General features: G+C 34.4%; 5 protein-coding genes and 1 long non-coding RNA gene across 10 annotated transcripts; 3 read left to right on the forward strand and 3 right to left on the reverse strand.

Annotated features, from left to right (window-relative positions):
* Positions 1–242: 242 nt before the first annotated feature.
* On the forward strand, positions 243–4,048 carry LOC105162239 (uncharacterized). Of its 2 annotated transcripts, none has more exons than XM_011080234.3 (4): positions 243–613; positions 2,873–2,929; positions 3,027–3,315; positions 3,492–4,048. In XM_011080234.3, exons 1-4 carry the CDS (start codon positions 587–589, stop codon positions 3,785–3,787), a joined length of 669 nt encoding a protein of 222 aa, XP_011078536.1. In that variant the 5' UTR covers positions 243–586; the 3' UTR covers positions 3,788–4,048. The 2 variants fall into 2 exon arrangements, with proteins under 2 accessions (XP_011078536.1, XP_011078535.1); XM_011080233.3 differs by having other exon boundaries at positions 247–613; positions 2,886–2,929.
* Positions 4,049–4,802: 754 nt separating this feature from the next.
* Positions 4,803–6,983, reverse strand: LOC105162309 (uncharacterized). The gene is made up of 4 exons (XM_011080319.3): positions 6,672–6,983; positions 6,330–6,509; positions 5,828–6,001; positions 4,803–5,047 (listed from the first exon to the last, which is right to left on the reverse strand). The coding sequence occupies exons 1-4, from the start codon at positions 6,747–6,749 to the stop codon at positions 4,946–4,948; spliced, it is 534 nt and encodes a 177-aa protein (XP_011078621.1). The 5' UTR covers positions 6,750–6,983; the 3' UTR covers positions 4,803–4,945.
* Positions 6,984–14,723: 7,740 nt separating this feature from the next.
* On the reverse strand, positions 14,724–17,762 carry LOC105162238 (uncharacterized). 2 transcript variants are annotated; one of them, XR_016065466.1, is made up of 6 exons: positions 17,465–17,762; positions 17,069–17,193; positions 16,343–16,450; positions 15,324–15,404; positions 15,160–15,234; positions 14,724–15,079 (listed from the first exon to the last, which is right to left on the reverse strand). It is a non-coding gene; the product is annotated as an uncharacterized LOC105162238 (long non-coding RNA). The 2 variants fall into 2 exon arrangements; XR_847826.3 differs by having other exon boundaries at positions 17,069–17,190; positions 17,465–17,759.
* A 3,688-nt stretch (positions 17,763–21,450) lies between these two features.
* On the forward strand, positions 21,451–25,259 carry LOC105162237 (monogalactosyldiacylglycerol synthase 2, chloroplastic). 2 transcript variants are annotated; one of them, XM_020693643.2, is made up of 10 exons: positions 21,451–21,630; positions 21,769–21,803; positions 22,110–22,423; positions 22,837–23,009; positions 23,259–23,420; positions 23,507–23,648; positions 23,756–23,980; positions 24,063–24,125; positions 24,222–24,296; positions 24,600–25,259. In XM_020693643.2, exons 3-10 carry the CDS (start codon positions 22,154–22,156, stop codon positions 24,861–24,863), a joined length of 1,374 nt encoding a protein of 457 aa, XP_020549302.1. In that variant the 5' UTR covers positions 21,451–21,630; positions 21,769–21,803; positions 22,110–22,153; the 3' UTR covers positions 24,864–25,259. The 2 variants fall into 2 exon arrangements, with proteins under 2 accessions (XP_020549302.1, XP_011078532.1); XM_011080230.3 differs by lacking the exon at positions 21,769–21,803.
* Positions 25,260–34,437: 9,178 nt separating this feature from the next.
* LOC105162236 (ubiquitin C-terminal hydrolase 22) lies at positions 34,438–39,153 on the reverse strand. Of its 2 annotated transcripts, XM_088880881.1 has the most exons (5): positions 38,961–39,153; positions 37,921–38,865; positions 37,523–37,647; positions 35,118–35,610; positions 34,880–35,019 (listed from the first exon to the last, which is right to left on the reverse strand). In XM_088880881.1, the coding sequence occupies exons 1-5, from the start codon at positions 38,978–38,980 to the stop codon at positions 35,016–35,018; spliced, it is 1,587 nt and encodes a 528-aa protein (XP_088737007.1). In that variant the 5' UTR covers positions 38,981–39,153; the 3' UTR covers positions 34,880–35,015. The 2 variants fall into 2 exon arrangements, with proteins under 2 accessions (XP_088737006.1, XP_088737007.1); XM_088880880.1 differs by having other exon boundaries at positions 34,438–35,610; positions 38,961–39,152.
* A 13,210-nt stretch (positions 39,154–52,363) lies between these two features.
* On the forward strand, positions 52,364–53,409 carry LOC105162234 (actin-related protein 2/3 complex subunit 3). Its single transcript, XM_011080228.3, has 4 exons — positions 52,364–52,462; positions 52,556–52,664; positions 52,740–53,009; positions 53,197–53,409. Exons 1-4 carry the CDS (start codon positions 52,364–52,366, stop codon positions 53,337–53,339), a joined length of 621 nt encoding a protein of 206 aa, XP_011078530.2. The 3' UTR covers positions 53,340–53,409.
* Positions 53,410–55,437: the final 2,028 nt, after the last annotated feature.

The following is a 55,437-nucleotide window of genomic DNA, read 5'->3' on the forward strand; positions in this document are numbered from 1 at the left end:
TACTTCAAAAACATCCAAACCACATTTCAAAAAGATCAAATTCTCATCAGCATTCTAATTTTCACATCAACGAATCAACTTTTCAGGAAAAAAAAAAAAAGAAAGAAAAATCATATTCGTGATCTTCCCATCCTATGAGGTGGAAATGGAACATATTTTCATAAAACAAATTCTTCAGAAATGAATCCCAAATGAGATTGGAGCCAAACAGAGCATATCATTAATCTCCCGAATATTACCACTCTTTCACCGTTTTTCATCTCCTTTTTCCTTCACTATTTAACTGCCAAGTGCTCACATTCTCACACAATCTCTCTCTCTCTCTCGAGTTTTCTCTTGCTAGATTTTCTTGATTGGCACCTCCGCTCTTAGCTGCTCTATCCCCGCTGCGCCTTTCATACCCATTTCTCCCCTTAAACCATTAATCACCTAAACCCTCAATCTTATGTGCCTTTCAATCCTCAAAATCTTTTAATAGGCATTTATTTCTTACTATATTGTGCAAATTTACTTTTTGGGTTTTTAAGATATATATATATACACACACACATATATAAGATAATGGGAAAAAGAAAGAGAAGTGTCGATGACAATAAAGCACCACCACCCTCAGGTAAATTCATATGATGTTCTTTTTCATGGGAGATTTTAGTGGGAATTCCTATTTATTTCGGATCATTGGATTTTGGATGATGAATTCTTGGTAAATGGGGATTTTCTATTTTTTGTTTAATTGTTTTGGGTCATCGGGTGATCCATTCTTGGTGGGCTTTCACGCTACGTTGTTTGCTGCTGTAATGTGGGTGGAAACTTTCATTCTGAAGCAATTTGCTTGATTGTCTGATTAAGAAATCAATCGCCCTGTTTTTCTTTTCATTTTTCCAGAAGAACAGGTTCATTTACATGCTTGTATGGATAACTATAGGTTGGAATGATTTCTTCTTTGGTAGGTTTTACTGAATACCATTAATGCATGAAATGATTCACGTTGCCTTCTTAGTAAAGGAGATTTTGGATGCACCGTCTTCTGAAATTAGGCTGACTAGTTGTCTTAACGTCGCCAGATGTTCAATTAGGGCATTCGTTATTATTTTGTTGTTGAGGGTAGTGAGCAGTATTGGGATATTCAGTTCCGAGTTCTTTTGTAGTTTAGAACTATGGTGCCTTCAAATTATTCAAGGTAGAGTATGTTTTCAGCAGTTTCATGACTAGAGGAAATATGTCTCCGGTTTCTATCAAGAATAGAAGAATTGATATCTATTCTTTTTTCTGTATGGTTGGGGAGGAGGGGTTAGGCAAGATAATGGTGCATGATTTTAATTGATGGTTTAATGGAGAAGAGCTGCCTCTCTCATGTCTCTTCGATACTTCAGAAAGACTTGTCCTTTCCTTGCTGGAGTTCTTCTAAATGAGCCCTTCTTACTTGGAAATGCTGTCAGAGGTATTGGACGTATAGCAAGATGAAAATGTTGGTTATATGGTCGTGCATGACCTGATAAATCACGGATGGGCTGATTGTTTGATCTCTGGATTCATGCTTGTGAGTGAGAGTAGGTGTCTGTGAAATTATATTATGTTTTTGCTTCTTAGAAGAGTCTCAAATCTTCTTTCTCTTTATGCGGTCTTTGCTGATGCACACCTTTACTTATGAATGCTGGCAAAGATATGCTACCATGGCACTGGGTGAGTGATACTTGGATATTACAAGCACGATAAGATAGATTGTCCTATCCCACGGAAGTATGTTTATCTTCCCTACCCATAGTTGCTTTCGTCCCAAGTTCAACATGTCTTGTGCATTTTTGTCTTTGACATAGTGTTGCTATTTTGTTTACTTTCAACTGTGTATCTGGATGATCCCTTTTGAAAGTGTTCCATCTGTGTCCGGCATATTATGGATATGATCGTGAATATTATACATGTAAATTCTCTTTTTGCTGGTATAGGATGATAAAATTACATGTTTACCCAAATGAATATGAAAGTATCTCCTTGCAGCCCTCCAACTAACACTTAATCCCATGAACTACCAAAAATTTTTGAAGTGGAAGATTCCAGCAGCATGCTGGCTGATTCGTTAAGTAAGATCATGATAACCGACCAATGGACTTGATACATAATTTTGTCCGGAAATAATTAAGCATTTAAGAAAAGTATCCCCAAATAGGTTCCACCGATCATCTACGATATTGCACATTTAAGAGAGACTAGTTTGATCCATATTTAGCTGGCAATCCCTGGAAGTCCTCTAGTTGAGAATTGTGACTGATTGAGGTTTAAGTTTCATGATAGGCACAGGGCCAGTGTTCTCTGTGCAATGGTTTGAGGAGGTTCGATGAAATCTCATGGAAAACTTTTAGAAACACTGACACTGGTCTTTCTTACTTTTATAGCGTGGATTGGGTTTTCCATCTTGGGAAAGCCTTCTTTCATGTTTCATTCCAGACTCTCTTTTTCTTATGCGACCGAACTTCAGAGTTCTGGTTCATTGCCATTGACACACCGTTGTTGCATTGCGCATTTTTTCATAGAGCTTTAACATTGACTAGGTACTGGATAAGTTCAGAGAATATTTGAAATCTGAACACTTCGGTCCTGCCATACGCTTTGTCCATTCCATGGGAAAATTGTTTTAACTGTAGGGAGTTCCAATCTTTTGTCATCACCACAAGCAGTAGAATGATACTTAGTTTTGCATGTTCGATTTTTATTTTCTCAATGGTTCTTGTGGTGCAACTGTCGTCTAGAATATGTGGTTGCCACATTTTTTTGTCTTTTGTGTTTTTGTGATGAATAGTCATTCGGCACTTTGCATTTTGTTTATTTACTGAAATCTGGGTAATCAATGGAATGATTGCTGATCGTATTTTAGTTATGGATTTTAGAGTTCATATCACATGCACCTCAAGTGGATCTGCAGTGCCAACAGGTTTGTTTATCATAGTTCATATTTGATTCTCTCTCTCCTTCTCTCCCAGTCACACACACACACACACATTTTTATATTTAATATTTATTATCCGCAGCGATCTTCTGACCGAGCTGAAAGCAGCGCAACACAGTCTCTACCGTCCATTATGGATGGTTCTGTTAAGAGGCCACCAGGCCACCAATCACCTCTCAATCAAAGCCATGGTTCCAGCCGTACAATATTGTTGCGACATTCTCGTCATCCCTTTGGCCGCCACTATTCTAGACGGAGCTCTACTAACCATTCTGATGCATCTCCTTCTAATTGGAAGAGTACCCCTGTCTATGATACTAAGTTGTCCTTCAAACTTGATAGTAAAGACCTTCCAGACTTCCCGTATAGAGGTGGCTCCTTTCTTTCTAAGTCTATGTCTTACAAGTTACAAATTATCTGAATTCTCCTGTACATAAATTGAAACTTTAAAGGATGCAGCCTTGAAAGATATCTTGTGACGTCTCACATCTCACATCTCATTTATATATTCTTTCCAAATTCCTCACTTTTATGCATTGAGTTTCAGAGGTCAGGGACAGAACATTCTCGAAACCAGAGAGGATAAGGTCAACAAGTTCATTCGCGCAGAATGCAGTACCTGGGGACATGCGAAAGATGGAATGCAGGATATGTCAGAAGCGTTTGAGGAAGAACCCCTTCATTTTCAACAACTCCATCTCATCCAACGATCTCTCTGTGGTAGCCGTTTTAGTTTGTGGTCACGCCTATCACGCTGACTGCCTGGAACAGAAGACGAGCTTTGAGGATAGACAAGATCCACCTTGTCCCATGTGTAAGCCAGATATCCCAGGTGATGCCTAAATACCGTATGTGTTTTTAACATGAAATGTAGAAAAGTAGTCTTCCATTTCTAGAACTCGGTTAGGTGAACATCGCGAGTAGCAGCTATATATCGAGGTGCTCGACTCCTGTGCAGTGCTGGTTTTGCAGTGTTTTTATATAGCCTCCAAGCGAGTTATAACCTTCGGTATTTGGTTATTTAGTTCCAAAGATGCTAATGGCAGTGGAAATGTAATAAGCAGCTATCTATATATACATATTAGGCGTTGTTCTTTGTTTTAATGCAGCATTTTGCTGGTTTTTGCAGTTATCTATACTCTATTATTATTCAAAACAGCAGACTTTCTACTGTTGTCAAATTCTCATTTTCTCTCTTTTTATTTTTTATTTTTGACATTATATTGCCGAATTTTTAATTTCTTACAACTTTCTTTTCTTTTTATTCTTGACATTTTTTATAATTTATAAAATTAAATATTTTAAAAATAATAATTAATTTTTAATTACTTGTGAATGGGCCACACACACAAATATGAATGAAATCTCTGAATCTTTATAAGCTGCAGTTTAAAATTGGTGTAAACATTAAATATTTGGTGGATTTTAATTCATTGAGAGCATTAATTCTGTAATTGTTTCTATCCAAATTTGTAGTTTTTATATCAAAATGTTATTATTTTCCGGATATAATAAAAATCAAAGTAGGATTTACAAAATGAAATATTAATTAAAGCGCGCGTGCACACACACATATATATATATATGTTTATTTATTTGAGGGCATCGACATAATTGCATTTTAATATTTAGAGTGTTTTGAAAAATTACAATTATTAATGTAATGCACGAAAGTTGTTTGTGCAAGTTTTTTCCTTATGTCGATGTATTACGGTTACAACTCCACGGGGTATATTTATAATTTTGTAAGACAAGTGGGTGTCTGTATAATGAACTCTAATTTCAGACGTCGAATGTAATTTACCTTAAAAATATAAAACATAAAAAAAAATAAAAGGATTTATTATTTAGAACACCATTATAGGAAGTTCAAATTTTTATTTATTTTTGTAAGAAACCTATTACATGTCGTTGGAGAACTAATTCTAATCCTCCTTTATTTATAAAAAAATAAAAATAAATAAGAGCATACCAACTTACTCGACACCCTAAAATAAAAGATCAGCATGTAAGTCGAAACAGTCCCAGCCATCTCTTTGGCACTTTCTTCTTCTTTCCTTTGTTTTTGTGTTGACGACTTCCTTCTCTTACAACAACGCTCTCCTACAAAGGGGAAAGCCACAAGTTTTACACTCAATACAACGTAAATTGTAAGAACTTGGGTAGTAAATTAGGACTAAAGAGACATAGATTTGTTCGTAATGAGTCATTTTACGACGTTTAAATAAGGACATACAATATCGATCTGATTAATTTGACCAAACTAAAGTTATTCTAACCAGAGTTATTTGTGTTCCCAAATTAATGATTTTAAACCTTTTAAGTGAGTAGGATGGGCTCCGATCCAGTCAAGGTCAAGTTTGCCAAAACTCGAAATTCTTGGATATGGGGCGTAATAGGTAGAGCCTTGTGTACACGGTTCAAAATTTTTAAAATATTGACAATTAATTTGTAAAAATCAACAATATCATAACTTTATAAGTATTAAAAATAATATTATTGAAATACTAATTTTTCTTTATAAATTTATATGTGCATGTATTAGGCTTTAAAATATTTGAACTTTAAGAACATAGGTTAATTATTTTTATATACATTAAAACATTTATATACTATTTTAAATCATTATCTAACTTTAGATAAACTATCAATTTGTCTATTATACATAAATATAAATAAAACATATACATAATTTTTCATATACGTATAAATATACTTAATATAAATATATATAAAATACATTAAAAGAATTGGTTTGGATCCAAAATCCAACTTAAAACACACTTATGGCTTTCAGGCCAGTCCGAGTCTAACCCGAACCCATTACCATCCCTACTTAACCTGATCGGTTGAACGTTATCAAACCAAAAAAGAGGGTCTTACTTGTGGTGGAGTCATGGCAGGAAGTTGCATTTCTTGAGCAGTGAGTGGTGGTGGACTCTCGTCCTGTCTCTTGGGAATGGATAATAGTTCAGACTCTTTGGCTGTCATTTCTGAAACTTCAACTGTTGAAGTGCTGGACTTGGATGTGTTCCCTTCGTCCATTTCCAGGCTCAACTGCCAGGCCAGACAGGATGTTACTTCAACTCTCACAAACCTATAATATTTCTCAGATATATATATTATTGCATTCTATTAGGCTATAAGAAATACGACTTTTCGTCTCGTAAAAAGTAATTAACTGCAGTTTGTGATTGGCTGTTTGTCCCGGCCCACGAGGTCAAAACTCTAGTCACATCTAATAATCATGATAAATATTTTAACTGGTGATCAGCACTTAAGTTTCACATTTCTTGGTTCAACCATGGTTGAATCAGTAGCCGCTATAAGCCGTATTCTTTTATAATATATAGAATAATCAATTTCTTTTGTAGTTGCAAGAAACCTGCAGTACTCGGTTCTCAAGCAGGACGAGCCGCTCTATGAGCGTGCCTTTCCGGTGGACTTCGTCCAGAGCCGACGACAGAGTCTTGCACTCGTCGACGTTGCTCCCCGCATCCACTGCACAAGTATTGCCACAGAAATCTCTCCTTGACAAGCTATGCTTCTCCTCTAAAAGCTGCAGCTGTAACATTCCAAACCAAGAACATCACTACTCATCCAACACGTAAACACCAAACTTCCATGTTGTATTATACCGATGTACTATCATTTATAATGAAATTTATATTTACCGGAAAAAAAAGAACCTTCCATATCCCATAAAAAAAAAAAAGGAATCACATACAAGGCGATCAAGACGATCCAATCGTGGGATGACGGGCATGAACGTAGCGGCCGTTTCTTGGCTCTCGTCGTGCTCCATGGCCGTCGTCGTGCTATCGCTTCGAGAAATTCTTGTGAGGTTTTCTTCTTAGGTTATATGTATGAAAGAGAGATGGGAAGATAAAGTGAAGATTTGAGTAGATGAGATTGATTGGAGATTGAGGTTGGTTAGTAATGGCAACTACCATGCCCATACTCTTGTTGTCATTATTGTATTGGCGTATCTTAACTGCGTCGTCTGCCTCAGCCTCTCCATCGCACGCTATGCTTCGCAACAGCTGCCCAACGCTTCAATTATTGGAATATGATTATATGAATGACCTCTTCCCACGCGGTACAATACCAAACCCATTTATTACTTTTGTCAAACTTAATTTATTTTCCCATTCCTCGTCATGATAATTTTATTTTATCCAATCTTCTGCCGTGTTCACTCGAACTCTTGCTCGAATCAAGTTTAATCAAATCAAATTAATTACAGAATAAATGTGATATATTTACTATATGATTAGTCACTTTCTCTCATGTCAGTTACATGATAATAAGTGAATTGTATTTATCATATAATTGATTGAGATCCAACCAGTCGAGTTCGGACTAGAATTTCCCGCATGAAAAATATGGCTTGTTTTTGGAAACTTATGTTTGATCACTGTAATTTTGTCAATTTGCCACATAATCTTGTTACAATAGTCATTGATTTTTGCCAGAAATTTGTACAATCTTGTTGCTATGGGACAAAATAGCACGCCTTACACAGTAGCCAGGAACCTGCGCTTTGAGCGGGAGGCTACGACAGGATTTTTTCCCCGGCAAAATTGAGGATCATTTGACGTGACAATTTTCAAAATTTAAGTGACTGTAGAGTTAAACTTTGAATTGATCATTTTATTTTTATCATTAAAAATATTGATTGTTCGATGACTTTTTTTCACCGAAAAGTTGACTGAGGAATTGGAATAAAACAATATATGAAATTTATGATGCAAAGATAAAAAAACGAAGATAATTAGAGACTATATTGGTTTTAGGAAAAAAGATTAATTTATTAAGGTTCTATTCATAAAATTCTAGTCCAAATTAGAACAATCGTTATGTGCAGTGGAGAGTGACCTATTATATGATAAGTATAATATACTTGTTATGGTGTGCAATAAAAAAAGAACGATAGTAATTAAACAAAATAAATTTACATATTATGTGATTAATTTGGTTCAGTAATACTTACTTGGGCCGCAAAAAGTTAATCTTTTCTTCCTGTTATTCGGTAAATTCAGAACTTTGCAAAATACGCTATCGAAATTGTATTAGTTTCCTAAATTATGAAATAATCTTTTATTTTCTTGAGGCTAGATTTGGATTGAAGCATTTCCAGCTCAGAGCAAGCCCAGATCACGCGGAGATGCTTGCGGTGATTGCTGCCGTGAAACTCCGCGCGGGACGATTGTCTGTCAACCATCAACAGGCTGGATTGTTTAGTTCTTTGGTCTTTTGCTTTTGTTCCTCGTCCAGCTGATACTTCGGCCTCGCACAATGGCAGTTCAACTCAGAAGGATTGTCTTGATGATCCTACCTGATGTTTCTTTTCAATATGTTTACTCTCTTACAAAAACAAAAATAGATAAGTTAATGAAATAGACATAAAGCACGTTATAAAATACGGAAAAAAGGTAGTGATTTTTCAACTTATAAGACGTAAGATCTTATTTTTAAAAAAATATATCGAAATTCTTGAATAAAATAAAGTCACGAAACTCATAACAAATTGTATTAATTTGAAAACAATAAACTAACTAGTTAAGATATTTGAGACAAAGTTGGGAACTCGTTACTTTTTTTAAAGGAGCTAAACCGCTAGACTTTATAGAAATTATAGGGCTTAATGCAATTTATCCCCTGTGATATTGTAAATGAATAAATTGCCCTTTTATAAAAAAAATTGTAATTTAACCCCTTATGTTTTTCAAATGAAGCAATTTACCCCATTTAGGGAGGTTAATTGCATCATTTTAAAAAATACAGGAGGTTAAATTGTTGTATTTTAAAAATATTTGAAAATAAATTACTATTTTTTTTCTGTAAAAGAATAATTTGTACATTTAGAATATCATACGAGGGTAACATGCTTCATGTTAGCTTAAATAAAGGAATCAACCCCACCGTACCGAAATTTCAACTTGAGCACAATTGAATCAATTTATGGAACCATACACACCCCTATCAAAATTAGTGAATAGTTCCTCGAATGCTCCCCCTTTCTAGTGCTCTAGGAGAGTTGTCTCTTTTTGTGAAGTACTATTTTTTATCAAAAAAAAATATATATTTTGAAAAATTAACCTTATTTATAAAGTCTATACTATTACAAATATATATATATATTTATCATGTATGAATGCCCGGGGTTAATATTTCCCCATAGCTATAAATGCTGCTTTTTCAAGAATGGGGTGTTGTCAATACCATGGTTCATCATGTGGTCATTTTTATGCAAGTGAGGTGGTTATGGTCATGGTAATGATAGGGGGCATCATAATACAAGGATTAATCTCAATATTCATAAGAACAATGGAAAAAATACAAAGATTTAATAAGAGTATACTCTAAAGGGATAATTATATTTGCACCCCCTGACTTATGGTCTACTTACACAAATCATTCATATTTTTTGTAGAATTACAGAAATAACCTCTAATAGCCAAAAATAGGGGTAGTTTGTGTAATAATGCTAATATTTTTAGGGGTGTTTGTAATTTTTCAAAAAAGTAAGGGATGATTTGTGTAAGTAATAATAAAATCTTGGTGGGTGTATGTGTAATTATCTAAAAGATATGAGTGGTTTGTTAAACAGGTCATAGATCAATGGGTGTAAATGTAATTATCCCTACCATAAATGGAGATTTTTTCCATAGATGTGGATGTCTGAACATTGATTTCGTGTCTGTTGTATGACACAACACTTGGTTAATATCAGGCTTCTAGGAAGTGAATGGTAAAGAAGTTGAGACTACGGGTATAAATAAGTCGAGCTCGACCTTTTTTTGTGAGCTCGAGTTCAATTCTTACATGATGAGCTCGAGCTCGACTCGAACTTGGTATAATTTTTTTAATTGTTATTATAATATTAAATCATGGGATCAATTCACCAAATTTTTACATAAATTTATAGGTAATAAAATAGATTGCATAGTGTGTATACTATGTTATAAATATACCAAAATATAGTATGAAATTTTAATTTATTGTTATAAATATATACTACTAATTAGTTTAGTAGTTATATAATTAGTAAAATATACCAAAAAAAAAATCATACTGAACAATTTAAAATTATAAAAATTTATCCATTATCTGAAATAATGCAATTGAAATACATAAAAATATTTTATAGTTGAGTTAATATATGTTCACAATCTGCAACAAATTTATATATTTATAAATGTTAGTATTACATTGATATAACTATCATCTTATATTGTTGAACAACATGGGCTAATTGGGCCATCAAAATTCAGATCAAACCGTCAGATATGATCAAACTTACAGAAAAATATATTTGGTAAAGTTTTAGACTTGTCGGATATACGGATGTCGAGATATCATACTCGGAACATAAGAGTAATCATTCAAGATAGTGCATCGTTGAATTAAACCATGTGATTTTAAATCATACCAATTGATATGATATAATAGATACAATCTTATATATATATATATATATATATTTAAATTTGATTATAATAGGGTGTCGGAATTTTAAGATATCGTAATTATTATTTAAATCTTTTGATCTCATTATATATATAATAAAATAATAATTAAAATAATTAAAATTGTTCAACCATCATTACTATTATAATTATCATTATTTTTAAATTAATTCATCGACATAGGGGACTATTCACCTAGCCTCTAGTGTCATAAATAGTTGTTAGACGACAACCAATAGTAGGTTATTTCTGGTTATTAGTTATTAGTTTAATTAATGATTTTGGTCTCACTCCCAAGTCTAGCTGAGGGGAACCTAAAAAGTCACAAGCAAATCACGAAAAGTGAAAAAATTAATTTGTAATTAATTTCGAAAGAGGTGAATTAATCTAATTAGAATAAATTATTTCTTGGAGAGCATAAATGATTGGATTATTTACGAGGAATAATCTATTATATGGATAGTTCAAAAGTTAATTAATTAGATTAATTGAATATTGGATTTAGTGTTTTAAATTGATTGGATTAATTTAAATAAGGCTTGTGCTAATTAATTAATAAATTGAATTTATTGATTAATTAGGAATGGACTTGTCTAAAAAGTGGATTGGATTCATTGATTAGACTTGGGCTAAAAATAATTAGCTGGACTAATTATGTTGACTGCGGGCTTAACTAATTAAGTGGATTGATTTCATTTAATTAATCAAGTGTATTTTAGGTTTGTGAATATTTATAAATATTTACTTGAGCTCTTTCTATTGGATATTTTATTTAATTAGATTAAATATTAAATCCAACAAAATTAGTAAATGGGCTCAATTTAATTTGTTGACAAGTTAATTGAACATGGTTTGAATGCCTGAAGCCCTAACCCATGTTGACCTTTTCTAGGTCAAATGGCTAAATATTATAGAAAAAGTGGACAAGTTTTTTGGTAAGTGGGAGAGACATGGCACATGTGGAAGTTAGAATATTTGTGTAATCTATGTAATTTCTCAATATTTGTGTCATTTTTATAATTAAAAAGTTTCTGAAAATAATCATTTTTGAAAATTTTAATTTATAAAATAGTAATTTTCTTGAATTTTTGGGTATATATTGTTGGGTAATATTTGTTGTCGAATAATATTTGGTGGGTAATTTTTGGTTGATTATGAATTGTTGGGTTTATTTGGTTAATTGTTAATTGGGTTTACAAACTAATTTTTCTGAATATATTACAGATTTTATTTTAATTTTTCTGTAATTTTTCAAATTTTTTTTTGTTTTTTTCTGCATTTTCTTGCAATTTACTATATTTTTATGTCATTTTTGATAAATTAGAAAATTTTAGAAAGTTGGAAAATTAAAAAAAAAATTCTTTGGATTTTATATATTTTAGAAAAATTATTGGATTTAGCACATATCTTAGGAAATTTTTGAGTTTTAGCAAAATAATAGGAAAAACAAATATAATTTTAGGAAAAAAAAATTGAGATTTAGACCACATTATAATGTAGTTTATAATAAACTGCAATTAATATAATATACTTTATAATAAATAAATTATTATAATATATATTTTATACATACTATTAGGATATAGGAAAATATAAGATATAAGGATTTAGAAGAAATATAGGAAAATAATATTAATTACGATAATTCAAAATTTTTCCGATAGTTAGATTAGTTATATAATTATTAGAATAATCATTAGAATATTTAAATAATTAGAACAATTATGAAATCTGAGAAAATTATAATTGTTAAAAAAATTTATATATTATATTAATTATAAAAATTCAACAGTTAATATTTACTATAATTTTATAAATCATGTCTAATGGTGATCCACCTCCTCTAGGATGTGGACGAGGCAGCGGTTATAGCCCGCCGATTCCACCACCACCGGTGATTATTCCCAAGTTGCAGAAGCAGTATTCCAACCACCCTCACCACCTGACATGGCTGGCCCTTAGCCAGCACACTTGGTCCAGATGAGGTCGGACCATCTACTGCCGCATCGCTAGCAGATCCTGTATGTCCATGGGCTGCACCACTACCAGTAGTCCCCCCACTATCAACGCGCTGGTATATCAGTCTTTATGTATGCGAAATAATTTTTTTATGTAATTTTTGCATAATTTTTTTTTAGAAAATGACTAATCAACATGTTATTTCAGGTCTATTTGCATATTTCACAAACACATCAATGCGGTGGTGCGAGAACACTATCCCCACCCCTGGGGATGTTTGTGGCAAGTGTCGCCAGAGCACCAATAATTTTTGTTTGAGAGCTTGAATGTAAATTTTTTTCTAAATTTTTTATATTATCATATAATTTAAATTCCTTTGAATATTTTAAATTTTTTTGTCTTTTTCTAAGATATTGCAGATGACGTACTAGTGGAACCGTAAAGATGAGTCCATATAGCGGGTCTTCCATATGTGGGCAGGCAAGTTAATCCGGAAGTGGTTCGCCGTCGTCTGGGCTAGCTGACAAGACCGATATGGCTGGCCAACAAGGTCTAACACTAACTGCATCTATATTGGGCTAGAGCAAACTTTAAGGATGAGTCGGGCGGAAAACAAGGTCAATCGATCGGCTAACCCGCGGCGGTAGCTATTGTCTACTGTGCGAGACCTTCCTCTGTCAGCATGAACAAAAAAAAAAATGGTAAGTACTTTTATTTCTTTAAATTTTTATTAATAAATTATTAATATTTTACTAATTTTTCTTTAATGTACTAGAGTCGAATCTCAATCAGCATGTGAACCAGATCAGTTATTCTCCAAATGCTATAAGAAGACCAACGCCAGCTGGAGTGGACCGAGGGCAACGCAAGTGACTGTAGGTAATAATTATTTAAAATATTTTGTTTGTTTATTTTTTGTAATACTACTATTTTTGCTTGTTTTGTAGACGACATTCTAGAAGCTGCTGGAAGATCACCAACCTCAGGCTATGGCGATGGGCAGGATTCTCCGGCCTCATCTGAGGGCTTGGTGGGTATGACCGAGCGTAGCTGTGACTGGCAGCGGACGGACACAAGAACAAAGGTCGTGAATTTGGCCTTAATTTTGAGGCCCACAACTCGAGCTAGACCTACACATTACCTTCACCACCACACCGCCACGCTTCGAGATGGAGGATAGGATGACGAGGCTGGAGACAATGATGGTCGACATAATGACCATGATGATGTTGATGAGGCCAGTGCCTCGACTGTCAGCGCGTCACAGCCTCCGGCGAACCCCCCACCCTGGACAATGACGAGGAGGTCGGGGGAAGATTAGATTTTTTTTTTATATTTGTAAATGATCGTTTGGTTTGTGTGATAGGATTAGGCGTGACAGGATTAGATAGGATCGAAAATTGAATAATTATTAATCCTATCTTACATTATATGATGTTTGATTTGAGGTATTGCATGTGGGATATTTTATTTGATAATATAATATGGTGTTGGTTTAAAGGATTATAGCACATGATTAAATGTAAAAGACTATAAAGGGTATCTATTTTTAAAGTATTTATATTTTTATATTGTAAGTTGTGAATGGTTTAAAAAAATAAAAAAACCACTAAATTACTTATTGATATACAATTGCTTAAAATAAAATTAATTTGTGAAATATATATATATTTTTTTTCAATATTTAAATAAAGCCGAAGTTGAAAATATGTACTCAATTAAGTAATTAATGATAAAAACTCAAACGAATGTCCAAAAAAGAAAGAAGTAATATCTTTACTATTTTTTACTATTAAATTACTATGATTTAAAATATATTATTTTAATCATATACAAGCTTCACAAATAATAAGGGAAAAATACAGCGCACCCCCCTGTGATATGGGCAATGTGCATGATACCCCCCTGTGATATAAAAAATACCAAATTACCTCCCTGTGAAAATTTTATTGGAGCAATTGGACCCTTGCGAGTGGAAGGTGTGGCGCACGCGCCAATATTGCGACTGGGGGCCATATTTATATTGTTTTTTGACAATTTTGCCCCTCTTTCATCAAATGAAAGAGATTAAGTGCAAAATACCCCCCTGTGTTAGTGTAACGAGCAAATTACCCCCCTGCATTTTTTTCAAATAAAAGTGCAGCAACTTGCTCATATGTTATTGCAATTTCTCCTTCTTCCACTTGTTTCTCACGTTTTTTTCTCTAAAACAGAGAAAATCTCAAGGTCATCTGCCTCATTCTGTATTTTAACTTTTTTGACATTTTGTGACCGGATTCCTCATGCTTAAATTTCAGAAATAGAAGTTGAAAATGTACAGAAAAAATAAACATCAACACTAAACAAAATTGATAAACATAAAATTGAATTCCATTAGAAAGGATTGAAACTTGATATTTTTGTTACTGCCACATTACAAAAGGAACTGAGTGCCATATTATAGACAGTTTTTTTCACATTTACAAAAGGAGGCCATTTACCCAAAAAAAAAAAAGCCATTTACCCAAAAAAAAAGGCCATTTACAAGATGAAGATGCAGTCTAAACTACTCTTGTTGTCTTCTCTTTTGTCTCTCTTTTATCTTGTCCAAAACTTGTGAAATAGTTGGCCTCTTGTTATATCTCCTAGTTGCAGGTATTGAAGAAGCTGCTGGAGTATCATTCCCCAACAAGGATGCATTTTTAGGGCCTTGATAGCCTACCTGCTGCTACATTAAATTTGAATTTAGAAAATATTTGTTACAGTTGGGTTGGTTAAAAAGTATTTTAATAAAGAAGAACATACCTGGGTTGCAAAGTCAGGTGCAGGTGCAGGTGGTTGTACTACATTGCTGTTTTTTCTCTTTTCTTTTGATGTAGCCTGCAAATTGTGATAAAAAATGAGTTTAAGAAAAACGATGAAGGGATAAAACAGAAACAGCATAATTCATTGAACATGCTTGATGTTACCTTTTTACTTGGTTGCTCCTGACTTAAAGTGGGGGGGGCTTGAGATCCATGTGGGATTTCTACTGGAACAACAACATTTGTCTGAAAAATAATTAATTTTGTTACATAACAGATTATATGACATATTAAAAAATTGACACAAACCTTGAAAAACTTCGACTTTCGATGTATTTCATTCTCAATCTCAACCCCATCCAATCCCTGACCCTCTATACCCTGCCCCTCACAGTCCTTCCTCCCATCACCCTCACACTCATCCCCCCCCACCCCCTGCCCCTCACAGTCCTTTCTCCCATCACCCTCACTCTCATTCCCATCCCCATCCAATTCATCAAAATCTATTCCATCTAACAAGTATCTAATTTCTTCTTCCTGCTCCTTTTCAACTGGATTACCTTAGCTATCTACGACTAGAATAGGTTCAACATCCTCTTCCTCTACATAAATATTTACTGGAACATCCAAGTTTTTATGACAATTTTGTAGGTCAACCAAACAAATATCAGGGCATTCTTCTTTAATTTGTCTTATGCCCCATTCTAATGGTAGAGTGGGATCTTTATAATAAAATTTAAGCACTGACTTTTTCCCCCCGCACTGTTCATACATTTCTCCTAATTCATATAAACCCAAATAATCCAAATCTAATTTCTCAAATACTTTCTTGTGCCCTCCTACATAACTAAGTTTAGGATGTTTTACAAATTTTCCACCCCACCAAAAATTTATGTCATGTGTTTGAAACATCTGCACATAAATGAAACAAACCACAAAAAAAATAATGCTTCAGCAAGAAGCAAAACCATAACAATAAAAGCACAGTAACTTCCCAACAATAAAAAAACATTTAATAATGCTTCAGCAAGAAGCAAAACCCTGACACAGGGTGCTTTTCATGTACATAACAATAAAAGCATAACATTATTTAATCAAAGTATATATTGACTAAAAAAATAGACCCAACACATTTGGGACCACAAAATGGAATAAAAAAAAACAGTATAGATAGAAATGCCTACCTTAACTGCTTCCAAATCAGATGCTTTGTCAGTTTTTCCCACACAAGACCATTCAAAATATTGGTCACAGCCAAACCAAGTGTCAGCAGATCCGCTCTAGACTATGAACTGCGAGATATAGTAAAAGGGACCAGCCGTTATTGTATAAAATATTTATGATAAATCAAGAACAGAAACCTAGACACTTCTGTTATTGAAAGAAAAACAACTTAAATCACAACAAAAAATTACGCAGAAAATTCTGAGTTCATCTTTTGCCGAGGTAAAGTCACTAATAAACACCACAAGAACATTAGAAACAACAAATGCTTCAGGAACAGTGCAAGATCTTGATTGACCAAATAACTCAAAACACAAACCCTGCAGTTCACAATCAGAAAAATTGACACCCAATATTTCTTTATCCTTGACCCAAACAAATTTCACATTCCATTTTCTAGTACTTTGGGAAAGACACAATCTTTAAAACAACATAATACCAACAGAGCAATTCCCACAATTTAACAACTAAAATACTGAAAATTAGGTACGCCAACACAATCAGCCAGGGAATTTAACAACAAATAAAACACAAATAAACTAAATAAAATGAACAAACAAAAAAAATAGCAGCCTCATAAATAGAAAACACGGACACAAAATGCTCTTTAATGGGATTGAGAAATAAAGACAAGCTGTTCAACCCCAAGAAAAAATAATGGACACCAGGTGTTTGTTGAAATGTACCTTTGAGATGAATCCTCAAGTCCCCAGAAAGGCAAGAATGCTAGAACAGAAAGCTAGACACTTCTGCTGCAATTACACTCTTCTTTCTCTCAATTCTTTCCAAATGACTTTCTCTCTACATTCTGCTGCGAATTTCACACAGTTTAGCAGCAAAATATTGCATAATTACAGTAATATACACGCTGGAATACAACAATAATTACAGCAATTACAATAAAATGAAAAGCAAAGGAGCCCGGCTTCTTACTCCAAAATCTGGCCATACCACGCTGGAAATTGCGACAAAAGTATTCAGAAAAAGGATTTTCAAAATCCGGCCATATCGGGATTATTTTTTGAGCGACGGCGTTTGGCGAAGGGAAAGGGAAATCGGAGCTTGAAATAGAGAAAACTGACCTCGAGATAGCGAAAATCGTTGTTGCAGTCGCGGGCAACGACGTTTGAATGGATTTCGCCGGCGGTGGTGGTGGATTTAGTCGCCTCTCAGTCGCCTCTCAATCGCCTCTCACGCTTCTTTCTCTCTTGCTAGAAACAAAAATATGAAAACCCTAGGTTTGACTAAAGTCAGCATTTTCAAATATAAGGAGGGGTATTTTTGTCTTTTACCCTTCTCACCAATATTTAATTCATGTAGGGAGGCAGTGTGCTACAGTATTTAATTGACAGGGAGGTATTTTGCGTTTTTTTTTAACACAAGGGAGTAATTTGCTCTTTATCAATAACACAGGGTGTATTTTGCTTTTAACCCCAAATAATAAAAATAAAAAATTGCATAAAATCTCCGGTCGTGAGGCGGAGCTCTTAAGGTGGAAATAGAGGCGTGCAGCGGTGTAGGGGGCGGGGGGTGTGGTTGGCCCTCGAAGAAGATGAGGATGTTGTGCATCTTTTTCTTTCTTTCTTTTTATTTTTTTTAATTTTATAAATTTTAATATATGAATTACATTAATTATGTGTTTTTATGTTTAAATATAAATATATTAAAATACAAAAATTTATTTTTTGTAATTTATATAAATAATATAATTTCAAAATATTCAATACAAATTAAATTAACTAGTATTATTTTAGAAAAAATATCATGTAAATTTATTTCCTATAATTTATATAAATAATATAATTTTAAAATATATTCAACACAAAATCAAATTAACTAATAATATTTTATGAAAAAAACATGTATTTTAATTTTAAATATATATAAATATTAAAATAATCCTAAATATTTGATATTTTCATATATATGTATACTAATATAATTTGATGTAATGATACATTTTACATATAAATATTTCATGAATACTAATTGTTCAGTATTTTGTAATATTTTTTAGTAAAATGTGAAAAAGGTAAAGAACTAATCAGAAAAATAAAAAGAGGAGATAATGGCATAAGACAGGGGTAATTTTGTCCATTCAAAATGGTCAAAGGCTAAAAATAGGTCAAATGGTATCTTACTCTCATTTCTGGCTCGTGTAAGCAACTCTCCTTTTTTTTTTTAGATAGTGTAAGCAACCGTTTCAAAAAATGTATCGTTTCATTAAACAGTACCGGACGAACCGTTCCAAAAAGTGTATTAATCTAGTGAAAAATGATGGTGCAAATACAATTTTGATATATTTTTTACAACACAGACACGCTATCAATATGTATATCGAATTGAGAATCAATTGAAGTTCCAAATACCGTTCCTATATGTAAAACAAGCACAAACATAATTGTTCCAAAAAGTGTCTTAAACATTGATAAAAATGGTGGTGCAAACATCATTCTAGTTCACATTCTACAACATCGACCCAACAGTTCTAACATGTATTCTAAACAAAGGACCTAGTTGTGCTAAAATATGTTTCAAATGAATGTTCAAATAGCGTTCCAACGCCCATTTCAAGATATGCAACTTGCACAATTAAAATCGTGCCAAACTATATTTCTAACTTACTCAAACATATGTCTTTTTTACATTCAAATTGTGTAGATAGTGTTATAATGACCGTTTCAAAACATGTACAAAAAATTAAAAAATATTCTAAAACAATAAATTATACTTTTAGATAGTCAGATGTATTTAGGAACAATATCTGAACAAGTGGTACAAAAGCCATTGCTAAGTAGAAACGATTTGTCCCATCCTTTTCAAATAATTTGGAACACCGTCTATTACGACGAAAGGGCAACATTCCAAAATCTGATCCACTAATATTCAACTATTAATTTGTCCCCTCCCCCCCCCCCCCCCAAAATATATATATATATATATATATATATATATGTTTTCTAAAATCGCTCCAAATCCCACAATTTTTGTAATAATGGAGGAAAAAACGAACCTTGAAATGAAAAGTTGCTGAAAGAAGAAAAAAGAAAAGAAAAATAAACTTGTACTATATTCTAATGTAATTATACTAAATTACACCCCAACGAATAAAAATTTAATCGGTCTCATTTTGGTATCATCATATATATATATATATATATATAATTGTGTTGCAGTAATATCAATTGAAAATTTTTTAACTATAAGAAAATTAATAATAATATAATATTTTCGTGTAATCCGGTCCTCATATGCTCTATAATAATTAGCATTTCAATAAAATTCTAAATCACTATAAACATAATTCATATTCATAAGGAGATGTATTTTCTTAAATTTGTTTCTAATCTTAAATATTTTCCCTTCCCTTTTTCTGAAAATTTATAATTTTTTATAGAATACAAAAATTAGCAATAGTAAATCACACGAAAATGGATTGATGTAATTATATCACTAGTGACAAACCATCAAAATAATGGGGATGATTACATTATTCTCCTTTGAAGTTTGATGTAATAATACGTAAATTATTTGTGATTTGAAAAATTACATGTAGTACTTTAAGATTTGCTTTTATCTAACATATAGGTCCATTTGTTAGTCAAAATTTATTCAATTTGCTAATATTAATAAAAAAAACTGAATAAAAATTGATATTTACCCTCGATGGACTTATTACTGACTTATTGCAGGACAAATAGTTTTTCCGACTAAGCCACCCTTGTAACGGTAAAGATATACCTCTTCACATGCATTAACGCGTGAAGACGTATGAGTGTAATTCGATCGTAAGAATATTTATTTGATCTGTGGTAAAAAAATAACTTATAGTATCCATGAGACTTGCTTTAATCTAATAAATAAATTGTTTGTTAGACAAAATTCACTAAATTAGTTGATATTAACAAAAACATCAAACGAAAATTCATATATACCCCTGATTGACTTATTTCTGATTTATTGAAGGTCAAATAATTTTTTTATAATTAAATTAACCTTACATATCGTCATATATTAATGCATGTGAGGAGATATTTTTTCACCATTATAATGGTAGTTTAGTTCGAAAGTATTTACTTGACTTGCAATAAGTCAGTAATAAGTCAATCGAGGGTAAATATTAATTTTCATTCAGTCTTTTTGTTAATATCCACAAATTCAATGAGTTTTGATTAGTAGACAAACCTATTTGTTGGACGGGAGCAAATCTTAGGGATACTAATGTAATTTTCTAAAACACATAGGGTCTATATGTAATTACATCAAATCTTAGGAGAGGGGAGTGGACTTATACCTTTTATTTAGGGTAAATTACAATGGATTCTCTTTAAATTTGTCTTTAATTACAAATTTCTTTTTGTTGTTTGAAAAATTATAAATTAATACCCCTCTGAAATTACAAATATTTTAACAAATACTCTCCTACAATGAGCTTCACAAAGGGGTATGTATTTGTAACTTTATGGGGTATTTATAATTTTCAATAACCAGGCATATTTGTAATTATGACAATTTCAAAAAAAGTTATTGTAATTTACTTTTTTATTTAACGTGCACTCCTAATGTGTACAAAAATTACGTCGTCTGTTTATTAAAAAAATTACAATTATAATAAATATTTAAATAAAATATAAAGTACAATAAAATTTAATACAAATATTTCAATCCATTATAAATTATTTAAAGAACTTTTAAGGTCACTCCTCGGACGGCTGAGCAGCACAAGATATCAATTGGCAAACAAAACAAATATTATATGGTTTATGAGGTCCAGAGGAGAAGAAAAGGCAAAAATAATTAATTACAAAATATGGGGCCCGACCCGGCAGCCAACAAAACAATACCAAGTCTAAAACACCTGTACTTGTAATAATGGTCCCCATATTATGACAACCTCAGCAAGAAAGATCCGAATCTGCCCATCCGAACATTCCTCACCCACTGTCCAGTGCTCAATCCAACGGCTCAAAATCGCTCAACCCCGTGAAAATATGCCCAGTGGCCAAGGCATCATTCGAGTATCAAGAACAGCAACCTCCCCATTTTAATCATAAAATTAAAATGAAAACAACCAATGCGCCAACTCATATACACTCTCGTCTTCCCCTCCATCCCCCCCACTCCCACCCCACACCTGTATTTCTCTGCCATTCATCCAAACTCTTTTTTCCTTCCTTCTCCACGGAAATCAAAATTCCTTGGGTTTTCTTGCCCCTGGATTCTTGATTTCTTGTTCTTCTTCAATAAGGTAGATATATATATATATTTATTATATAAATCATTTGTATGTATTTTCTGCATTTTTATGCACGTTTTCTTTCCCTTGTCATTTTAACTTGTTTGCTTTTTTTCTTTCTTTGCCATTCTTGAATTTCTCGCCGGAAAGACGTTTTCTTGGAGGGTTTTCGAAGATCCCTCCTGGTGGGTGGTTGGTTGGTTGGTTGCTTTAAGATTGTACATTTGGATGTATATATGTATAAGATACATGTATATTCGTCTCTCTCTCTCTCTCTCTCTCTCTCTCTCTCTAAAAAAAGTCCGTTTCTTTTTCGCTTCCCAACCACTTTTCTTCTGGGAATGGAGGGAGGAAAATTAAAAAGAAATTATAAGTCCCTTTCCTTGTAGCTCTAAGCATCATTTTGGCTCTCTGTTTTCTTGGGTTTTTGGAAATATTTGGTTTTTGTTTCTGGGTTTGATCCTAACCGTTTGATAAAAATTACTATACAGAATTTCCATACCTATATATACAAGTTTCTTTTGTATATATAGATATGGCGATGAAGGCGGTGTCTCCCCGGCAATCTATAAACAAGGTGTTTGAAAGAGTTGGGGTGTATGGATTGGTTGGTGGGAACAGCCAGAAAAGATGCAAATATGCCAGTGATGATGAAGGCGAAGATGGGAACTTGGAGTTGGAGCAGATTGGCGCTGAGAGAACGAAAAATGTGCTGATTCTGATGAGCGATACCGGCGGCGGCCACCGGGCGTCCGCTGAGGCGATCAGGGATGCCTTCCAGCTCGAGTATGGGGACGAATATAGGGTAGGCTAATGAATTTTTATGCTTTATGAGGTTCTTGCTGTATATAGTAACAGCTCAGATTTTGGTGGTTCTTGAGCAGTTTACTAAGGAATTTTTGTCTTTTTTGAGAATTCAAATCTTGTTCAGTTAGTCCCTGTCCCTGAGACTTTGGATTGAGTCAGTGCTGGAAGTGTTAGGTTGCTTTGTGTGATGTCTACCACCATTTATTGTCTTCTTTTACTCCCAATTCAGGACCAAAAGTTGATAAGAATAGCATTCTTGTCTTGTTCTGGTACTCCTATCTATCTAGTCATGTTCCTTCGCTCATGTTTCACCACCCTTTTCTTGTTTCATCATCTTGAATTTTGAGTGTGATTACTCTACTTTCATCTGTTGTCTTTCTTGATGTCTCTGTTGTCTGATTTGTTTTGAAGATTTTTGTGAAAGATGTCTGGAAGGAGTACACAGGGTGGCCGTTGAACGATATGGAGGGGCAGTACAAGTTCATGGTTAAACACGTTCAGCTCTGGAAATTTGCGTTTCATGGCACGTCTCCTAGATGGATCCACTCCGTCTATCTTGCCGCCATTGCAGCGTTTTACGCCAAGTATGTCCACCCATTCCTATTATTTCCTTTCAGCTTCTTTCAGAAAAGTCACTTACGGAGCTCAGAAACCTGAGTGATGTTCGATGATCTTGATTTAGTAAGAGAGTTAATTATATCCATTTTCATGATCTATAATGATTGTTGCTGTCAATGATCTGAAAAGATATTTCTTTTCATTTCAAAAGAACATGTTGCACACTATTGTTCTTAGAGTCCAAGTACATAAAATTACGCCTTCTCCTTTTGAAGGGAGGTTGAGGCAGGACTAATGGAGTACAAGCCCGATATAATCATCAGCGTCCATCCACTTATGCAGCATATTCCCTTGTGGGTGCTGAAATGGCAAGGCCTGCATAAGAAAGTCATTTTCGCTACCGTCATCACAGACCTCAATACTTGCCACCGCACATGGTATACTACCCTCTTCTTGTTGAAATTTTCAGACATTTGGGAGCCAATGATACAAAATACCAACTCCGGAATTGTTGTTTGTTAAGGTTTCATCCGTCGGTAAATCGTCTGTACTGTCCCTCGGAGGGGGTTGCAAAGAGGGCTTTGCTTGATGGCCTTGAAGAATCTCAAATTCGCGTCTTCGGATTGCCCATCCGCCCTTCTTTCTGTCGTGCAGTTCTGTCAAAGGTGACGCCCGTTTTTCTCTTTCTTCTGCTTAATTAAGCTAATTTGGCAATGAGATTGAGAAGTATGGTAATTTTGATGGTCGGTGGTGGTTCAATTTTTGGCCATAGGACGATTTGAGGGTGGAACTTGAGATGGACGCTCAATTGCCTGCCGTTCTGCTAATGGGAGGTGGAGAGGGAATGGGGCCCGTAAAGAAAACAGCTAAGGCTCTGGGAGAGTCTCTGTACGATCAAGAACTCAAGAAGCCAATAGGGCAACTCGTCGTCATCTGTGGCCGCAATGAAGCATTAGCTGAAACACTAAGATCCCTTGAGTGGAAAATCCCAGTCAAGGTACAAAATATAAAGTTTGATTATTAGCAAAGAGAGTTTATCGTTCCCGTTTTTTTTACCAAAACTTATTCTGTCAATTTAGATTAGAGGATTCGAGAAGCAGATGGAGAAATGGATGGGTGCTTGCGACTGCATCATTACTAAAGTACGTTAGTTCTTTATATTCATATGTTGGACGCAAGATACTTCTGCTATTGATATCGTGCTGGACTGGTTGTTTACAAATGTTCTGATTTTATAGGCTGGTCCCGGGACAATTGCCGAGGCACTGATAAGGGGCCTTCCGATTATTCTCAACGATTACATTCCTGGACAAGTAAGTTAATCTGAATGGTTGTAGTTTCGTCGCTTTCTTTCGTTTGACTTAATTTTTCATGGTTATTTGTTCTATTACAAGAAAGTTCAAAAATATGATGAATGTTTGACTATGTCTTGAAAAAAACACAGCTCAATGTGCTGATTTTCATTTATCTTACATTGATACTAAATCCAAAACTAAACATACTGAAAACTCTTAAAAGTTGCACACACTTATCTCTATCTGCCAAAACTAAAGAAAAAAAATAAAACCGACCAAAGCCGAAGCATGTGTCTGATTTCTTGCATTCGGCATCGACAGGAAAAAGGGAACGTCCCATACGTAGTTGACAGTGGGGCAGGCGTTTTCACCAGAAGCCCCAAGGAAACGGCAAAGATCGTGGCCGAATGGTTCAGCACAAAGACGGATGACCTCAAGAGAATGTCGGAAAACGCACTCAAACTCGCGCAACCGGATGCAGTTTTCGACATCGTGAAGGACATTCACGAGCTCGCTTGTCAACGGGGACCTTTATCAAACATTCCCTACATGCTGACTTCATCATTCTCCAGCTTAATATACTAGAAGATGTTGTCGTTCGTTGCCCCGACATCATCTTGACTAGGCCCTTAGGCCCTTGTACAAAAATAGCTCCCAGAACTGATAGTATTCTTTGACCACTAGAGTTATAAACTCTGTTGTTGGTTTTCTGGATGATGAAAAGAACAAAAAAACAATGGTGGTTGGGGTTGATTTTTTTTTTTTTTTTTTTTTGAATTCTTTTAGGTTAGTTTGATAGGAATTGAAAGCATGATTGATCTTATTGCAGTCTGATTTTGGTTTCTTTTGAGTGACCTCTATTTGTTGCTTAGTGAATATTTCCTCTTTTCCTTTAAGAACTTGCCAAACTTGTGAGTCCAAGATTTTCAATGAAGTTGCTTTCAAGTTTGGTACTTGTAAGCCAATGCTGGATCAAGTTTTATTTCAAATTTTATTGCATCTTAAATTTATTTAATATATATATATATATTACGCATATAAAGATTATTTAAAAAAAAATGTGTACATAATTTGTGTATATAAATAAAATAAAAATAATAATAAAATTTGAAATAAAATTCAATTGCCTAAAGGGAGTGCTTTCAAGTCATCATTCTTGGACTTGAAAAAACAAAAGTCAAAATAAAATTTAATGATGGTAATCATTAATGTTTTATTTGAATGTCATGAGTTAAAATATTATTGTAGAACATGTGTTCTCTTACAACGGTATATTATGGACTGACGATAATTGATTTATAGTACTTAATCCAATACAGATTATATTCAATTTCTAATATATCAATAAAGCTATAGTGATTAAATCAGACAGTGTTCCACTAAAATTCTTTATCAAAAAACAACTAAATTTTGTGTCAATTAAGGTTTTAATCCAACCTAATCTAGGCCATGTTTGAGTGGTCGGAAGGAAAGATATTTCAAAAGATGACGAAAGCAATTCTATAATTAAAAACAAATGACAGAGAAAGAATATATAGATATATTCAAATAAGTGATGAATTGATATTAAGTGAAAATGAAAGGTTTAATATTTGCATCCATCCAACCCAACCAATCTTTGGTGGCAAGAAAGAGAAAGAGAGGGTCCTCTTACACATGTGATTGGATGCTTTCCTTTTCCATTATGGTTTTGACTTTAGTGTTGATGAACAATTGGGAGCCACCACATGGGAAATTGATCACTAGTTAGTTTGAGTTGTGTGAACCTCCGGGAGTTCAGACAAACACACATCTACCTATGATTTTTACAAATTTTTTAATACGTGTGTGTGTGTGTGTGTGGATACAACATCCATGAGGACTTAAGATGGCACTTCCAAAGTGTATTGGGTTTTTTATTTTAAATTTTATTATATAATTTTTATGAATATGTTTATATATATATATATATATAGTGTATATAAAGATTATGTTGTTATTTTAGGAATAATTATATTTAAATTTTTTGATTTATAATCTGTTTACACATATTATCGTTGCTTTCTGGACAGTTTTGCATACAATAATTAATATCATTTACATAAACCATCACTGTTTGTTGAAAATCATATATACAACCCAAAAGAACGTCAATGTTTTAACCGTTCCTATGTTTTAGCTGTCGAGGGTGGTTATGCAGTTACGAAAAATTTATGAATAATTTGTGTAAACAGACTATAAATTGAGGTATAAATGTAACTATCCCATAATTTTATTTAACGAGAGATATTATATATTTGATATGTATATATTATTTGGATAATAAATACAATAAAATTTTGAATAGAAAATTCAATTTGACCTATCAAAATGACAAACTCTGTAAACACATGTCAAGGATCCTGGCAGGAGAGATCACTCCCTGTTGTGTGGATATTTTAGTGAAAGAAGAGGTAAGCAAGATCAAGTTTAGGTTTTTGGTTATAAAGCAAGAGCCACGTGGAGGCCTTCAAAGTTTTGCTCCAAGCACAAAAGTTTGTTATAAGTGGTGCATATGTTCTAAATTTGATGTGGTTGTAATTTCAGTATGAGATAAAATGAAAAAGTTATCCTTGATATGAATTTTTAATTTTCAGACTAGTTAATAAAGAGAGGAATTTTGGTGGATAATGGTGTAAGGATTCTCTTGTCGATGAATAGTAGTTGGTGGTAAAAATAATATTTAGAGTATTTACAACAAAGTTGAAAGTTTTATAGTGTAGTAAAGTGTATGTATAGATTATGTATTTTATATGTATAAAGTTACTTTCGTACCCTTCTATATAATTTGATATCGTTAATATATCCATCACATGGCCCTCTGCTCTTAAATGAATTACTAGAATTGGGACGAGTAAGTCGGCCGAGAGTAAGTGTGTTAGAAGGGGCCAAGTGGATGCTAATAAAGTGTTGGCTCCACCTACCCAATGTTCATACCCTTCACACATTCAAACTCTCTCACCTTAAAGCCAAGCACAACTTTTCGTGTTTGATAGTGTTTTTCTTTCTTTCGTTGTTTTTTTTTTAGGCTTTCATTGGGGGCGCGCAAGGTACGACCACCCCTGTGGACTGGTGGGGCCGGCAAAGAGTTGCCTCGCCCTATTGCCTGGCAAGCTTGAGGAAGAAGCGACAACTTTTACTTGTGGTCATCGAGCCCGTCATGGCCTTGGGGAGGGTGGAGAGGGGTAGTTTTTTTTTTTTTTTAAATTTAGATTTTTCTTAGTTAGTGAACTCTATACTTTCTTTTTACTTTTCATATAGCCGGTTTTGACATGTACTTGGAATAGTTTTTTTCCAACCTATGTAGTCGAACTCAACATGTGATTTGCATTATTTAATATTTATGAACATACTTGTTGCAATTGATCGTCAATCGTATCTATCGACACGTGTTTAATTGCCTTGAATGATATTTTTGCTGATGTCACGGAGTTGATCTTTCACCAACTTCAAGGGGATGCGAAGTTTTCGGGGCATCATTCTTGATGGAGATCTCAATAAAGTTTTGTTCAAATGGTCCCTCGGCAACGGTGATTTTTGCCTCTAGGGTCCCCTTGAAACTTCCGGGATCTTTTGGGACATTGATTTGAGGGATATTTTGTTCATGTCTCGGATTCAACTTTAAGGAGATGCAAAATTTCTAGGATTACATTCCTGATGGGGATCTTAATGAAGTTTTGTCATTAGAGTCTTGGAGCAACAACGACTTTTGCAATTAATTGATACTACGACAAGAAAAACTTGAGCTTTACATGAAATTTGATTTGATTTGATTTTATTGATACTACGACAAGAAAAACTAATTCATTACTTAGAATTCACATTGCAATATCTTGGAGGAGAAATCATAAGGGGAAAAGGATATGCTAAGTTCTTACTTGAGCTTTCTCATATTACAAGTGCATAGCCAAAAGATAACTTTTCCTACTATGCGAACTTAGGGTTACTACTTTCTGGCAAGGGAGTCTCTTCCCATTGTTTCCCCATGAGTTCACGAGATGACTGTTGCTGGAGGAAGATTATCGTCAAGAGGAGCATGAGCTGATGTCAACTCTTGAGGCAGTGTGATTGACCCTTGGTCAAATTAGCATTCCTGTATTGGTTGACTTCCTCAGATATCCCCACTAAATCAATTTTTCTGTCATTTTAGAGGTGATGCCAATCCTCAATTGTATGCCCCATGTTACAGTGGAAGCGACAATATTATCAGACTTTAGCCTCTTGGGATTATCCTTCATTTTTTTCTTTAACATCGGTTAACCAACCCTTATTGCTCTGCAGCTATCAATATTTCACCTCTTGTGGCAACCTCTCTGCCTTTCCTCTTGGCATTAGAAGTAGGGTTCATTCCTTTTTTAGTCTTCTATTTTGATATACTTTTATGCTCGAACGAGCGATTCCTCCAAGGTGTTAGCGGGATTTCCCACTATAGACCCTTTGAACTGTCCATGACGCACATTTTGTTGGACAATGCTGGCTAACAACTTGTGGTTGACATACGACACCCCATCTACTGCTTCCACGAACCTTTAAACGTAATCCCTCAACGACTCCTCTTCCTTATTGTCTATAGTGAAGACGTATGCAATAGTTTATGGATACTTGTTCATGGAGAAATGATGCAAGAAACACTGTGTCAGCTACTCGAGGCTGGAGATAGTTCCAGCAGGTAATTGATCGAACTATGTTAAAGCACGATTTGAGAGCATCGTGCAGAAAACTTCGCAGTAGAAGGCATTGCTAAAGTCATACCAATCAATCTTAGCATAGAATTTATCCAAGTATTCCTACTGATCTCCTATTCCATCATGCTCTAATAGGTTTGACACTTTTGCACCTACTAAAAGTGATTGGGCCAAGATGATAGGGGAGAGGGGTTGTGTTATGGTTGAGCTATAGCCAAAGGCAGATACCCATCCTCTACTCCCCTAGAGGGAAGGGGTGAGGAGGGTTGCAGCAATTAGAGCATAATTTGTTCTTGGTTATGAGGGATTTTAGGTCAAGAGACTTAACTATTCACCTCTTCTCGCATCTACTCATTCTTGGGAGCTGGGGAAGATTCTCGACATCGACGAGGAGAACGAGGGGATGGGTTCATGAGGTGGTGAATCACAAACTAAGCCACGGCTTATGCAACAACTCGAGTGGATGCATCATGGATTAAAGCTAGTAAGGCTTCTTGCATCAATTGTATCATTACCCCTTAAGGTGTTGGCACACCAGGGAGGGGAGGTTCTTGGGGGGAGGATGGGGCTTGTTCATATGGGTAGCACGCATAGGGCTTGTTCAACTCCATTCTCATATGATTCATGGCCTGTGTACACCACTTGGACATCATGAGCTTAAGACCTGATTTGCATCCTCAATGTCGGAGTAATATTTTTCCACATACGACGCGAATTAGTGGTTATAATTTCAAAAGCGAGTAAAATGAAAAAATTACCCTCGATACAAATTATACTTCCCAAGCTTAGCTTTTAGAGAGAGAATTGTTGGTTGATAAGGGTGTAAGAGTCTCTAGTCAATGAATAGTAATTGGGTGTACAAATACTATTTAACGTATGGGATAATCACATTCACACCCCCTCACTGATTCCCTTTTTATACAAATTACTCCCACCTTTTCAAAAATTACAGAAACACCTCTGGCAACCTTTAAAACCCAAAATACCCTTGTTGAGTTGGTCAAACTTCAATTAATTTTTCAATAAAAAAAAATGCCCTAAAAGCTGTCTTGTAATTACCAAAAGGTAGAGGAGGTATCAAAATAATATTTATGGGGATGAATAATATGACCCTGAATATTTTTTTATTATTTATACTAATTTTTAATTTTAATTTTAATTATTTTATTATTTTTTAATTGAATCTCTATATAAAATTACACTTTTAATAATTATAATATTAAATAGGGACCTCCTTCTCAATTACCCAATGTTCTGGAAACTCTATTTCGCTCTATTTTATTTGTCTCCTAGTATTAATTCTTGAATTCTGTAAATTTGTTTCAAAGAATACTGTTTGTTCAAGAGTTTTATTATCTTGTGTCTTACAATTAGGATTGAGTGTATGGAGAAGCTTATAGTAAATTCTATAACATATACATATTAATTCTGATCCAGGTGTATAATTATATCCATGGGTCTTAACATTTAACGTTAGTGCATCAAGTATATTAACATCCGACATAGATAACTGTAGATTTGGGTAAACATTAAAAAATACTGGCCCATGGGCTAGACTAGATTGGATTATTTCTATTAGAGATTTCTTCCAGTCTAAATTTCTGGCATCTCTTAGGGCAGCTAAAAAGCTTTCTGGTAAACCTTCTAATGTTAGAGGCTTAAAGGCTATTTGAACAAGACCAATATGTAAAAATTTATATTCTTCTTGGTAATGCCTTATATCCATAGAATCCAAAAGTTTTATTACTTTTTCCTCATTATCAAGAGAGATACATTCTTCAGTAGTTTTTACTACCTGTTTAGTTTTCCAGAAATCAAATCTTCCAAAATTGTAAATTAATCTAGGATTTACTTTAGGAATTGTCCATTTATTTAGTTGATCTAAATTCATTGGGAGTTCATACTCCTCTTTTCTTGCATTCTTAACGTGACTGCTATTATTATCAAATAAATACTGCATATTAAGCAGAGAGATAAAGGACTGCTGAATTATCCAATATAAATTAAAAATATTTTAAATTATTAAATTAATTTTTTGAAGAATTATTCTTTCTTTCCCATCCTATTGCCTTCCCCACTTTCAACTCCTACCTATGCCCTCGTTTACACAGCTCTATTGCGGCATACGGCCTCGCTCCACTTATGCCTAGCCTTTCATATAAATATGTCCAATTATATATATATATATATATATATATATTTATATATTTATATTGTATAAACATATATACATATCTATATAACTTATTAATTGTAATAAAGTTTAGTTATAAACAAAAAAAAAATATTTATTTTAAGAATTTAAAATAATTTATTCAAGTGTGATAATATTTTAATTTAAATTCATAAGCTAGTAACTAATTTTTATTAATATATTAATTAAATAATTTAATATACAGATTTAATAAAAAAATTAATAAAATAATTTAAATTTAAATTAAAAATTAGTATAAATAATAAAAAAATACTATTCATCCCTATAAACATTACTCTGATATTCCCTCTACCTTTTGGTAATTATAAAATACCCTTAAGGGCATTTTTATCATTAAAAAATTAAGTTAAAATCTGACCAAGTCAACAGGAGTATTTTGGGACTTCAAAAGCTATTAGGGGTGGTTTCTGTAATTTTTGAAAAGATAGGGGTGGTTTGTGTAAAAAGGCAATAGGTTAGGGGCTGTAAATGTAATTATTCCTTGACGTATTTATAGTGGAGTTGGGAGTTTTATGGTATAGTAAAGTGTATGTATTTATAGGTAAACAAATACTTTTGCATCCTTCTAAATAATTTGATATTCGTATCCATACAACATGGAATAACAAACTTGGAACAAAAAGTCTAATCTGCTAATAAGCCAAGCAAAAATACTTTAATTTTTCTGGTAACTTTAACTTTTGAAGTCTATTTTCTGATGAGTCAAAAGATCCAACATAGAACACAGCGTTGCTTGTATGCTCCCAACATAGAGAATCAACTTCATCATGATTTCGGGGAATAGTTTTAATCATTTGGATGATTTCTGGTTTGAGTTGATGCTGCGGCTATATAAATTTTGAGAAAGTTTTGAAACGTGTTTTCACTTTGCTCAAAGTAAAATTTGTCCCTACAATATGATTATATTGTTGGATTAATGTGAATTTTCATTTTAATGTTCATAAAAATAACCTAATCTTCGAGTGGTCTAAAAGGAAAAAGAGGATGACAAGAGCCGAAGGAATACAAGGTTCAAGGTGGCCCTATAGGAGGCCTAACTCGGATAATGACCCAAGGTAGCGCTAAAAAGTCTAGTCGTACAGGAGATACCCTTAGGAAGTAAATCGACTCAAAGAGACCAAAGCGCCTCAGATCCGAGAAGGCACGAATCCAAAAAGGTCTCACAAGCCCAAAAGAAAGAGGGGCTCAAAATATCCTAGCCGAAGTATAGGCCTATATCACATGGCATCCACGAGTGGCTTAGGTGATATCCACGTCGAACCTCTGAGGTCACATCCCCAGAATCAGATAAAGACCAGCGGCTTCTCCAGGGACACGCGGTACCTCCATCCGAAAGTAACCTCTAAATCTTAAAAGCTTGGACTCTAGTTGGGAGAAAGCGTCTCCTGAACCATCTTCAATTGTCATTTTAAACTTAAGTCGGATAGTTTTTGCATGAAACACCTAAAATTTAATTAACTATTCCATGTGAGACAAGGAATACACTATCATCCGTTTACATTCCATTATTAAGTTGTATAAACTACCCAATACATCTAGGTAAGGTGTTTCTTTACATTCACTTGAATTTTATTGATAGTTTATTTTCATATCAAGGAATCTTTGGGTAACTTTATAGATAGTTTATACTCATATCAAGGAGTTCTTCAATTAAATTTGTAGACAATTTATACTCATATTAAGGAGTTCTTTAAGTAAATTTCTAGATAGTTTATACTCATATCAAGGAGTTCGTCAAGTATTGATGTAATCCAGCACTGGCTCATCTTTTCTTTGATGTTGATTAACAATTTCAATCATGCTAATAGTACGTCAGGTGCTATAAAAGTGACTGCAGATATTCCAGATAAAGTATCTTTGCAATTTAATGATAGATTTCTTCAATTATTGATGTAATCCAGTACTGACTCATCTTTACTTGACGTTGATTATCAATTTCAATCATGCTAAAAGTACGTCGGTAACTATAAAATCAACTTAAAAACTTATTTTAAACTACTTATCCTTTAACTTGCATCAATTAGTTGATTTCCAAGTGCACGGATACCCTGTTTGACATAAAATATGATCCCACTTCATATTTTGTTTATTGCTTCCATTACTCATTTTACATCTCAGGCTTGTAACTATTCCTTCACTATATACCATTATAATTAAATTATAAATATTTTATTGTCAATAAGTAGTTAGCATACTTCAGTTTTAAATAATTTAAGGATAAATTACGTCGTCAAGCTCTGATGTTAGATTTAATAACATAAACGTCTCATGCCATTTACAGAATCATAAGTGCATCCCAAAATATTATAATTACAATTTATAATGGAAGAAATACACAAATACCTCTTGAGGTAAATTACATGGATATTTACCTCAAAAGGTATACTTGTAAGGTAATACGGGGATATTTATAACTAAATTAATCTTAGGGACGTCGACATAATTTACTTTAAATTAAAACTATTAGAAGTACTTCACTTGCCTCCAACCATATATAGATAAATAATCAAATGCTGCAAACTAACCAACAAATTGTTGCACCAAAATTATAAACTACTGCACTCCAATTCCAAACAAAGCACCCAAGTCATTGATCGCATTTCCATGCACCTCTAGTTTCAGTGGGTTTCACTCGAATAAAATTTGAAGGGTTAAGATGATGACAGCATGTTCATAGAAATGGCTGACTGAGAGAAGAGAGTTTGACATTGGAATGGAGTCATGACATTATTTGAACCAAACCAAATAAATATAACATTTCTCAAGCAACACATAGTTCAACATTCTGGAGGATTGAGCTGCAACTAAAGAATGTTAAATTACAACAAACTCTCCTCAATTTTGATTTAACTATACATATTTTTTTTTTATTTTAATGATCATCTAATATTTAACTCAACTTATTAGTCTCTATTGTATTTCCGTTAGATTTTTGTAATACTAACAAAAAAAAATTTGTAAACTATGACATATAAATTTACTTATTTTCTAAAAATTTTCATGGACTAAATGGATGATTTTTTTTCGATATTTTAAAATTTTCCATGCACTTCATCTAATTTTTCTTAAAAAAAAATAAAAACATAAAAATATAACAAGAACAAAATTGACAATTCCAAACATCTATAAATTATTTTGTTAAACATCGGGGGTTTTATAATTTTTAGACAATGAGGACTATTCATAATTATGTGCGGAGCTCATTGTAATTTACCCTTTAAACAAACAATGACTAGACAGATGAAGTAAAGGTGAAGAATCCATAGAAGGTAAACAGGTTCTTTAATCAGTTTATCACCAAAACAAAGTCGCCTTGTATGATTGGCGCTCTTTGAGCTTTAACCAACCCCTACATTTTGTAGAATCATCACCTACAATGTAACTAGGAATGGGGAAAAGGGAAGAGTCAAAACATCAGAAATTTTGTTTAGAAGCAATGTAACTCCGAGAAATTGAGATGAAAATAAATCCCAACTGAAGTAGAAGATTGCTCATCAAGATGCACCTGGATGCAGGAACTAGTAGTAGGAAGGCCTTAACCAAAGACAAGCCTAGAAATATTGGTATTAGTTCCTCAAGATAGTTCATTGAAGTTCATGGTATAAGGTATCAGGAGCGCCTGTTTTCACGAAAAATGGTCCTCATGTAGCAACTGTCCTTTCACTTGCTCTGTAATAAAGCATTTTCTGCACGTAGAATATCATGTATCCTTGTGCAGCCCTGACAATGTCGTCATTGACTCGAGTGATCCAAGCATCATCGCACTTGTACCATTGATTGCCTAATCTCAAGTATGTCACGTAATGACCAGCATCAAGTTTACCTGAGTGAGTGATGACAGCAAACAACTCAAATTGCGAAGAAAATTCACCAGAAGCATCTTGCTCATCCCCATCAAAAGGGAAGATTCTGTTTCCATACCTACTTCGAAGAATAGATGATGATAGGTAAGGTGCCATGTCTAGCGAAAAAGGGAACTGTAGATAACGGTCAATCTTTCTCGAGATTTTACGGATGGGAGAATGCTCAAACCGCTTAATATGGAAGCAAGAAACAAGAGGAAGCTTTCTTATAGACATTTGTTTGAGAGATTCCTGCCTCACTTGACATTGCTGGCAGAAGAATTTTTGGTCAGAACCCAATCTCTCTGGTCTTGTGAAATGATCAAGACATCCAACCAAGGTGGAAAGGCTGGGGCTCTGCCCAGAGTTCCTGGAATCTGCCTCATTATTGACAGAATAATTGGATTTTGTGGATGTCGCTTTTGCAGAACCAACCTGATTTGGTTCCAAGTCCAACGAGATATCTACACATGGATCGTATGTTGTTGATGTGAAACCACAGGACGTACACATGACATCAGATCTAAGGATGCCGGAAAATACACGGTGAGCAATACAACAGTCTCCACTGCCTGCACAGAGAACATGTAGATACAATGATATCATCAGGACAAACATGACTTGCAACATGTTCAGAGTAAATTTTCTCAGTAGGGCGTGCAAGATTATGGTAACATGTGAAGCTCATGATTCAGGCAAAGTAAAGGATGTTAACATAATCCAGATTCATTAGAACACAATGTAGGATAATGTTACAACCTAAATGCAGCGTGGCAAACAGGTTTAAGTTACCTACTACCATGGAACAAGGAAGTGCTGCGAGGACTCCATTCATTTCGTTGGTATAAATTCTCAAGAACTTCAAATTCTTGGCAATTCAAGTTTTCATGATTTTCAATCTCTGGACTTATTGTCAACATAAATTTATCAGAAGTTGGAATCCTAAAGTATAATTATAGACACGGGTGAAATCAATTGAGGCGTCTAATAATTAAATAGTAAGATTAAAAAACTAAATTGAATCATCCAAGTAACAATCATGTCACGACCTCTGAGGATTTATCGATACCACCTTAGTTTTTAGCTAGACAAAAATACCCAAAATGGATTGAATAACTTAATGTGGGAGAACCACCAGCAACATATTCTCAAAGAGCAACACAAAGTTGCAGCTGAAGGTGACTCTAGAGAATCCCATAAACTTAAAACCAAGGACAAGAATATTCTCCAAAAGATCAGGAACTCCTAATTGAAGAAAAGGTGTGACAGATTCTTGGCCAACACCAAAACATCCAAATGTTGAATCAAAAGGATTCATATTGACATAGCCTAATGAAACTTGAACGTTCATCAAGATCGAGGCCTGCTGTTTCTGACATAAGGACCCTACCAACAGCACAGCTGAGTTAGCAAACGAATTAGTGTGGCACAAGAACCCTATGATGAAAGCCAAGTGCACCGAAGAAAATGGGACTTACAGGAGTGAAGCAGATGGCAAGCTCGCGGTTTGAGTACTGGCCCTAAATCTGACAGCACTTGCCAATATGAATGTCTAAGGCAATTGGAAAACTAGACCAGAGTCCTGCATTTAGAAATTCTGTTACTCCATTTATTATAGTAGTTAGGGTTGCCTAGATCAGATGAGATATGGTGTATGAGAAAGTAGGATACTAGTGGATAAGATGACAAGAACTTGTAAGTTATCTTCTTATAGATTATCCCAAGAAAAATTCAAGCATCCATCATAAATCATCCAAAACAACAAAATGAGATATAACAGCGGCCACTTATTAACCCAAGCATATCAAGAATACCAACCTAAAAGAAAAAAAGACAAGGAAACAAATGAAATAAATCCTACATGTTCCAAAACTAATCATTCAACATCACCAAATCTTATCTCCTTTTTCCTCTTTTCATTTTTTATTGTTTGTTACCATAATTGAAATTGAACTCCAATCATGCATATTCAAGAACTACGGGAAAGTCCGCAACAAGAATTTTGTCAAGTGTAGTTCTCTGACAAACTGCCTGCTAGAAATAAAGAGTTGCGGAAGACTTCACACAATCAGAAATACTTGTTAAATCCATGAGCAGCAGTTTTAGGTGAACCCGTAACTCAACATGCCGAACTGCTACCAGTAATGCATGAAATTCTTAGATTCCTCTGGCTCCAAAATAAAACCAAAAAAGAAAATATATACATTTTTAATCTTAAACATAATATTCCCATTACAAGCATCTGACAGTTAATGTTGAGCTTGTGCACCGGTGCCTATGGGAGACTGGGAGTAAAAGGGCCATTCAGAAATTAAGGCCACACCAAATATAAATATTCCATAGGACGCTCGTTTTAAGACACATGTACCACATTTGAATAATGTGAGGAGAATCACAAGTAATTTTGCATCAGTTTCGAGTTACCTCTTCTCTTATTCACAATCAGGTTAAAGGTGCAGAACAAGCAGGAATGTTGGCTCTTACCTTGAATATGGGGTTTGCGCCTGTCTTTCTGCATCTTTTCATGAATGCCATCAAGCATGGAAATGAAAAATTCATGTGCATCCTGCTGTTCGTAACTTGCAAGGTTTGATGCATGCTGCCACCAACTATAACAAAAAAATGCAGCCCAATAAACATGTGTATCAAGATTTAACCTAGCTGTTTAAAAGTATAATATCCATTCACAAGTATAAGTTGGACAATGAACAACAGTTGTATCAATTGGATGGCAAACTTTCAAATAAATACAGACATAAGAAATGGCATATAAACTACTCAAGCACCAAACAGTATAAAGAATTAGATAACCAGAAAAGGAACCAAATTTCAACGGAAACGCCAATCTCTATGCACCCACAAAACGCAATTCATATGCAGACCTGTACAAGAACTTTGCTGGGCTGTACGGCATCCGATCCCCTGAGAACACTGCCGAGAAAATCGCATCCAGATCACACGCTAGACACAACTGCACGTTCTTATTATTGGCTTTATTAATCTCGGTCTTTCGAGTAACAATGGTTCTATTTTCTCTCTCGCAGTAGTAGCGGTTGTGCTTATCACTCAGGAAATAATTCCTCAATGGAGGCGTATGCAGCAACGCCTGCAAAACTGAGTTCATGAAACACGTATTTCCGAGATTGCTGAGACCTCTCAACCCACAAGGAAGCGGTCCCGGGTCAACTCCGAGTCGATTCACAGAGTCACCACCGAGTTGAGTTGGTGGCAAAGGGCTCGAGTTCTCAGCAATCAGGGCCTGCTCCTTGAGATCTGGGCTCCACGGTTTGTAGTCCACGCGCCTCCGCTTTCGAAGATTCTCCGGTGGGGGAAGGGGACCGATCCCAACGGCGACTTCCACGACAGCGGCGTCGAAATCACGATCGTATACTTGGTCCCTGCACGAGCAGCAGAAGAGCTCGGCCCGATCCACATCCACAGCGACATGGTGCAAGGTCTCCTCCGCGTGGGGTGGGGCATGAGCCCGACACGCAACGGCGGGGCACGACACGCAGGCGTACAGCTGCGGCGCCGCGCGGCCACATATTCCGCACCAGATGTTCTCTCCACGGCGGATGGAGGCGCGCCCGAGAGCGCGGACGCGGATACACTCCCGAAGATTGCGGAACGGGTCGGGACCCAGCTGTGATCTGAGCTCCGATAAATGCTGACAGGAACAATTAGGGTTTTGGGCAGCTGCTGTCGAATCCCTGAAACTAGAAACCGATTTCTGGGACTCAGCCGCCAATTGGATTTCCTCCGAATTGTTCTTCAATACAGTGAGCCGAATTTTGTGATCCGACGATGACATTGGGCTCCGAAACGCCCTACAGTTGAAGAATCAAATTCAAAATCAAAGAAACTTCTGCATGAACTACAAATATGAAGCTCACTCAATGCGGAGTGGCAAATTAGCAATTACTCATTCAGATCCAAGTGCATTCAGCTCATACAACAAATCTTCGTCACACGAGGGATTAATTTTTTGCTAAATCCAGGAGGGGGTGTGTGCCGTTGTTTGTTTGGAGTGTTTCAGTTCATATTTTTCCTAGTGGTAGTAAGCAAAAAGTAGAGCTAAAGGGAAAAAGTGAGGATAAAAAATGGTACATTTATCATGCGCTCAATTGCCGCATCTTCATTTTGCTTTTGTGATTGCTCTCTTTGCCTCAATTTGAATTAATTACAAAATACATTAACATAATAACAAAAATTAAAATTTACCTCGTTTTATAATTAATCAAAAAATTAAAAAGTTGTTTAATAGACATAATTTATAATATAAAAAAATTGTGGGACTAAAAAATATTAATATGTTGTATGATGGAGTTTAATTCAAAACATAATTAGCGTCAACTAGTACAAAAATTATATTTATATTGAAACACAAATTTAATTTGTTCGATCACCCGACTAAATAGGTACTTAACTGGTTGCTCAATTATGAGTCAAGATGCATAGTGGGTTGCGTTTAAGTAGCCCGTTCGAGTCTGAAGAACTAAAAAAAAATTGACTAATTTAGCCTAGGATTGACTAGGACTGGATTGGTCCTAGACTGGGTCTATAGGTCCGAGTTAATGGGCGTTCAACTAGCTAAGACTCTTTTTTTATTTATTTTATTCTCTATTTTTGTTTGTAACTAAATTTTACTAAAATTAAAATTAAAAATAATTGTGTATTTTATATAAATCATATTAGAATTAATAAAATAAATAATTATTTATTAAAAAATATTTTAAATTATTAAATTATTTATTTTAAAAAAATTATCTCTTCTTCCCCAACCACACCGCCATGCCCACCCTAATACCATTTTATTAAAATATCATTTTAATAAATAAATAAACTAATTTTATTAATTCTAATTAGATTTATATAAAATGCATAAATTATATTTTATTTTTATTTTAGTAAAACTTAGTTATAAATAAAAATAGAGGATAACTAATTTTTTAATTTTAATATTTTCAAAAAATTATACAAGTGTGATAATTTTTCAATTTAAACTTATAATCCATTAGCTAACTTTATTTATATATTAATTGAATAATTTAATATTTTAATTATTAAAAATTGCAATTTTATACAAAGATTCAATAAAAAAGTTATAAAATAATTTAAATTTAAATTATAAATTGGTATAATAATAAAAATATATATACGGGATCATATTACTCATCTTCATAAATGTTACTTTAACACCTTTTCTACCTTTTGATAACTACAGAAACAGCCTAAGGGCCTTTTGTGTCCTTAAAAATTATTTTAAAGGTTGACCTAGTCAACATGAGCATTTTTGGATTTTAAAGACAGCTAGGAATGGTTTATGTAATTTTTCAAAAGATAGGGATGGTTAGTGTGAAAAAGCAAATAGGTGAGGGAGTGTAAATGTAATTATCCTTTTACAAAATTGATGCATTTTTTAATTTAGAAACAAAAACTTTTCACAATTAACTTTTATAAAATTTCTATTAAAATATAATTTTGATCATAGTTAAATTAAATTCATACATAGCATAAGTGACACACTAATATGATGTTTATATAAATTGTTTTAATATATAGAAAAAAATTATTTAGCACAATTAGAAATTATTTTTAGTGACTGAATTCAATAATTCCAAAATTAACTTTGCTACCAATAATGATAATTTTTTAGTATATACGACATTTTGTTCAAATCCCTTCATATATTATATGTAGATTGAATAAACAAAATTATTATATACAACAAAAACAAAGTTAATAAAGTGAAAGATAATTAATACAAAGTTAACATTTTATAAATAAGGGTGTCATGTTGTTAAGAACCATAAAAAGAAAGTAATTCATAAACAAAACACTATATGGCAATAAGAAGCACATATAACATAAAATTATAATATTAAGAATATTTAATAAGCCAATAAATGGATTCAAGAATATTTATATATATGGAAATTTGTATGCACCGATGATAATTTTTCAATGTAATTAAAATAATTCAATATTATAAAAAATTAGAATTAAGTCAAAATTGCTCAATTTTGATCAAAAACTTCCTTCACATATTATATATAATAGATAATAGATATATTCCTTATTTATTTTGTTTTGTCCATTGTTTTTCCGTTTTTTTTCTCCTTTCAATCAAAGAAAAGAAACACAGACAGACGAGCTCTTCTTCCATCTCAAAACCCTAGTTTTGCACCGCCAGACCCTAGGTCTGCATTGTCGCTTGAAATACTAGTGCTGACACTGCCTAGAACCCTAGCGCCGACGCCGCCTTTGCTTACCCCCGCCCCTGCCGTTTGCCACCCTCTGTTGCGGCGCTTTGAACCCTCGCCCTGCCATGGTGTGCTTTTTCACCCCTTAGACACTTGTAAAAGGCGTGTCTCTACGCCTTGCAGTAAGGCGTGCCTTTCCGCCGCTATAGCAAAGCCCACCGCCATTATTTGAAAATGGCGTTGTATAACACTCAAGATAAAAGTTTCAAATTTAATAACAGAAAGGGGGTAGGAAAAGAGAATAACAATGAGGAGAAGATGAGAACTGAGATTTTACTTTATTTCATAATAATCTCCAATAACATGGTTTGCCCCTTTTTACATGGAATTGCAACCAAAATTCGGCAAACAGTATAAGTAAAAGCTACAATTAATTCTTCAGAAAATGTCGTTCTCAATCTTCTTCTTTCAACTTGCTTTGTACTAGTCCCCAAATTCTCAAGGTTAAAAAACAACCCAAATTGCAACTCCATAGCTACTTTCCCTACTCTTCTTCGTTGGGTTCCACGTGTCCCCTTGTCGGACCCTCTACAGAACAATTAGCCATGTCACAATCTCCTGATTTTTCCCCAATACAACCGCGCCCTAATCCTTTGGAATCGACGTCGTCTACTACTGAAATTGTTGATTTATCCTCCAATTTAGTTAGGCCCTTGATTAAACGGCTCGCATCCATCATCTCCATTGCACGGGTGTCACAAGAAGTCGCATTTCTGTTACAAAACATGACATTCCCTCCTTTTTGGGAGCCTTGTCCCCAAGGATCAAACCCAAGGAATTTAGTAGCCATTGCACTGTAATCTTCCCAGGTTGCTTGGTTTGGAGAGGCATGCGGCCATTGAATTAGCACCTGAGCAACACCCACATTGTTCCTTGGTATCAATCTCCTAATTAAGATAGCCACAAGGTACACTTTGAAGACTTCATCTTCCAATCTTGGAAGATCCACAAATGTAAAATATTTTGCTCCAATGTTCTCTTTCAGCAAAGAGACATGAAAAAAAAGGGTGAATTTGCTCTAGGGGGCAATCAAGCTTATTAGCCAACTTTCCCACTTTCTCTAACACCTTATATGGACAAAAGTATTTTGCAGACAACTCAGTTATTTCCTGAGAACCACAGTAGTTTGTCTGTATGGCTGAAGTTTAAGAAAAACTTCGTCTCCTTCTTCAAATTCTCTCTCTGGCCTCTTCTTGTTTGCATACAATTTCATTCTCTGTTGGGCTAGGTGTAAATTATCCTTCAGTAACTGCATGACCTTGACCCTTTCTTGCATTAATCCTTTCACTTCTGTGTGGTGATTCTGTAAATAAGGTCTAATAGATAACTGATAAGGGGGATAACCATATAAAGCTTGGACGGGAGTAGTTTTTAACCCAGTGTGTGTTGAACCAGAACTCTACAAGAGTCAGCCTTTGTGCCCACTTCTTTGATTTTTGATGACACATACACCTTAAGTAATTCTCTAAACACTGGTTAACTCTTTGTTTGTCCGTCAGTTTGGGGGTAATATGCAGATGACATATCTATGGATACCGAAGACAAAGTGAATAGCTATTTCCAGAATCTGCTAGTGCAAACTTTATCCCTACGAGTCACAATATTCACAGGCATCCCATATAACTTGTAGATGTTATCAAGGAAGATTTTGGCAATAGAGGTAGCAGTCTAGGGATGTTTAAGACCCAGAAAATGAGAATATTTGATCAATCTGTCCAAAACCACTAAGATTGATCCTTGCCTTCTGAATTAGGTAACCCTTCAATAAAATCCATGGAGATGCATGACTAAGCTTAGGCAAAGGCTGCAATAGCCCAGGTAAGAGCTATTATCATGTTTATCTCTCTAACAAATCTCACATTCCTTCACCATTCTTATATATCATTTTTTAAGGTTGGCTAATAAAATAGGGGTTTGATTCTCCGATAAGTTCTATTAATTCCAGAGTGTCCACTAAGTGCAGAATCATGCAATGATTTGATGATTTTATCTCTAATTCCCCCATGGCTCTTGATTCATAGCTGTAGTTAGGATATGATTGAACATCCACCACTTTTGCTTGAATGACTGTCTGGAACCTTGCCTCCACGCCATGTGCCTTGGCGTGCGTGATTTTGCACTTTTAATAACTATGCTCACAGGTTAACACAATAACGCCATTATGATTAGATGTTGTTTTTATCTAGTCAAGTTGTTGGCCCGCGCCACCCTTTTGTAAAGGACCCATACATAGACTATGAGATAGATAGCGATGAGGATTGGGAAGAGGTATACTATCCTTGTTATAGTAGTGGTTATTCTCATAATAACATTTGGAGCTAAAAATTTGATTAGAGAGGATGAACCCGGTGAAAACCTATCAGATTCTAAGAAGGATGAGGAATATGAAAGTGCAGAAGGGTATATAAAAGATGACAATGAAGTGGAAAGTGAAAATGGATTCTTTGTTCCTGATGAATATCTCTCCAAGAATGAGGTATATCTATCATTACACTGTGTCTAATTATATTTTCAACATCTCTACCATCCATCACTATGCATTCGTGTAACCATGTAAATGGTGAAATGCCTTTATATGCCTGTGTGTTTGGAGCTATCATAATATACAACATCGCTGCAATACATTCTTGAAACTAAGGAATAGCTAGAATGGACTTCAATGCACTTTACAGGTCTTTTGTTTCTTGTCTTGTGAGAGGTGGTACGATGTTGGAGGGTAAGGTGGTGGAGTGAGCTAGTTTCTTCATTTTCTAGAGATGTGCCCTTGTCTGCTTAGAAATTTATTCTCTTTGGGTGCACAAGGAGTGAAGGCAATCTGATGATTTGGTTAAGGAAGTAAGAAATTTGCCTAATTCTGAACAGCAAGTGCAGTGGCTGTTCAGAATTCCACACCTTGCTTCGGCAGTAGAAATATCTGAAGAATTTGACGGAGCATGCGCTTAAAAAGAACCAGCCGTTGATCATATTGAATCTTATGCATGAAAAAACCACATCGTTATCAACTAAAGAGCTCACTGGTTCAGAGAAGCTTGAGATGCAAACACTTGCTACCCATCTTTCAACTCATAATAATGTGGTGGATGAGGATCAAGAAACTTCCTTTGCCAAGTCAAGTACAAAACTGCTTACAACTGCTGCAGCTTTAGTAGACTCCGATTTGCCTCAAATTGTAAGTTATTCGTTTTGTTGCAGATTCACCAATCACACATTCCTTATACAGCTTCTCTATGTTTTTCTGGCTTGGTCTGTGCACTTTTTGTGCTAATTCCTACGTGCAAATGACTTGTTTAATCTTCCTAAAAAAAGTCGTACCTTTTGCAACTAACATTTTACAGATATCTGTCAACCAGTCATGCCCACATAGTATGGGAAAGATAACAAACTCACTGCAGATGATAAGGAATATAGTGCCGGCAATATCTGAGTTCTCTGATAATCATTAGCAGGTCACTGTACTTAACTCTTTATGATCCGATGATTCATGTAATGGTTTACTACCTGGTTATGTTTTTTCCATTATTTATGGAAATATAATTTTTCTTTCAACATGTATGATATGAAGTAAGGTCTACATCATATATTCTTTCCTTATGCACCCTATTTCTAATTTTTTGTTTTCATTGTATTATATAATAAGTAGCATAATTTATTTATGCTGAATATGTTAAGGAGCATAGAATGACTTAATATGGATGTGTAGGAGGTTGGTGACTTCAACTTTCTAGAATGTGACACCCCCCCTGCCAGTCTTTCGTGTCTCTCCCCGAGAGACACTCTCTCCTTCGATTCTCAACTCAATTGGGAAGAGTAACAGCATCATCTCAACTATGAGAGCTCCCCTAACGCTTTTGTGCTAACAGGGATCTGGCTAGGGATCGATGATATTGTTACCCTCCTATGCCTATAGCCCGTTCCTACTTTCCAACCAGGAAATCAATCAAATATTTTACCAATGTGAATATCATGTGGATATTATTTAGAAAAAGAATAAATTTATACTGAATTTTATTGTGCTTGCCACGGTTTTGATTTTCTGACTTTGCTACTTGTATTATTCAGGTTAAGAAAGAAATTCTGAGCAAGCATGGCCTCAAGAATTGACCTTGGTCCCAGCCTATCATGTTGCTCTGGTGGTAATACTTTCCCCCAAGAACAGTATGATCTACATGATTAAATCAATTTCCTTTGTATATTTCCATAAAAGACTTGTGGGAAGACAAATGGCATCACTATATTTTTGAAAAGACGCTTGCCTCCATCAGAGATGACTTTGAAACTTGAGTGAATCATCCCCACAAGGTGCAATTGTGCTTGAACCACCCTGTGACATCTCATTTGAACATCAATGAGCGTCTTGGGTTCTCTTTTATTTCTCATATGTAACTAGTTCGATCATCCAAGTGTTGTTAGCATTTCAAGTTTTGGCAAACGATGTTTTCCTAATAGTTTGTCGTCCAACCAAAATGATGGTGTAGGAAATGGGCTCTAACAGTTTCTGGAAACCTACGACTTCCTTCCCACCTGTATGAATGCTCATAACGAGCTTTGTTGTTCTCTTTTGGATGCTACTACCATGATAAGTAAATTCGTATAAAGTAAGATAAATATTTACACGTTTAGTGGGATTTGAAATTGTTTTTGGTGGGCAGATTGTATGTTGTGTAATTTAATCTTTTGTTATATTTTATTTAATTAAGTAAAAATTAATGAAGATAAATGAATAACTAATAAAAGAAACGAATAATTAAACCTTAAATATGCCTGAATAACAAAATATTGATATGTAATTAATTTTAAAGATATGGTAAAAGAGATAAATACGTTAAGATTATTTTCGTCAAGTACATCTCATTATAAGTTACTTAATGGAAAATTATAGTCCGGATTCGATTTGGTCAAACTCAAACCAATTATATGACACGTGCAATACATCATGTGACTGATGTACAGTTCAGAAAACGTGAATATCACATAGCAAAATGATATACTTGCTATGTAACTGCTTTGGTTCGATCGAATTTGATCTGGACAAAAATTTTCCATTACTTAAATTCAGTTAATTGTATAGATTTACTGGGGGGGGAAGGGTAAATTGCATACCCCCTATAGTTTGGCAAAAAAGTGCGAAATCCCCTTGTGTCAATTTTATAGGCGTTATTTAAAATACAACAAAAAGTCATCTCTCCTTTAGAAACTAAAAGAGAGTGTCTAACACGCGCCTATTACACAAGTTGGCTTCGATTTTGGTATTTTTTAGGATTACTTTATACGTGCAAATATTCATTTTAACACCGTTAGAGAAATAGGCATTTAGAGTTCACTTTGTTCCACCACAAGATCCCTGCTTTTCCTGGTTTTCAACTCAGATCTCACAGAGTTTCCATAGCTTCGACTTTTCATTCTCCCTCTGGGTGAGTTTCTTCTTTTGATGTTGGCTTTTCACTTGGTTTTCTTGGAATTCTTTTTATTTTTTTTTTACCCCTATTCCTTTTATCTCTTCCCGTATCTGTATTAAAAATGTAATGGGGATGTGAAAGACGAATTTTCGTTTCTTGTTGCTGGTGTATTGATCTGAATTTGTGGTAATTTATTCGCTAAACAAGTTGCATGGTGGTGATCCATCTAATGTGCATTGCATTTGTGGAATTCAAGGGATTTGTTGGACTTTTTGTCTTTTTCTTTTTGTATGGGTGATGGAGGGGTGAGTTATGATGGTGATGGTGGTAAGTTTGTAGAGTGATGCATGCATGACTTTATGGTTGTCTGTTTTGACTAGACGGAAAAGATATTTGTGGGTGGATCTTGAGCACGGGTGGCTTATTTTTATAATAATCTCATAGTACAGTATAATATGATATTTTATGATTTCATGAATCATGTTTCATTGGTTGAAAACTGAATATTTTGTCTTATGTTCTCTTGACCTTTGTAACTGTGTCAATGAAGAGAACAATATATGCTCATTGTAGGTTTCATTGTTTCGAGTTAGACTATGTCTTGATTCGATGAAGAGAACAATCTATGCTTGATGTAGGTGACGAGGTTTTGTTCTCAAGTTAGAATGTTATTCTTGAGTTCATCCATCGTCAAGATTGAGCCTGCCTTGTTCCCTATTTCTGTTGGAAGCATTGCAGTGGTGTGATTGTTGTCCATTCTACATGTGAGGATCCTTGGACTTTTCTTGTTGTCCTCTTTAAATATACTAAAACCACCAAGAATTGATACTATTTTGCTTCTTTATTTGCAGCCTGCAAAAATTTCAAAAATTTTACTTTGTGCCCTGATGATAAGATAAGATTATGTTAAGTGGGTAACATCTGGTTTAGTTGATTTTTAGTTGATATCCTTAATGCATGGCGTAGCTACACTTACACAAATAAAAAGTTCTAAATTCTTATTGAATTGTTAATAGGGCATTTTAGCTGTTTTTTTAATCTTGTTCCTAATCATTTACATTTCATTTCTTTGTGAAAACTCCCCATGATGTTCCCTCCTTGTGAAGGGCATGATTAATTACAAATGTTGATCTTGTTGGCCAGACATAGTAGTCTGACCAGGCTGCACTCGCGATGGAAAAGGTCTTCTAGATGTACTTTCTGGCTCACATGTGGAAGACCCAGAACATGGACTCATCGTCACAGTTTCACCAGTAGGTCATCTCGAATAATAAGATTAAATAAAACATTAGTAAAATAAATTAAATAATTAGATTATATATTAGATAAAATTACACTAATTTAAAACTAATTACCTTCATGCTCTCGAACAAAAAATGTTGGTGCTCTGGCAGCACCTGCCTCCGACATGGCCGGGGGTGAGGGAAACGTCCCCCCGCGACCGCGTTGATGCTCTTGTGGAACCGCCGGTCAGACCTTAAATTTAATTTGATATTAAAGAATTAATTAATATTTTTAAAATAAAATAATTAATAATAAAAAAATTAGGTAAATAAACTTACCTCGCGTCATCGAGGCTGATGTACTGTCCAGCTAATGGTGGGGGGACCGATGGGGGTGGTGGTGGCAGTGGAGCATCAGCTGGTGTGGCAGACTGCTGTAACGCGTCATCTCAGCAGCACATGCTTTTAGAGTTTGCGGGGCGGGGGATGGTGTGGGCGTGTTCGGTGGTACGCGTGGTCGAAGGAATGTTTTCCCGACCTGGGAAGCATTTGACTGGACTAGTGGCAGTGGCGGGCCACGACCATGACCACACGGTAGAGACAACGTACCACTAGACATCGTCTACACAAATTATATAAAAGTATTAGTCTAAAATTTTGGATTATTGACATTAATATTTTAATAAAAAAGAATACACTAACTCTTTTTATTATTATATAAAAATATTAATACTGGAGAAATTGGTCTAAATTAATTTTGTGATTATTTACATTATTATGTAAAAATATTAGTATATATTGTGCATATTGTTCTAATTATTTTAATTTTTTTGATTGATATGTGAGAATGTTAATATTTGGGAAATTGATCTAAATAATTTTGTGATTATTTACATTTATGTAAAAATGTTAGTATGTATTGGGAATGTTGATCTAATTTATTTTATTATTTTTAGTAATATGTAAAAATATTAATATTGGAGAAATTGGTCTAAATTAATTTTGTGATTATTTACATCATTATGTAAAAATGTTATGGGAATATTATTGTAACTTACTTTAATTTTGTGATTATTATTAAAAAATATTAATATTGGGGAAATTGATTTAAATTAATTTTGTGATTATGTACATTATTATGTAAAAATATTAGTATGTATTGGGAATATTGTTGTAATTTATCTTAATTTTATGATTATTATGTAATTTATTATTATTTATATTTATTAATAATTTATTGTTAATATTGCATAAATTGTTTCAAAATTCTTTATTAATGTGATTATTATGTAAAATGTTATTAAATCGCCTAAATTGCATAAATTACAGAAATTTGTGTAAATTACACATAAATTGCATAAATTACACATAAAAATTATAAATTTCATAGATTACACATGTATTGCATAACTTGTATAAATTATACATAAAAATTATAAATTACACATAAATTACATAAATTTACAGAAAATTAGAAAAATTTTGAAAAAGTATTTCCTGAAATATTTTCTAAAAATATTTTTTCGAATTTTTTTGAAAAAAAATTCAGAAAATATTTTTTAAACGATTCTTACAAAATTTTGCAAGGAAAATGGGTGGGGGGGGGGGGGGGAATTGGCAAGTGTTATCATGCAACATTCCACTCTACTTCAGTTCTTAGTGAATGCTTTCTTGTTCCAATACAAGAGATGGTCCGGGGAGAGGAATTGTCTGTGGCAGTCAAAGTAGCACGCCTTCCTACCATTGTATAGGTAGAATGCACGTGTGTCTTCCATACAAACTAGACACCCCATAACACCAGCGGAATTCCATCCAGACGCTATCCCAAAAGCGGGTAGGTCGTTCACAATCTGCATCAATGCGGCCGGCATTGGGACTGTCTTATTCTTCACACTATCATGCGTCAGTACACCCATATGCCATAAATTCTGCAACTCCTCGATCAACGGCTTCAGGTAAACATCGATGAGACGTTTTGGATTGGAGAGACCAAGGATCACCATCATCATATACTCTAAACTCATACACATTCCAGGGGAAAAATTGTACGGTGTAAGTATAATGGGCCAACACGAGTACAGACGACCATACTGCCCCTTCGGTGTAAACTCATCTGTGCACAAACTCAGTCTAATATTCTAGGCTCTGCTATAAAATCGGGATATGTCCGATCAAAATGCCTCCATGCCTCTACATCAAATAGATGATACATGGATTCCTCCTCCTTCTGATAGTTGGAATGCCTCGTCATTTGCTTGGCAGTCGCTTCCGAAGCATACACCTCTGCAGGCGATGGATTGACAGGTACCTAAGAATGACATACAATGTCTTCTTGATATTAGAATTCGCTCCCTGGTCGTCTTATACCTAGTTTCTCCACATAACTTGCAGTAGTCCAGATCAATGTCATCCTTCCAGTACAACATGCAACCATTCTTATACGCATCAATCTTCTCAACAGGTAAGCCAAGTCTCTTCAATTTCTTTGTACTATAGTAATCTTAGGGCAGGGTGTGGTTGCACGGCAATATATGATCAGCCTATTGCGATACTCGATCATACATATGCTGAGAAATATGGCCCTCGGCTTTGATGTTTACCAACTCAGCTACAACCCCTAATTGAGATTAGGTGGAACTGTTCCACAACGGTTGCTTGGCAGTATGTACTATATCGTGAAATCGATCTGCTATCCCGGATACATAATCGTAGGGCTCCCCACTGTAATACGAACTAGGCCCTGCATCAATAGGACACGACCTCGTACCATCATCAGGCACATCATCCTGGTTACAATTAGAAGATCAGATAGCCGGCCCAGTGGCACCAAAAATCATTCTCTGCTCCCAATCCATCTGCTCCACATCACCCTAAGGCATAATTATCTCCTGCATAGCATGAGAAATCCAAGTTAGCTCCTCCCACAACAGGGCCGCTGTCATGGCCTCAAAATACACCTACACCCTCTCCTCGATATGAGAAGTCCAATTATAATATTCCAGTATAAAACCTTTCATAAACAAGTCGAAATTTATCTCATTCGTGGTTTTGAAAACTTTATTTTTGTACTTCCAACAAGGACATCTAATTTTATCACCATCCATATATGGATGTTGAGGTTTCGCCCATTCTATAAATGTAACAACACTATCCTAAAACTCCGGAGTAGGACTCGCCCTATTCGGAATTTCTCATATATCCATCTCCTCAATTGTCTCAACACGATGATTAGTCCTACACATACACATATATATTATTATACCATTAAATTTAATTAATTATAAAAAATAACATCAAATATATAATCAAAATAACTCCAAATATCAATGAAAAATCGAGACAGAATTGAACAAAAGTACAAAAGTTTTAGTAGGATAGTGAGAATATAAAAAAATTCAAGAGAAATTTAGAAAATAAAGAGGAAATAAGAAGAATTGAAGAAGATGGTGAGATTAAATGAAAAAAGGGGACCACATTTACATAGAAAAAATTGAAACGGTCTTAGGAATGGGGATAGGAACACATAAATAGCCATTAAAAAGTAGCTGTTAATTTCTACTTCTTGAACGGTTTGTTGGACTATTAAAATATAGCCGTTGATGATGAGTTGATTTAGATTCAATAACACATACGAAATAATTTAAAGGAACCGTTTCAATTTGTACCATATTTTGGAATGAATTTAGAAACACATTGCTTATTACATAAAACGCATATTTTGAAACGATTTTTGGCATATTTTAGTAAGAGTGTACAATAACCGTTCTAAATTGTATCTCATTTTGGAATACATTTTCGAATTGTCACTTTTAGGTCATATTTTGCATCGGATATAGGGATGATTAGGTTGTTTCCGTTACTAAACCTAATATACTGTTCCAAACTGAGTTCCAACATTTTTTCGTTACTATTTTGGCACGGAATTGGAACGGGTTTAGTAATTGTCTATTTGGAACTCAACTTGGGACTGTTGGATCGTTCAGAATTTATAACAAAACAAAAATGTTCCACCTAACGTTATCTTTCAATTTTCGTTCCACAAGTGTTCCAAACACCGTTTCAAGATGGAACGGGCTTTGGAAGGCTTTGGAATGGGTAACCTGACGGTGTCAAATCTATATATATATATATATATATATATATAAACAATAACACTTGGCACTACATGCACATGTTTCTAAGAAAATAAATATTTTATTTTATTTTTTAAGAAACGTGTCTACTATTTCTTCTAAAAGTTTATGCTGCATTTTTGAATCAATTGCTGCATGGTATGAATTGCAACATTCGAAAAACAACATTTAATTCAAACATAGAAATGCTTCATGAAATTCCATAGAAATATAATGTAAACAATTTAGGTTAGATTAATTTACTACTGTCATTCAAAAAGGTTGATATACCAAATCCCACATGCAAGATAATATCCTATTTTATGTGATAATGTCTTTTTCTGAGTTGGATGAACAGTTCTTACTTGGATTTGCAGAAAGTGTCACTACAACTTGGCAAGAAAAGGACTATTCGCACAGAATCAATATGGTAATAAATCTGGTATTTAGGTTCTTGTGTTATTGCTTGGTTGCTAGTTAAAGTTTCTCCATTGCACACTTGGGGAAAACAATATTGTTGCAGGTGTACCACTCTAGTTTCATCGATGATGAACAAATTACTAAAGCATGTGGTTGCCCTTTACTTCCACTGGAAAGCCACATTAAAGGGCCAACTCCAGTTTCCGAACAAGGTCAGCTTTATTCATTACTAACAAATACAAAGAAAACCCAATGGATTAGTATAAAGTAGTATATGTTGTATGCAGATAGCACGGATATTGTGGATGAAGCAATTGCGTTCTTTCGTGCCAACGTCTTTTTTAGTAACTTCGACATCCAGAGTTCAGCTGATAAGCTTCTTATCTATATAACATTTTATATAAACATCGCTCTAAAGAGGGTAGAAGGGTGTAGAACATTGGCTGAAGGAACCAAAGCAATTACTAATTTAGAGTTAGAAAAGGTCCCTGTGCCTGGAGAAAATGGATTCCCATTCCCTGGACTATTTGCTCATCCACAGTCTCAAAAAGAAGCAGGTAAGATATTGTTATACGTACAGCGTTTATGAATTAAGAATATTTCAAGCCATATAAGAGTTACATTTGTCAGGACATGTTAAGATATGGAAAAAAATGTGTTTGAAGTATGACAGCTTTGTCTGTTCAAGGGACCATTTATCATATACATCGTATAATCTCTTGGTTATGTTGCCTCGTCGTGCAGAGCTCTTGAGAAACTATTTGAAGCAAATACGGGAAGAAACCAATAGGCGATTATTGAGCGTGGCATATAGATCCAATGGTACTCCAAACAAATGGTGGTTGGCATTTGCAAAGAGAAAGTTTATGAACATCACTATACCTTAAAGTTTGCTTCTACAGACAATACAATTAACAGGATTGACCACAGACTTGTGAACACAATCCAATTGAAGTACTCTACGTTCCCAATAAATGAGGATAGAACCGGTATTATGAACACGTATAATTTTGTGTATTTTCTATCCTTTCAATAAGTTTGTGATTGAAAAGTTTCCATCCAAGTGTTTTTAGACATGTTGAAATGGATTCTTTGGATAAAAGTTTGATCTGTTTCAATTCTTTCTCGTGCCCCATTGTTAACCTTATCTTCATCTTTAACTTCATTTATGCAGTTATTATTTATTTGTATGCAGTTACAGTTTTGAACCATGTTTGCTCCAGAAAACAAACCAGTGTTTGTCATAGTATCCCGATGTTGCTAACTCCTTTTAGATCTTATTTGGTTAGTGTGATTACGCATGATAGTATTGATCCGGTTCGAATTATGCGACTTTGATCAACGACCTGGATCCGGCCACGTAATCTCCCTAGATCTGTGATGAGTCATGAGGAAAAAAAGTACGTCAGGCTTGTCGGGATCGTTCCCGCGAAGACCCTCCGACACTCAAGTTAGTTTATGGTCGAAATAGAATATGCGATCTGAAGGCAAAGAGTCAAAGCAATAAATGTCAGTTACCTCGAGTGGGTCAAATCTGAGGTATTTATAGGATCTTATTTAACACTGTAGATCAGACGATGTGTTTTCATCTGGGCTTCTCCTACCTTCAATCGTGCGATATATAATCCTCCTCAAATTTTGGGTCAACCCATGGGGCGGGTCATCGCAACCCGACCCGCGACCTTATACGCGGATCCTGATGGAATGCTCGTTTTACCCTTAATGAAGGGTTTTTTTTGTCTTTTAATAGATAAGACCCCCATCAAGTATTTTTTAGGATAATTATATTGCCCTCTCCTGATTATTCTACAAATACACGTAAAATTTTTGTGGTTTAAAAAATTATATCAAGTACACTTGACATCTATTTCGGTCTAATAATAGATCTATCGATTAGTTAAATTTCACGGAATCTATTGATATTAGCAAAAAAAAATTGAATGAAACTTATCGCGAGTTGACTTCTTGCAGGTCAAATAACTCTTTTATGATCAAACTACACTCATACATCTTCACACGGGCTAATGCATGTGAAGAGGTACATCTTTACACTTATAAAGGTAGTTTGGAAAGATTTGGTTGATTTGAAGTAAGTTATAAGTCAGTCAGTTTGGAGTACATATGAATTTTAATTTAATTGTTTATATGCTAATATTAATAAATTTTGTAAATTCTGACCAATGGGGGATCTATTTATTGGACGAAAATAAACGTTAGAGTACTAGAAGTTATTTTCTGAACTTAGGGGTCTACATGTAATTATGCTAAACCTTAGGGGAGGGTAGTGTGATTATCTTATTTCTGATCATGTACAATTATTTGTGGGGGATAATTACACCGCCCTCCCTAAAGGTTTGATGTAGTTGCACGTAGATCCCATGTGGTTTGCAAAATTACATTTGGTACTCCTAAGATTTGCTTTTATATGACCAAAAAAGTCTCTCTATTAATCAGATTCATCGAATTTGTTGATGTTAACAATTTTTTTTTCTTACATTCCCAATTAATTTATTATTGACTTATTACAGGTCAAATAATTATTTATGATCAAATTATCTTTATACATTTTCACACGTTAATGCATATTAGGAAGTATATTTACCCTTATAGATAGAAGTAATTTAGTTCGGGAATTTTGGCTAACAGAGTGATCTATTTGTTATAAGAAAGCAAACCCTATAGAATTTTTAGATATAATTTTTTAAATTACAAAAAATTTATGTGTAATTATACTAAATTCCAAGATAGAACAACATAATCATAACTTATTTATTTGATTGAATTAATCGAAGCCCAGTATAAACACTAGGTTGGTGCTTATAGATCCTCACACATGGTGGGATATATCATCTAAGTTATAATGATTATGATGATGATGATGATGGTTGAATAATTTTAATTTTTCTCATTGTCATTTATTATTATATTGGATAAGTTTCATTTACACCCCTTCATTTATTGTTTTTTTGCACAAATCATCCATGC

Source organism: Sesamum indicum, linkage group LG5 (assembly GCF_026168435.1).
Source record: "Sesamum indicum cultivar Baizhima isolate 11 linkage group LG5, ASM2616843v1, whole genome shotgun sequence".
NCBI lineage: Eukaryota > Viridiplantae > Streptophyta > Magnoliopsida > Lamiales > Pedaliaceae > Sesamum > Sesamum indicum.

Bases quoted from the DNA above. Each gene is read 5' to 3' on its own strand.
- LOC105162237 (XM_020693643.2), top strand. From the start codon at position 22,154: ATGGCGATGAAGGCGGTGTCTCCCCGGCAATCTATAAACAAGGTGTTT. The intron at 23,010-23,258 runs GTATGTCCACCC...CTCCTTTTGAAG, and splicing joins ATTGCAGCGTTTTACGCCAA to GGAGGTTGAGGCAGGACTAA. The intron at 23,649-23,755 runs GTGACGCCCGTT...TTTTGGCCATAG, and splicing joins GTCGTGCAGTTCTGTCAAAG to GACGATTTGAGGGTGGAACT.
- LOC105162236 (XM_088880880.1), bottom strand. From the start codon at position 38,980: ATGCACTTGGATCTGAATGA. The intron at 37,648-37,920 runs GTCTGCATATGA...TTTTTGTTATAG, and splicing joins CCAGCAAAGTTCTTGTACAG to TTGGTGGCAGCATGCATCAA. The intron at 35,611-37,522 runs GTAAGAGCCAAC...TTCTCTGTGCAG, and splicing joins GCGCAAACCCCATATTCAAG to GCAGTGGAGACTGTTGTATT.
- LOC105162239 (XM_011080233.3), top strand. From the start codon at position 562: ATGGGAAAAAGAAAGAGAAGTGTCGATGACAATAAAGCACCACCACCC. The intron at 614-2,885 runs GTAAATTCATAT...TATGGATTTTAG, and splicing joins TAAAGCACCACCACCCTCAG to AGTTCATATCACATGCACCT. The intron at 2,930-3,026 runs GTTTGTTTATCA...TATTATCCGCAG, and splicing joins TGGATCTGCAGTGCCAACAG to CGATCTTCTGACCGAGCTGA.
- LOC105162234 (XM_011080228.3), top strand. From the start codon at position 52,364: ATGTCTTTTTCTGAGTTGGATGAACAGTTCTTACTTGGATTTGCAGAA. The intron at 52,463-52,555 runs GTAATAAATCTG...ATATTGTTGCAG, and splicing joins ATTCGCACAGAATCAATATG to GTGTACCACTCTAGTTTCAT. The intron at 53,010-53,196 runs GTAAGATATTGT...CTCGTCGTGCAG, and splicing joins ACAGTCTCAAAAAGAAGCAG to AGCTCTTGAGAAACTATTTG.
- LOC105162309 (XM_011080319.3), bottom strand. From the start codon at position 6,749: ATGGAGCACGACGAGAGCCAAGAAACGGCCGCTACGTTCATGCCCGTC. The intron at 6,510-6,671 runs GTATGTGATTCC...GGAATGTTACAG, and splicing joins TGGATCGTCTTGATCGCCTT to CTGCAGCTTTTAGAGGAGAA. The intron at 6,002-6,329 runs GTTTCTTGCAAC...CTGGCCTGGCAG, and splicing joins TTGAGAACCGAGTACTGCAG to TTGAGCCTGGAAATGGACGA.